We start from the raw sequence: 60,948 nt of genomic DNA on the forward strand, positions 1-60,948 counted from the left end.
TCCACTGGCCAGACCTTGGGCTTGTCACGCTGGTGAGCTGTAGTGATGCAGAGCTTCGCAGGGCGAGTATTCATAGCAGCTGAGTGAGACCAGTCGCAGCTCAGGGAGACTGATTGCGGTGAAGTGGTCACCCATGAGTGGACAGTGGGGAAAAAAGCTCAGGATCCACAACCCTAAAATCATTTTAGAGCAACAAACCACCTGCAGGAAGGTAGCAGGACTTAGGGTTTCCTTGCGCCCTCTTGCTGTCACCGGGAGGAGAGATGGAGTGACAACTCCATCATGGCCGCTGTCGATTAACTGTCCATCGGTTCTGCTGTAAAGGAGTCGAGTTAACCAAAACTTTGGGTTTTGCCACTAGTGGATCCAGTGGTTCTGCAGAGAGATGGGAGCTTGACGAGCTGATCTTACAGGGCTATGGACACTGCTTTCTGAGGTGTTTCCTGGATATTGTGCTCTGTCTGCTAACCGGGCACTGGTAGCTGCCAGGCTGCAGTTTGACCAAAGATAATGTCCAGTTCCAGATTTACGTGATCAAAACACTTAATTTAAGTTACACTTCAATGGAGGTCAATTGTTGACTTAACCCTACAGTGGCAGATAATATCGTCGCTGATAGAGCACCAGTTGCGGACTTTCCATTACTGTAAATCCGCAACCAATTGTGCCATGAAGTAAATTCAAACGGTGTCTTAAAGCAGAGGCATGGGGCTATTTTAAAAAAAATGGAAAAATATGGATGGATATGTAAAATAGAGGTAGTTTGAAAAAGTGCAGTATATTCTGATACTTCCCTTAACATGATTTTTATGATTTTTTATCGTGCTCAGTCCTTAAAGAGTTAATGGATCCCAATAAGGATGTATTTAAAAAGGATTCTGTTTATGTAAACTCACTTTTAATCTCAATAACATCCGTATGATAATACACATTACAATGGTACAGGGTCTAAAGGCAATTATCTTTATTAACAAGCATAAGGATAATTTAAAAAAAAAATTTAACCATTTTTATTGTGATAAACAATATTACTACCTGAAATCCTTAAATGCTTGATCTATACCATACACTTAGATGTACTTCCTGTCCTCGTATCAAATCAGTTTTCATGTGGAATGGTGGTATTACATGCTTTCACTGCCTGTTAAATCTACTCCCTGGTCAACTGGATGCCAGATTGGCCTGGGGGAGGATAAAAAACATGTTGACCTTGTCTACAAATTTAGAACACAGAGGCATCACTGATATGGCAACAATACTAAGGGGCTCCAATCAGATCATTAGGTTGGCCTGACAGGAGCAAGCTAAAATATGAGCCTAGGATTACCCCAAATATGTTTTTGTATTAAAATTTTCCCATGGTCTACTGCTGTAATCTAGTTCGACAACACAAATTTACAACAAATTTACATACCAATAAAGGTTGATTTTATAAAAAAAAATAAAAAAAATAAAAAAAATAAATTAAAAGTAATGTTTTTACTGTTGACAATTTTGTAATTTAATATCAAGCTATCAAAACAATCACAAGTCATGACAATCATTTTGATAATAATTTATCATTATTTGGATCATAAACAGACTGTAACCTATATCATTTGTTACTAAAACCTATTTATTGCAAGCACAACAATTATTAAATCAAAATAAGACTGATTAGATTTGTGAGTCTAGACTTTAAGATTATTTGTTTCTTCATCCAAGCCTCACACTTTATGTGCCCACACAGACCTGTACAACAGCTTAAAGTGACAATGCAAGAGAAAAGTGCTATATTAAACAAACTTCCACTTGAGGTCTACTTTTGTTAAATCGATCCACAGTATATGACCCTATCTCACCCTCTCCTCATAGGGTTTAGCGCTTATTGCTTTCTTTGATTAATCTCCTCTTCTTCCTCTGCTTCTGCTGCGCTGGACTGTCAGTAGACTTCCTGTAGGTTTTCAAAACAACTCTTCATGTCATCCTCCCTTCCTCCTGGACTCCCCCCCATCCCCTTCCCTCCCCCATCCCACGGCCGCTTCACCAATCCTCCCTTGCCTTCTATTCATCACTCCCCCAGCCCATTTTACAGTATCTCTCCGTCTCCCTCCTCCATCCGTTTTGTGCGCTCCATTACCTTGCTTGTTCGCGTCCCCTTCATCTCACCCTTTTTGCCTGTCCAACCACCTGACATGAATTCTCTTTACCCTCTTACTGTATTTCCCTGCTCCTCGCCGCCTTCTCCCTAACGCCATTCATCTCAGGCTCCTCCGTCCATCTTCCCTCCTCCCTCGCGCTGTCAGGCCGCAGCACTAGCGCTCCTCTTGCTCCGTCTGCCAGCCTGCACTCTTGCTGACAGTGCTGTTTGTGTGAACTGAGTGCCGAGGCTCCCGTTGCCCCCCCCCCCCCCCCCCCCCCCCCCTCCCCCCTCCCCGCCTCCCCCGCTGCCTCTTCCTCCTCTTCCTCTACCTACTTCCCCTCTTTCCTTCTGCCTCCCACCTCCATTCCCCTCCAGGCTGGGGAATTAACCTTCCAGCTCAGGGCTTAATGACTGTCTGTGGGGCGAGCCAGCTGCTAACACCTGGGCCACACACACCCAAGCGTACTGTCAGCCCAATCACCACAAATAATGGACTTATTGAGTTCCGCAGCTAACCCAAATTGAATATATACAATGGGCCAGAGTAGCAGACTGTTTGAGCTTGTTTGGATATTAAATAACCAGAAAAGAATGAGGTCCTCAGCCTTTAATGAATGCATTCCTGACTCCTGAGTTTATGCTTACTCAGCTTATGAGACCTAAGTTTGTCTATAGTAAGAAAGCAAACACTGGGCACTGATTGGATTGGACAGTATCTCAGCATTTCTGGTGATGGGGTCCATGTTTTTATTTATTAAAAATATCTTAGAAAACATGTGTTCTCACAGAAGTAACCTGTAACTTGGCCTGGTGGCACCTCTTGTGTGTTTCCATGGAGATAGATAGAAAAGTCCATCTTTAATTAACCATTTCTGAAAAAAGTCAAACAAACCAATGTTGAACATTATGTCATTCAAGAGATTACAGAGCTTCTTATTCATACTGGTAATAGTTGCCTTGTCTAGACAGTGTCTTTGTGTTCAGCAGTATTCTGATATTACCGGTAATGAGTTTAACAACTCCAAATGGTGAACAAAATGAATGGCATGTCTCTGAATCTTTCCTCCGGTTGCTATATAAAAGTTAGATTTCTTTTTTCTTTACAGACTGATATATAATACTGTTGCAGATGAAAAGGTAAATAAAAGAGTTATTTTACAGTCCTTCGTGACAAAGGTTGGTCCAGCATTACTATGCAGTCAACCCACGGCACCATCCACCAGAACAACTACCAGCAGAATACGCTCTCCACCACCATACAGGCTTTGCATAAGGGATCGAAAGAGAAAGAACAAGTGTCTGAACACAGAGGATCAAACAGACAACACAAGAATCAAAGAAACCCAACAAGAAATGACCTTTAAGCTGCCCTCAGAAGGATTCAGTATGCTCCACTGAGAAAACTCCAGCTACTATTTAGTTTGTAGTATATACCGGTAATTGACAAAAGTGGGAATATTGAGTAAATAGGAAAAGTTAAATTTTCTTTCAAACTCCTTGGTCTGCCTCTATCTCAGCAGTAGAGCTATCGACTCAGAGTAGTCTATTAAGGAAATGCTGTTATGTGAATACTCTCCACTTCATTCATTATGGATGAGTATAAATGCTACAGATGCATAGCTGTGAAGACATCCATGTTGTCTTTATATTTCTGGCTTTCCACCTCAGCACAGCAAAATGTTAAATAATGGGAGTTAGGAGAAAATGGAAAGTTTCTCATTATACTTCACAACCTTCTAGCTCCTTTGTATACTATAATCTTGTACACACTCGATGGTGCGATGATGGGAGCCTGTGTCTGGCTGCTGGTGGTGACCCTGTTGTAACTCTTCTTATGCACACAGCGCTCCCTTGGTTGTCTCCCACAGATTCTTTATGGTTTTTGCCTGTGTAAGGATTGCGAGGTGTAAGGGGGGGTCCCATTGGCATTCTTTAACATCCTCGTTGCTCGCTCCTGTTCAGAGACTCATCTGTAGATCAGCCAGACTAAAAAAGACGCTCCCAAGCTTTCCGCGCAACAGGTAAGCCTCTCTCATGCAAATGCACACACCTATTCAAAGATTCTTAAGCCTTTTCAAGAACGAGGTAGTGGTACACCCTCACACAATTTCTTCAGTCTCTCAGTGCACCCTGGCAGGCAAATGTGGATGGTAAAAGAAGGTTAACTTTTTTAGAAAAGAGAGTACGTGAGGAGAAATATCTGGCAAAATTGAGCCAGCCAAAAGGCAAAGCATAGTTTCTTTGGGTCATATACTTGCTATACTAAACTATATGATTCAGCCACGAAGGGTAAAAAAACTGCAAACACAATGTACAAAGGGTTACATCACAAGAGGATTGGTGGTAAAGCTGGTAAGGTTATATTAACATGGCACTCTTTGGGGGCAGATGAGTCATGAGTCAAGACACTGGAAATACAAAATCAGTTAAGCTGTATATGTACGTTCAAAGTGTCTCCTTCTGGTCATGGCTCTAAAGCAGTAATGGTTCACAATGCAACAACCCTTGTTGAGAAAATGCATACACTGGGAGTGTATTTTGGTTTCTAAACTATTAATATTTGATGATTTACGGCAAAGATATATTTATTTTTTCTGAAGAGGTTCTCTAAAAATGACATTGTGATTATAAATAACCATCATTTATTAGCCACATAGATCCCCACATAACACCTATTGCCTCCATTACACAACTTTTTTACTCTGACTATAATCAGTGTCACTGGTTTATCAATGCGGATATTCAGAGGGAATATGGACTTTGGGGTATTTTTTTTTTTTTTTTCAAACTGATGAAAAAGTTACACTGGGAGTGTTTCATGCAAATTGTGTATTTCAGTTTTTGAACTTCGGTAAACTCATCAAATGTTTATATTTTTTCATAAGGAGGTTCTCTTTTCCTTCACATATTGATTTTATAAGTTACCAAAAATGATTAACCCCTTAGATGCCAGTGTTTGTCATATATGGCCTACAGTCATTTTGAATGCAACTCTATAATTTCATAATTGTATTGATTTATTTTATTCTGCGTATGATCATTGTGCCTGGCCTATCAGTGTGAAGATTCAGTTGGAATAGACCTTTCAGCATTTTTGTTTTTGTAAAGTCAATTTGAAAAATATTTTAAATTTAATATTTTTGGGGGTGTTTAGTACATGTTGTGTATTTTTGTTTTTAGACCTTCATAAAATTGTCAAAGATTAATATTTTTAAAATATAATTTTTTAAATTTATTTTCTGTCTCCATTGACATTGATTCTAAAGATACCATAAATAATTAACCCTTTAGATGCCAGTCTATGCCCAGTACCACATACAGCAAATCTGAATTGCATGTCATAATGCAATAATACTATATATATTTTTCACTTTGGCTATTATCAGTGATACTGGCTTATTACTGTGGATAATTAATGTGAAGATTGACCATAGACTCCCATAAAAAAATAAAAACAAAAAAATCCTATTTTGACAATCCTCTTTTATTAAAAGCCTAAAAATGTTTTTACCTTTTATTTGATGTTTTCCTGTTGCAAACTACATACATTTATGTAACATTTAAGAATTTATGATTAGATTTTCACTAAATTGCTACTTTTTCTATGAGCCCTTGAATCCATAGCTCCATCATTGCTGTATTGCCATTTATTGGTATATACTGTAACTGTAAAAATGTGACTTTTCCTGATTTCCTTGTTACTGGCTCGACCATATAAACAATAAGTGGGAAGATTTCTTGCCACATTTTTTGTTCTGGTATACTGTTGAGCATCTCACTATAATGCATGGAGAAAAAAAACATTGTTTTTTTTTTCTCCAGGCATGAACTGTCCAAATGTGACTATGTTTTGTATAGGGTGACAATAGAGGTCATGGAGGGAGGGGCTAAAAGTGGGCATTTTGGGGAAAAAAAAAAAATATATATATATATATATATATGCAAACAAACATTTGGGTTACTTCAGAGAAATGAAAAATGTAAGTCTAAATTATTTCATTTTGATTTTAAGAAAGAAGAATTTTTAAGAAATGAAACTTAGCGATGAACAAACTGAGATGCTGGATGATGCTATGAACGAAAAGATTACAAAGCAGAGTAGCACTGAATTGGTCAGAGGATGGGTAATGTCCTTGCTGTGAAAGCAGGAGGCCTTGTGTATAGGAGCAAATCAAATCTCATTAAAACTTTTCCTATTTGCTTTTGTAAGAACGAGGTTAGAAAAAAATGTCTGGCAATGAGCCATGTTGTAATGATAATTTTCTTCTCAAATAAAAATAAAATCACAGGTTGATGAGTTATTTTACAAAAATGAATGAGTAAAAGATAATTTATTGATTCCTTTTACACTATATTTTTATTATATTTTCCACACAAAAATTACAAAAACTATTTAGGTTACTGCTTTAAGGTCTATGTACTGTATACCTAGCATCCAACTGAAACATTAAGAAACTAATAGGGAACGCAAAGACGTAAGAAAAGCAACAATAATCATTGTGTTTATCTGCATTCAAAGACAAAATAATGATGGGCATTTTAACCTCAGGAAAAAAGGAATTTCCACTGACTGAAGAGGGAAATAATTGTCCTCATACGCTCAAAGAGTAAGCTTATGTGGCTCTGAAACAAATGTTTTGGGAGCGAGAGAAAATAATTGAGTGCGGACTAATTCTTATCAAAGCCTGTTGAAGTGCAACTAATCGACTGAGGGGAGATGCGTCAAAGAGCTGCTCCATCCAATTCATTTTGTCTGTTCAGATGAGAAAATATTTAGTTTTCAATTAACTAAATCACTATTATTTGTTTCACTCCAGTTACAGATCATTTAAAGTGATTATAATCCATAGTGGGCTCTTCAGGTTTATACAGCCATGCACTGGCACTTCCCTTCACCCTTGATCACTTAAACGTAGAAGAAAAATCGTGTCTATACTGTGAAAGGTTATAAAAATAATTCATTATGAGAATTCTAGTCAGACAAATTGTACTGCCATGTTTTGGACAATGTTTTTTGTTTTACACTGTATATATTACAGATTATTACTGCAGTTATTAACTTTTGGCAATATAATAGTAATTGCAATATTTACAACATGTACTTTGGAGCTTAATTTGGCTAAAACCTAAAAGTGTTGCAAAATGATTGCAGAATTAACTAAGGAATCAAATCTCTATTTAACAGGCTTATATACATTATTAATGCAAACTGAAGAGTTACATTGATGAGGTTCTACAGTGCCCTAGTTTTCAATGGAGGGATACATCATATAAATGTGCATTACCACCATCAAATAAATCACATACAGTATTTTTTCTGCAAAACGTCACTGATCACAATGACCCAATCATTTGTTTTGAATTTAGATGGGACTCTGAAGCCTAAATAGTAGTTTTGCCAGTCTATAGTGAGTAGGAAATAAACCTTCCCCCTGCCACTAGGGGTCAGAAGGCTAGTGGGGAAGACCAACACTATGCCTTGACAAGGGTCTGCACTTTGAGTTCTTTTAGACTGATTCTTCAGTTGTTTATCTTCATGTCTCTATAAAGATAATGTTCTGACAATTTTCTAATCAAATACTTAATCTTGACTGGATGTTATAGCATGTTCTGGGACTGTGCCTGCATGAAAATGGACACATCATCACTCAAGATTGTGTCTCTAATCGGACAGCTGTTTCTTTGGATGTGTGGTAAGATTTAACTTTAAACGTATTTCTATAAAATCTGTTGGAACTACATCTGCTCTATAAACAATGATTATGTTATTAGTCCGAGTGTGTGCAACTTCAAGAATTGATGGTACGAGCAGCAAATGTTTTGAACAAAGATAAAATGCATACATTTTACGTATAAATGACAAGCAATGGCTACACTTACAACTATTACATTCTGCTTGAAGTACTAGGCTGTTGGTATATTACTGTGATTGTAAATGAAACATAAAAATGTACCCATCCATGCTGAGTCAGTTCATCATCGTTGAAGTACAAAAAGACTTTACATTTATTAGTATTAGAACAGTCTGTCACTGTGGGATGTTGAGTATTCATTTATGTAAACTGTATGCAAATGCACTCACTGTTTGGTTGTTTGTATGCATTCTCAGTAATGGCCAATCTTGCCCTTCATATTTGACGTGAGGTGACTGGTTCAGCCTTGATCCAGGAGCTCTGCCTCTCATTCATGTTGTCAGATGCAACAGAGCATGCACTTCACAAACAACTTGGTCATTGCTTCAATGAAGGTCAAGAATCAAACAGTCACTTCATCTGTGGGCATTGTTTGAACAAAACACATATTCAGATATTAACAAGTAACTGGCCCGCACACTAGCATTTGTCTCTCCAAGATGAATTTATTCATAAAACCTTATGTATAATAATTATTCCACCAGCTCTGGTGCTGGCGAGAGATTCAGTGATGGTCTGCTTTAAGGTTACCTTTCTGCATCATCGAATGTTACCTCAGAGACTGCCTGAAGGATGAAGCATGCTAGACCTTTCTATGACAAACAAGAAGGATTAACGTGATAATCATTAGCTTTCCCAGGAGGAATTAGCCCGTGGGGCATCAACAGCAAAGAAAAAAATATCTGTGAACCAGGCCTCTGAGCCCCCGTTTCCCTCCTTGCCCAATAGGATCCACACGGCTGAGGGCTGATTTTAATTTGCAGTAATTACTTTATTGACTCATTTTCAAGGCCATATCATGGCAGTTTGCCATCAATAAAACATATCCCAGCATGAATAATGTGGTCAAACACAATAGGCATCACTCGTAATATTGCACATACACATCACATGTCTTCATCCTCTTCTCTAATCCCACCTTCATTCAGTGCTGTCATCTTTAAACATGTCCAGGCGCTGGGGCTCAGCAAGTGTTCCGGTCGGAACCCAGGAACCTGACGGTGCGGTTGGGGGCCACAGCTGTGCTCAGGTGTGAGGTGCTGCGAGCCTCTGGGACTGTGCAATGGGTGAAGGACGGCCTCCTCCTGGGACCGGAGAGAAGCCTGCCTGGCTTTCCACGCTACTCCATGATCGGTAACCTCAGGAGAGGTAAAAGCCTTACTTGGGGAATAAAGACTACACCAATTTGGGCTACAGCAGACCCAGTGGAGTTAAAAATATCACTATGTGCAAAGAACAAATAGCACACAAATTACCAAAAGCTTACAATTTATATTATGGGGATCAATGTAGTTTATAGTGTAAGAGAAGATGCTGGTTAGAATGACATTAGATAAAGTATCACTGTGGCAACCAGTACAAGGACAAATAAAAAGAACACAATTTCGGCTACGTTACACACATAAAATGTTAACAAAACAACTACACTATTATTTATTATGTCACTCATTACCAGAACGAGTTTTTACTCGTTCTCATCATTGGCACATACCCAAGAACTGATGATCAAGGGTTAACTGCTATGACTACAAGACAAGTGATCAGATAAAACCAAATTAACCCTACAGCGTCGAAGGCTATCGTCGCCGATAGAGCGCAGATGCGGACTTTCCAGCAGCGTAACTCCGCAACCAGTCTTGATCTCAAGTAAATTCAAATGGCGTCTGAAAGCGGAGGCACGGGGCTATTTAAATATTTTCCGTCAGTTACGGTGATCTGCCTCTGTTGCTCCGCGAAGGTGACGAATGAGAGCGCGGGTGCTGCGGGGATTTTCCCAGTCATTTATTCGATGCGCAAAAATACTGATGGATGTGTAAAATAGAAGTAGATGTGTGAAAAAATGCAGTAAATTGTGATACTTCCTTTAATATGATTTTTATGGCTAACAAAAATATAAAAGTCTAGGTGACCTATACTGGCCCATAGTGTGCTCAGTCCTTAAAGGGTTAAGCAGCGATCCATACTAAAATGTGCCCTAGGAAAAAAACATTCCATGAAGTAGATCTGAACGTTGATCTGAAATAAAATAACAGCAAAAAGAGCATTCATTAAATCAGGTGACTAAAAGCAATAGAAAAGAGCATCTGGGCCAAAAGGTGCATTGATTGCCAACCGCCTCTCACACGTCCCTTCTCTGTCATTCACTGATAAAGAGAAGAAATTAAAGCAGGCAAGTGTCAACAAATCAGTGAAATGTGGCCGGTTATAATGTGTCACAGAGTGTCTTCAGTATTAAAAGTAATGGCCAATTAGAAGCTAAGGCAGGATAGGCAAAGAGCATCTGTTCACAATCATGTCACGACTCAGCATCACTGCCGCTGTACGAGGGTTCGTCAACAATCATGAGCAGCCTATAGCACACAGAACCTGTAATAATGTCCATAGACCTGCAACAAACACACTGTGAATGTGTATTTACATTACACTGTGGTTTTACACCAGCATCAAAAATAACATGTTTATGAATATGAACAATCTTGACTGTGCTAATGGGGATCCAAATAATAAACAAACTCTAAAAGGGCAATCTGAGTATACATGCAATCAGAAATAAATACATCCACTAATGTCTACAGAGAATCCAAGTGTACAATGGTGGAAGCAATCACTCCACAGAGCACTGGAAAAGCAACATCATTCAACATGACACTTGACTGCACTTGATACTAAACCAGCTTCCACTGATTGTCTGCATCACTCACTGATGTTTACGGATGCTTACAAAAGCATGAAAAGCTGTTTTTACACGTACAAGAGACCAGGGTTGATTTCAACATATACTTACAGTAGCTCCAGATGCATTGCTTATCAACTGTCCCTGACTTCCTGATAGAAAGTACATAAAATCTACAAGAACCTCCTTTTATCTTTGAATATAAAAAGTCATTCTTTCTGATGACTCTGACTCAGATGTAGCGTTAAAAGCTTCTTCCTCGTGGCCAGAGCTCAAGGGAGCAGCAATTACACTGGTGAGATGATTCTGAATGAATCTTAAATGTTGTTTTGCATCTCACTTTAAAGCCAAGTGACAGTTCCCTAAAGACATGGACATGTGATATGTTTCTGCTGTATCCGTAGCTACATGTAGTCTAATGGTTGTGTATTTTTCAATTAACAGTTGAAATGAAAAATTCCCAAGGTCGATGCTGTGAAGCTTAGACTTACTAGTGTTAACTTAGTGACCTGCTCCCATGCACAGCCTACAACACATCTTTAGCAGCTCCACATCACTGAACATAACATTGGGTTATAATTAGAGGGATTTTGCAAGTAACTTCTCACATAACCATAGGGTGTTACCAGATCATCAAGAACAGCATCTACGATACCACAACACTTTATTTTGCAAGTTGCGCTCTTCTAACCTGACCTGTCTGCAGCTTTTTAGCTAACATACTAAATTGGCAGTGAACAAGCTCAGCTATAGGAAATCAGTAAGTGATTCTTTGAGAAGACACAAACAAAATTTTCACATCTTAAATAAACAAGATGTATCTGAAACACTGACAATGCATTCAATTATAGATTATATTTAGAGATGATAAAAAGGAATATAATTATTACATCTCTGGATGCAGCATTAAAACTTTCACTGTGGTTGGTGCTAACAATCTTGCCAGTTTATTTTGACATGTGCAATTTAGGCCAGCACGCTTGTCAAACTGAGAAACTATTTTTTACATGATCATCTGTGAGCCAGGAAATCAGAGCAACAACACCAAACACTGAACAGCGACTAATCCTAACAGGTTATGGCAAGGCATCAAATGAATGAGAGCCTGCTGGCATGCAAATGTAGAAATATAGGGGACAACTCTGCCTGGCATCACTTAATAGATAGTTTATTCAGCCATCACTGGAAATTAGATGAAATGTTATTAGTCATACAGGAAATGTACTGTGATACAAATGTCAGTGATACGAGTTCAAACAACCACTGACGATAACATGAAACCCTGCACTGATGAGGGAAAGGAAAATGATTTATGTGACTCAAATTATAAACAGTTAATGGTCATAATTAATTTGACTTTATTGTCAAGTTTGATTACGAAGTTAAAACGGCTATAATTGAGATATCAGCACAGATTAATTTGTTACATTTAATTAAGTGTTGACAAAATATTCCTCTCAAATCCTTTTCATAAACTTGATTAATTATTTTGTTTGTCTGTGCAGGACAGTATAATCTACAAATTGAAAATGTTCAGCTAGATGATGACGCCACCTACAACTGTCAAGCTGGTCGCTCTGAAAGAAGTGAACCCATCGTATCCAACCTGGCCTGGCTCAATGTACTAAGTAAGAAAAACGCATAAGATTCCACTTTCTTTTTACAAACAAAATCCTATCTAAACTAACCTTATTTAGTTAGTTAGCTACTTTATTCACACATGCTAAACTCATTAGTCTCTGTGGTAATGATGTGTAAACAAATTTGACCTAAATACATAACAGAAACAATATGCAGTCTTTAAAATGCCATGTAATATTCTATGAACATATCTCTATCAACATAACAATGGGAAAATAGCCTGGTAACTTTTTCATCCTCATGATTTTTCCAAGGCCCAAAGCTTTAACCAGGTGTACAATAAAAAAAAAAATCAGGCAAATTCTCAGCCAGCCTTGGGCCTTCTAGCATGTCTCAGCCTTGCACAAGAAGAAATGATAACAGCAGTGATTGAAAAGTTCTTCGTCGCACACATGAGCTGGAAAGGAGGTAATTGTGCGACTACACTGGACCACCTGTTGTCATTTTATAACAACCGCTGTCTCTCTCAGGCTGCCTATTCGCCGGCTTGTGGGAGTGAGTCCATATGTGGAGGGGAAGGAACCCGATACCTTTTCTTCCACAGACCAACACTTCATTTACGTACACCCCCCTCACTTCATTCTCTCCATCGCACCATTTCTCCTTTTCAGCCTCACACTATGGCAAGCGTGGAGAGGGGTTTTGTGAAGAATGGGCAGTGGAGGGGTGAGGTGGGGGGATTGCTATGGTGATTCTAGCCACCCTAGTATTCTCCTGTTGGGAAGAGAGCAGCTTTTCCTGACATGAGAGGAGGGGAGGGGGTCGTGGGAGATTTGGCACTGGGTCCTTTTGAGGTTGCGCCGGCCTTCCTGTAGAATGCTGTGGGGCACACCTGCAACCACAGCAGGCCTAATTCCCACATTACTTACCTTGTAGTCTGGCTTTTACTCACAATGACTTAAACAACACTGCTCCTGTCTCCATTGTCAGAAAGGTCAAAATGTGTGGGAATTGTCTCCATGTTGCATCAGGGATTGCTTGTAGTTGTATTTGTCAAGACAGCAATTGCTTGGTTTTTCAGATAATGGCCACATCAGAAGGCATGTGTCCATCCTCAGCTGGTGTTTTTGTCTGGGCAAACTGGGAACACTCTCCAGCTGTTTACTCCACGAGATGGACAGTTGCAGCTGTGTTCCTTCCTTATAAAAGGGATCACAAGAGTTTATGGATTGACTGAGAAGAAATGCTGCAAGCTTGACTTCTGAAGGGTCATTTGTTCCACGCCACCAGCTCAACTGATTCAAAATACGTGACTAATCCTGGGCTTGATAATGAGCTGATGAATTCAATCTCCTGTTAGTGCTGAATTGGGACTGGAAAAACTCTGCATCTTTTTTGAAGCGCACGGTCTCTGATGAGTTCCCCGCGGACTCCTCCATCACCGATCTACAGCTCCCGAGGCCCCCACACCCCTCGCCAGTCAAGCATGGCCGTATCCCATCAAGCCCTGCATCAAATCAAAACACTATAAACTCTTTATGATGAGATACAGTGGAGGGAGATAGAGGAGAGGGAGGGGGAGGCTAGTGAAAACAAAACAGAGATCGCTGCTTGTTATAATTGGATTCTTGGGTCAGAGGGAGTGGTATCATGACTAGCTAATTTGAGATGGATCACCACAGGCAGTAAATAGCAGGGATGGAGGCAAAACTGTCAATAAGCCTCATCTATGGCTGCACAAAGATGTTTTTCCAAGACATTTTCATTGGTGCAACATAACTCCTGTGTGTTTTTGCCTTCCTGCAGAGCTTAGATAGGGGATTACCGCAATAGGCAGATCAAGTGGCAGTGAGTAATCCATGACAACAACAACCTCTCCCCCCACCACCCCTCTAGTGAAACTTACCCCACACTGTCGCATACCTGCCACATCCAGTTGAGGTTTATACCATTAGCCTTAGCCATTTAATCCTATTAATGAACAACTCGCACACATGCCTTCTACCAATGCTCAGAAAAACCTTCATTTGATGCATTCTGGTTTTAGCTGCTGTTAGTCACCCTTTTGCTTAAAAGTAGTAAGCTTGTTATCAGTCCTGTTGGTTGGAGGTTAAAGGACATTTTAAGGAATCATGGAGCTAGTGGTGTGATTTTTTTTATTTTATTTTTTGCAGTAGCTAATGAGTTTAGCACTTGGAGAGTATATAATGAGCCTCCCTTTTTGCAATTCCCTGTTATGAATAATGGAGAAAGTTATAAATGGGGGGCACATATGCGACATAGAACATGGTGACTTCTTTTCTTTCTGTGTTACTGGATGAATTTTGACAATTGCACAGAGATGAGACAAAGTCAGGGGAGGGTGCGTTAAAAACTTGTGAGCGCCAGTCTCATTACAGATTAATGGTGAAAGGACCAACAAGGCAAAATCTGTGAAAGTGAAACTAGACACACTAATAGGACTCCTCCTTGTTCCAAATTTGAACTCTGCATATCTTAAATCTTATTAAGCTAAATTTAGTAGCTTCATTTTGCTTGTGACATCTTTTGTGTGACTGTAATTGCCATTTGGAGAGGGCTGCTGTCAAATGGGAGCCTAACTGTAATTTAATGGACACAAAAACAAAAGGTATGAGAGGCAGAGAGAGAGGGGGCGGGAATGGGGCGGTTCTAATTTCTGTCCTCGACACCTGCTCCACTTCTAACCCAGACAGAGGGGCTTTCATCGCTATAGATCACACACCTGAGACCTACATGGAGGTGATGAATGCATATGCGCAGATTTCTCTGCACTTTTCTGCCACATGGAAAATCAATGGCTTCAGTGTATTAGGTCTCATGAGGTCTAATCTTTTTTTGCTTCTATTATATTCTTAATTTAGCATAACAACTTTCTCACAGACTCTCATACCCTCCAGGTATAAAGTTTTTCTACAAAATCAGCTTGGTATCACATTTTTTGTCTTTCCACACACTAGTGTCTGTTTTAGGCCTGAATGTGAAACAAATGAGTCACAATGTTTGTGCTTACAAAGTTATGGCATGGAATTATGTAAATTATTTGCCTTACTGCAGCTTTCTGATAAGATTTAAAAACTTAACTATATTTTTAAGCACAATATGCCGTATGATCAAGTAAGACATTTTTCAGCCAGGAATAATTACCGTAGTTTCTTGGTTTAAAACTGGAGTTCCCAACCAGATGTACAGGTACCCCTGGAGGTACACAAGCACTTACCGAGGGGAACTTGGAATGGTTTTCAAATGAAAGGGCTTATGGGGTACTCGCCACAGAAAGGTTTGGGAACCACTGCACGAGTAAAAGTCATCCTATGGCTACTACAAATACATTTATATAAAACCATTTATAACAATCAGTTTTTTAAAATACTACACAAAAGCATCCTTACAGGATCTACAAACTGTATGAAAAAAATACACTACAACATAAGACAAAGGGTTCTAATAAATTGTATAAACAGTTTAACAGTGAAAACCACATTTTCTGGTGGTGGATGTCTCCAACATTTCACTTGAAAAGAATACTGGAGCTCAAAGTTTCTCCTCTGAACTGTGGAGTAGAGCACAAGGAGTGTGCTCGTCTATTTTGGGGTTATATAGATGCATTTTAATCTTAGCTGCTCAAAAGCAGAAAAAGACTGAGTTTGAATCAAAGGCAGTAAAAACAGGTGTGACAGGCAGAAGACACGGCCAGGAGAGAAAGAGTTAATTATCAGAACAGCGTGGATCTGCTGCCTGTTCTATGCTCCACACAGATCAGGTGTAGAGAGAATACAATTTGCTACTTCCCACATGAGCTACTGTACCTGTCGCATTAGTGTGCTCCTCTGCTCAGGCTGATTGGGTCACGTGCTTTGGCTGAGTGGATGTGATGGATGTGGGGCTGCTGCTCCAGTCCTACCCCCCCACTTCTGCAGTTTAACCGCAGTGGTCAAGAGGGATGGCTGGGAGAGGAGTGTGCACTGTCTTCACTGAGCAATGATGAAGTGAGCAAGAGATTAGAGAAATAGGCCGGCATAACTAATGGAAGAAAAAATGAGATACCTGCCTGTCTCATTTAGAAACATATCATTATTCTTATTTTAGCATTTGTTGGCTGCTGCACTCTTTCGGCACAACAAGTGATGCGCTTGTGTGCAGCGTATATGGCAGAGTAGATTGAGAGTGCAGGGGCTGTCAATAGATGCATGGCCCAGTCATCTTCCCAGGGAAGAGGAGGGAAAACAAACAAATGCATCTCATTATTGCAGCGTGCGCTTCTGCAGTGCTCTGGGTAAGCCATCACAGTCCACACAGATTCAATTGCTTCTTTTAAATCAGTTTGAAGCTGCAGCCACATCTCATCTGTCTCAATAGCAGACTAGAGCCACAAAAAGACACTCCACACAGCAACAGCTCCTCCTAGTGGTGAGGGGGGAAATATATGTGGCAGAAGTAGGTTTTCTGGCAGAGTTGAGTCCACATGGTCCAGCAGATTAGACTCAGGCATTTGCAGGGAAATTGTCACAGAATTCAGTAGAAACTGTAGCTGCTGCTCTCCCTCTAACCTGTCCAACATTCACTGTCTCTCCCCTGCACAGACTAACTCCCACATTTCCACAGTCTTCACACTTTAATTCTGATAAAAGCAAACAAACCTTAACAGTGAGCATACTTTCTGATCTCCCCATTTGCTAAAAGCTGGCGCATAACAAACAATCCTTTTTTTGTGATACAAGCTGTATTGACCTTCTCATCTTGATAAAGAGAGGCTTTCACATCCAAAGACAGCTCTTTGATGACTAACCATTGACAGATTTTCTAATTTTCTGCCAAATAGTTTTTAGTCCCTTGTGCTAAAAGCTTTTTCCTCTTGCTGGAATTCCTATTTATGGTCAGATAAAAGGATAGTGGAGAAGAACAGTAGAGAAGCAAAGAGTGCTTTGATCAGCAGAGAAAGCAGATATTTAGCTTGGGGCTGATCTGAGGAGAGCAGAGCTTGTTGTTTGTTATGATAGATTAGCATTGGTTCAGCTTCATCACTATTTCAACGCTTTATGCTCTTCATGTCCACAATTTGTATTCTAACTTGACACAAGAGCAAAGCTAACTGTAGTAAATCACTCAAAAGCTGACAGCGTGACACCCCGTCGTCTGTGATAGCAGCTGCATATTTGAACCCAAATTTAATGTGATGAATAATACGTTAGTTGCCGTGACGAATATAAAACATGAGCTTCTGTCCTTTTGATGCAGTTCCTCCCTCCGAGCCATACTTTGAGATGGACGCACTGCAGTACTGGGTGGTGGGCAGGAAGTACTCTGTCATCTGTGTTGCCCCCGATGCAAAGCCGGAGGCAGAAATCACACTTTACAAAGGTGAGTCTGAGTTTCAAATCCACTTAATGTGAGGGAGACATCCAGCTGGACATTTCTGAGGCAAGGAGGGCTCTATTATATTATACATCCACATTCTCTATAGGTCAAGGCCTGATTTCTCGAACATAAAACAGAAGAAAACAACCAAACAAGTTCAGATCAAAATAAATAAATACATTTCTTAGAAAGACAGAGTTGTTAGGGGCAGTGTGGGAGGAAAAAGCCACAGTCATAGGGGAATTTATAACATCTATTCATATTAGACTACACCCTTCTAAAATCTCAGCACTTTTTTCTTCAAACTTTCTATGCAAAATCGGTAAGTAGAAAAAGAAATCCAGCTTTATACAATTTTTGCATATTCAAACGTAGATTCTCAGCATTACATTGTCACTAGTGTACTGACATCTGCTAAACCAGCTAAATCACATTGCCGTGTTTGTAATTTCCTTGTATTTAGCATGGAATAACAATGGTGTTTTCTGTTCACGCTAGCGCATTTACCAGTCGTCTTGTGCTGCTTCTTGTGGGCCCTATTGCTCATTGTATCTTGCAGATGGAGTGGAGCTGACAGGTGCAGAGTCTTTCACTGTGTCTGGCTCAAAGGATAAGCTCCTGAACACGCGTGCCCAAGTAACGTATGTGCTCGTCCGCCTGCCAGACTCATTCTCCTCACCGACCCGCTCAATCTCATCCAAACCCAGCCTTTGTTTTCCCCGAGCTTTCTTGTCTTAGTCAGTACAATGGATTTCTGTACACAGCAAACTGTTACTTGGCACCGCGCGACTGAATTAACTTCTGTCAAATGCACAAAATTACAATGTCGGCATGCAAGATACATCTGATCCCCACAGCTTCGCCAGGTGGCTATACATTAACCAAGGCCATACATTTCTTGTTATCCTAGCCGTCTCCTCAGCGTCAGAAATAATAACCTCTTGTCATATTTTGAGATAACATTGGTTTGCGAGGAGCTGCGACATTGTTCAAGCTGTATTATAGAAAGGCCGAGGTCTTAAGTAATATTGATGCTCACTCTTCTGTTCACACTGAGCTCACGCAGCAGTGGGCCATGTGTGATTGCTACAGCTGACATTGCACTATAATTTGATGTGAAAGATATATGCAGAAAATAAACCAGGCGGGCTACAGATGCACTGTAATGCTTGTGACTATAAAGAGACTTACTGGAGCAATTCACTCACGCTTTTAGCTCTGTCACCCCCTCAACTAACTTAAAACATGCTTAGTGGACTATTCCTCCAGCTAGGTAGCTGAAGGATGGGTCAAATGCAAAGAAACTAAATTTCAAATGGTAAGCCTATCTAATCTAAGTATACCTTTTTTCACTGGGTTTCAATATTATTTTCCCAAATATAAACAATACAAATTTTTAATTATTGCATTTTAACAGAAAGAGTTGTCAAACTTCTTTCTCCAAAGTCTGAACTATGCGCCATGCCACAAGTTTTAACTGACAGAGAATTGGCTGTGGACCAAAGATCCAAGCATATTACTGACGATTAAAAATGACTGAATCTTGATTAAAATGTGATTAATTGCACAGCCCTAACTTTAACCTTCTCATTCCAGGATCACAGCTTTAATTTCGGACAACGGACGCCAGCTGTTATGTCATGCCAAAAACTCCGCCCACTTCAGTCCCGTGCAGGCTACAATGACTATGAATGTGTACTGTGCGTGTCAACCTGTCTCTTTCACTGCAAACAACAGCCAGCCTATTTCAAGTACACAATAATGTGAAACACTATGCAGGAGCCAGAGGGAGCCCCAAGGGTACCTAGACTTGTGCACTCAGTCTGCGTTTGCGGTCCAAAGAGAAATATTCGACCTGAAGGCAAAGTCGCACTTCACTACTTAGGGCGAAGCATCAGTGTGACTGCCTCTGGTTCTCCAGGGTGTCTCTAGTGGTTTGGGCTCCAAAGGACAAGAACAGCAAAAAGATATAATAACTGTTTAATTAAAGTGAAGCATTTAGCACAGAGTAAATTAAGAAGTTAAGTGATCCCTCAAACATTGGGATTACTCAAACATGCATGATTAAATCTATATGCAACTTTGAGAAAGCCAATGATGATGGAATGGTGGAGAACCATGATAACATAGTTCAAAGCTCGTAAAAATTGATTTTGCAAGACATGTCACCTTTAAGTCTACAGGTGTAGTTCAGTCGTGATATTACCTATTGTTAGGAAAACATATTATTAAGTACACTATTTTGCAGGAGTAGAATAAAAAGTGGTACAAAAAACATATTGATCATTTCAAAATTAAAACTCAACATAAAATAGACTTTGTTGTTATTATCACAAACACAGTAAGTTGATATTAAAAATCCTGCAGCAGCACAATAAGATAGAGCTGATAAGAGTTATAACCACATTCAATTTGTATCCTTCATTTCTCTTGTTGTAAAGCAAACAATAGAGGATACCGTTGTACACATACAAAGCTCTGATTACAGATTTTACATTTTTCTGCTTCTGTGCTGTTCAGTTAAAATAATGGATTGCTAAGGCTTCAGAGTCTACCCACCTGCTCCTACCCAAGTCTAAATCATGTTGTTGATTAAAGTCAAGCGAGACGCTTGGCACCTTGGGCAAAAACCGTTCCTCCTCTGCTCACAGTTATATTATCTACAGGCTGACTAGACACCACGATGTTGTCTCTATACTCCTCCACATTACACATTTAACAATTGCCAATATGTGCACACTGTCGTTCCTTCTTCTCTATCTCCCTCCTCTGTATTAAGGAGGGCTGTGTACTAAGTGCTAATGTTGCAGAACTCGGGACCACCGCTGCAGTCTTACTCAGCATGCCAGCCCATCAAAGCCAGCACTGTGGCCATTTTCAGCCAGCCAGATTGTTAGCAAGGTAGCAATTTGTCACGCTGGTCTGGGGTCTGCAAGCCTGCTCTCCAAAACGGATTGCGGCAATAACAAAGACCCGTCCTCCTCTAATTTATTTTACTGCATATATTTTATTCTAGGAGGTTGTAATCTATTCATATTTCACGTTGCCTTATTACTGTTTGAACATCTGTTATTTTGGTTTATGGACTGGATACAGCTCACTGCTTCCTTAATGCCCAATGCCCGTATCCAATACAGTCGTCTACAACGTATGCAATATTCTTCTTCTATAAAAGCTTTCAACTTAAAGGGAGATAGTCTGTGTACACTTGCCGGTTTAAAAAGGGAACTACAATCACAATTGAACCTGGGAAACAGATGTTTTGTGCAATATAGGCAATACAAGTCATGTCTCATGTAAAAGCTCAGAACTTCTGATCCCCTAAATTTTGGCATTTAAACTGGCAACCCAAATGTGAGACTCATTATGCTTTCTAATTATATAATCATCTTGAAAACCAAAACATCAAATATAACCAACAATGGTCATAATATCCAATGCTTTTACAAACAAGAATAAATCAACCTGTTGTCTGTAAGAACAATATTTGTAGGACATGATTGTGAAATTTGAAATTAAATGTTTATGCCCAATCATTTTTACATGTCACACTATGGGTGAATCCACCAATAGAATTACCCCCTCTTTCTCCTGTCTGTGTTGTTATTATTTTTTCAGTTTCTGACACCCCTATGTGCAATTCTCCTTTGTCAAGTTCGCTTTTACTATGGTTCTTGACAGTTCCACCTCAGCCTCCAGTTATTTTGGGCCTGGAGAGACAAGAAGTCAGAGCTGGGACAACGCTAGTGTTGGAATGTGTGTGTCAGTCTGGAAACCCCCTAGCGAATCTTCAGTGGACTAAGGTAAACTGCATAGTGGCATATTTCAGTGTCACATTTTTGATTATGAAGGCAAGGTATAATATAGAACACAAGGTTATTAACAATCACAGAGGAGGCTTTCTTATGTATCTTACCTGGCAGGATGGGGAGGTTGTGCTGAAGACTTGGGAGGAAGATGCCGTGGCTCATATGTCCAAAAGTGTGCTGTATCTGAAAATCCATCCAGCAGACAACCAAGCGGTACTGGGCTGTGAGAGTGCCAATCTTGTCTCCGTAGCTCCTCTGTCCACCAGCCTCATCCTCACTGTGATCTGTGAGTGAAAAAATGTATTAAAACAACTGTCAGCACTTGTACATGCACAGCACAATAGTGACAAATTGCTAACACAATTATGCACCCATAAAGCCATTCAAAGGCTCTGCACAATTAGCATCTATAGTATACTGTAAGGTAATCTATGGTTCACTGCTGTCAATACCAATTCATCCATGCTGATCTCGTGATTCTCAAATTAGCTTTTTACAGACTAATGTGTTATAACTCTGACTGGCAAGTGCTAATTATTGATTATTAGCATACAAATATGTTGGTGAATTCACTGCAATCAAGTCATCTCAGGCTTAAAGAGCTCTCTGCATTTTGGACAAATTGATATATTCTTGTTGAGGTGCAAATTTCCAAAGCTGAGTAAGCCTGCACTAAATATAACATAACTATTGATAAAGAAGGATGATTGCTAAACTACGCATAACTTTTCCTTTGTAGTTTGTCATTTGTACATTACATTACCCACTTGGATTCAACATGGCGTCGGTGTTGTTTACGCACGTGTTTAGCAAAGAGCGATTGCTTCTTGGCTTAACCAGAAAGCATGTCAGCATCAACAATCTTTAAGTTATTTTAAAGGTAAATCTTAGCATTAGGAGTGAGGTATTTATTTGTTACAACCAACAACTTGTCACATCGAGGCAAAAAAACAACAACAACAATTTGTGTTTATCACGAGCAGGTAAGCTAGCACCGAGCAACGACAAAAGCATAAAGGTTTAAGACTGTGCATACATATACTTACACGCATTAAATTACTATTATCAATTTGTATTATTAACAGAAATGCAAAAGTCAAATGGAGCCAGGGTTCTCAGATAGCCTAACCTACTTCCACACATGAGCTTTCTGTTACCAGCTGCGGAGGCTCGACTTGCATAAATCCATGCCAGGGCTCGAAGCGATGGATTATTAAGCATATGGGCATGAGGGAGAGGAATATAATAAGAGTCTTACCTCCAAAACTAATTCTTTTGCCGTTCAGCATAAATTCTAGTGCTAATATCATTAATGAAAACTAATGGTTATTATGGCTGAGGAGTCTGTTCCAGATTAATATCACTGTGTGCTCTTTCACTGAGTCTGCTCCAGTGCGCTCTCCTCTGGCTGTGCAGTCTACACGTTACAATAGTAATGCTGATTGTTAAGATATTTTTAAAGTTAATATAAAATGTTTCTCTCAGCAACAAATTGAATCGTCTCTAATTATAACCTAATTTCCACTACAAGGCCAGGCAACTGAAAATATGAGTTTGCTAAATGCTGATTAATGCAAGTGGTGTATGCAAATTATTGATTTGAGCTGTATAATTCTCCTAACAAATATATGGCTTTTGTTATAAAAAGGTGAGTGAAGTCTCTCCAGTTTAGTCTGGATGCTGACCTCCCAAAGGCCCCAGTGCCCTGCAGAGATGTAGAGAAAGAACTGCTCCTGCCTCACTGTGCTTTAGGCGTCATTGGAAAAAGCTGCAGGGTACAATATTAGTCCCACTGGTGTGCAATAGAAGTAAACTATTTCTATACCTGTTGTATTGCATGAGTGTAGGACGAATAAGCTTTTTTTTTTCACTTGATTAGCCAGGCCACTACATGCAAAATATTTACATACATGATTCCCTCTTTTTCTCTACGTTTGCCAGCTCAGTTTCTTGTCTTTGTCCTCTGAAGGGTTCATGCATATGCCTGTAGCTATTGTACCCTGTCTTCTCCTGTCCTTAAAGCCATGCTGAAAATCTGATACTGTTGCCACTCAAAGTGATTTTCCACCCCAACCTTGATATTTTTGTGTTTATGAATTTCACATCCAAAAATAGAAGCAGCTTCACTGAACACAATGCTTAGTTGTTGAAAGTGATCATGGGGTGATGCTGTCAGTGATGCTGTTTTTGTTTGTTGGTTCTTTGCATGTCAAACAGTTGATCCTGCAGAGGTAAAACTGCTGGGGTCTCTTGAGGCCATAGAGGACAAGGAGTTGAATCTGAACTGTTTTGCCACATCAAGTAATCCCCCGGTCCAAATCCGCTGGTGGCTGGGCAACAGAGAGCTCAACTCAACAGCTGTCATCATGGAAGAGGTGCGTCCACCTTTGTTATATTAAGTTAACATAATAGATGACACCGAGTTTATTTTGAGCTTGAAATAGTGATCATGTCAGACTTTTTAAACAGATTTAGTCTGCTAATTCACTGGAAGGCATTTTAATTATTGCCAAAGTATAAAAGCAATGTGAGATTTGACCTCATATCCACATCCGTTGACAAGGTGAAATGGCTGACCATGAAAGTCTGAATAGGGTGGCTGCATCTCTACAGTGACTGGGCAATGATAACACAAAGACCATTCTGCTCTTCTCCTCTTTTGTGTGTACTAATATGATCAAAGTGAATAAAAGCTGACACAGAAGATGAGGTTTATTAAACAAGCTCTTTATTCATCTGGCAGCAGCATTTCCATTTGATCTTACACTAGGCACTCACTGTGTGTGTGTGTGAGCTTTTAATGCATCTGAAACAGTGTGAGGTTAATGAAGACTGACGCTCCTGTCCAGCATCATTGTTAGTCTTTCAGACTGGGGCTTTTACAGTAATCACCACAATAATAGTTTTAATAAGGAGATGTGCTGCACAGGCATGGCCACAGCCAGGCAGGTGCAAAACGACTGGAGTCAGATGAATATGTTTATTTATTATAGGCCTTTCGCAGGATTGGTTATTACAGCTGCTAATTTGCCATCTGTATTTTCAAAGGCCCTTCCGCATGGCTTGTTTTTCTTCTTTGTGTTTTTCCTCCTAGATTATAAATACCACCAACCCATTTGCAACTGTTGCTTTTGTGTCTTTTCAGGGAGAAAATGGTGGGATGACTACCCTGTCCAATTTGACCTATCGGGTCTCCAGGCAAGACAATGGCATGAAGCTCTCTTGTGTGGCTTTTAACAGGGCTACAAAAGTTTCCAAAACTGAAAATGCTGAAATTACTGTCTACTGTGAGTAGTAGTAAAATAGCAAGAGTAAAAGTCAGTATTCATGCTGCCACATGCTGCCACCCCTAACACTCTCAAATAAAAATACAGAAAAATTGTTGTTCGAAAACAGACCCCCCTCAAAGAGTATGGATCGATGGTCCTTCTCAAGACATTCCTCTTTTTGCTGGAACCAAAGTGCGACTAGTTTGTTTCTCAACAGGAGGAAATCCACCTGGGAACCTCTACTGGTACAAGGTTAGGCTATTACACAGTATATGGGCTTGCCTCGGTGTACTGTATATGATGATTGTACACTCTGCTAACAGCCTTCTTTCTTGTAGCAGAATGGAAAGCCTGTACAAAATTCATTTAGATCGACTTTATTTGATAAAGGTGTGACTCAAGAGCTCCCTCTTGTATTGTCTGCAAGTGATAACATGGCATTGTATCAATGTCATGCAACAAATGAAGCAAAGAAGACCATTTCTGCCAAAATCAGGCTTCAGGTTCTTTGTGAGTTGCCATACACATACTATATCATGACAGTTGACAGATGGATTAAAGATGATGTTGCTGCTTTGCCTGGATTGTTCCACATTAAAATTATCTCCATGAAGAAAAGCAGGTAACAAGTTACTATTCAGATCTGTGGAGAAGAAAACCCTGCTCACTGTAAAAGAAGGAATGTTTTTCAAGCAATAAAAACACCTGTAATTGAACAAGTGCAAGATATATGAGTTAAAGATATACTGTGAAACATTACAGCCAAAGAAATAACAATTCCATGGAGAAAAGCAGGTGTTGTACTCTTAAATAGAATAATTACATAATGCACCTTTTATAATTATTTTTGTTTTCGTTTTTTTCCCCCTTCAGTTCCAGCCATATCAATGAAAATCACTTCTAACACCGACCAGTTTTACCGGGGCCAGACTGTAACTTTAGAGTGCAATTCTGGAAGCAGCAATCCCAAATCCAATATCTCCTGGAGCCTGGGCACACAAAGGTTTGGCTAATCAGAGTGATCCTTTATTGGAACTGTCTGATAGTTATCCTGCTAAATATGCAAATGTGCAAGATTGCTTATTGAACCCTACCTTGCCTCTTAATGAGATTGCTGCTGGATGGCGTTTGTGTCCTAGGTTCCAAGGGGTGGATCAGCCTCATAGGAAAGCCGAGTATGGTGGCTTTTCAGTGAGCAGTTTGCTGTCACTGAATGTGAGTTCACAGCTTCACAATCAGAGGGTAATTTGCCAGTCCCACAGTGCTGAACTACCTGAGGGAGCCAAAACCTTCTTCAAGCTCAATGTGCTTTGTAAGTAGATTTGAATTATGGGTTATCTTTTTTTCATTTCCTTGTTTTCATCTCTTTTTCTGGCAAAAGACCAAGAGATGAACGATGCATAATGATGATCTATAATGGTGCAGATGTTTGCTGCTTTGTTGGTTTTATCCTGTGCACACGTCACTGTATTGTATTGTGTGTGTGTTTTTTGTTTACTGAGAACCTTTGTTGTGAATTGTGAGTCCGTGGAGCTCTGCGGCAGTGTGTCCTAATTGTGCATTTGCTTTGCTGCTTGGCCATGTTTGTCTTTGATGCCATTTCACAGGCAGCAGCCAGCCACTGCTTCAAAGCCTGTGACTGTGTGTGAGCATGAAGGAATGTCAGTGTGTGTTTGCGCCGAGCTGACGTTGGACAACACTACTGTCACTTGTCGTTTTAATGCATGTTCCTGTGCCATCTAGGCAGCAACACACCCCCATCATCCACCAGTCTAAAGTTGGTCACATCTGAAATTATTGGTGAATGTCAACTTTCTATTGGGTTGACTCTCATTAGTGTCTCCCTTTGCTCTGTGCCAAACATTTTTTGTGTTCCTTTCTTTGTGCTGCTCACTTGCTGTGTTACTGTGGGCATAAGTTTGTGACTGTCTCATGCATTTCTGGATCAACTCCAACTGAACCGTTTCTGTGTGTTTTCCCTCTGTCAGACCCGCCTGAGTTTAGCCCGGACCAGCCAACGCAGGTACAGGTGGTGGAGGATGACATGGCAACCATCCCACTGCTGGTTTCAGCAAACCCAGAGGAGGTCTCCTGTGTTTGGCAGCACAGCAGGCAGAAGCTGGTCAAAGGTGATCTAGGGCTGTGTGATGGCTCTATAAACCAGCTCCTAGTTGAGCTGAGCCAGCAAGTAAGCACTCAGCTCTGCCATTCAGGGTCTGAATAAAACATGGCAGGTTAGCCAGCATGGGACCCTGCCAAATGTGATTCTCATTATGGCTCTAATGTATGCAGTCTAAATGAGGATTGCTGTCTCTCTGAATACAACACAGCCATTCAAAAGCTGGCTTCTCCTCCAGGCCGGTGTCACTGTAGCCCAAGCTGCTTTTTTAAATATGTTTACTCTCATCATACATAAATTTGTCTAAATGTACTATATCCTGAATGTATTAAAGTTGGAGCAGTGTTACGTAGAAGGTGTCTCTCACTCAGCCTATTGTTGCCTTGATGTGGGAATCCAGCCAGGCCAATCAATAATGCAGGATTAGATGTCACTTAGAGACCAGTGGCCAGAGGACATGCAGTTGATGAGCGTGTAATGAATGCTTAATTTACCATTGGTCTGTGTGTGTGTGTGATGTTTTTGCACAGAAAGGGATGTGCGCTTCCACTGGCCAAATGAGTTCACCCTGGAGATCGAAAATGTGACGAGGAGAGAAGCTGGATCTTATAAAATTGAATGTACAAATGAGGAAGGTGTGAGCCACACCGCGGTTCAGCTGGACGTGCTGTGTAAGATTCTACAGGTTCACCACACATAATAACATTTCCTCGCTCCAGTTGTGAACTTATTTATATTTTTTCATTAAGTTATTTCACTTTTAATGTGACCTAATAGTTAATTGTTAAGTGTTGTTTTTAGCTTGTGATCATAAATATATTATTAAATATGGGCAGCTCTCTATCTCTAACCCAGCTAGAGAGAATCTACTGTCAACACAGCTCCACAACAGCGCTGACTCTGAGCCGATCCAGCCCACATGGTTCATTCATTAGGCCTCCATGCAAGGCCATAGACCCCCATAGCTGCCCGAGGCCCAGCCTGGAGCACCTGGTCCACTGCTCCTTTACTGATGATTTAATAATGGAAGTGTTGAAAATGTAGGTCTGTCTGTTTCACTAAAGCCCATGGTACATACCTAATGGATTCTACTGTCGTGATCTGACTGGGTCTGACAGTTGTAGATATTTATTATGTATGGAGAATTGTAGTAGCTTTTATGGGTGGCAGCATAGCCCACTTAACAATGTCGGTCTTGGTTAAGAGGCCAATATAGTAGGAACCCACCAACCCAAAGATATGTCCCTCTTGTGCTTTCCACTGCTGTTTTTCTAGCACGAACATAGGTTTAGACAAGTGGGCACTAATGGCCTTATTGTTCCAAAGAGATGGTTCTCTGGGGATGTATTAAAAGTTTGTAGAGGTGACTAAGGATGTAAGAAGACTGGAAAAGGCTGGAAAAGCAGAGGAGCTGTGCAGAACATTGTCAAGTGGAAATGTCATAAGGATGTAGAGTGAGCCTGCTAGTTCAGTATATTTAGATTCACATTACACTTTCATTTGAGGGCCATGAATATTCTTCCATTATACATGCAGGTTAATGTTTCTGAAATGCTGAGGCCAATTAGAGCCCCGTTATGAAGCAGTTCAAAGGTAAACGAGTGTAAGAGTAATTATTCCAATGCAGCGTGTCAGTTTAATGGCTTGGCAAATGATTTGTCTCACGTTGGCATGTTAACCTTTGCTTGTTCCTAAGCCCTGTCCTATTTTCTTACTCTCAGATGCTCCCAGCGTTAAGGCAGAGAGAGACCCTGTGTATGTGAACCTCGGGGACACAGCAGATCTGATTTGTGTGGCAGATGCTAACCCCATTATATCTGACATGTTCTCCTGGAAATGGCTGGTGAGGGCTAAATATACCTGTGCATGTATACACAAGCAGACTGAAGCATCCTTCTGCTAAATTATCTTTCTGTTACCTGGCTTCTTTTCTATTATTTTAGCCATTCACCCCGTTTATCACTGGCCTCTCTTAAATGCATAGGTGCTCCATATTTCACCAGGTCTAACTATCCCTCTACCCCACCTCTCCCTGCTCAGCGCTCAGACCAAATTCAGAAAAATAGCTTTCATTACTGCTGCGTGACTAAAGGGCACATTCGTCAATGCGCTCTGGTCCCTGTATCTACTGATGCCTTCTTTGGTCTCACCCAGCCCCTGGCAGTATTGTGTGTCTTGCTTTTAACCTGCAAACCCCCCTCTTTCTTCTCTGTCTGTGATTCTCCCTGTGGACCTATGGCATTATCATTCTCCATCCTCAAACCTAGTTCCTTCCTGCCCTTTTCATTGCCGCCTTTAGCCATGACTGTTTGGCCGCTCACTTCTGGCCCTGATGTGCGCTTGTCTTGCTTCTGGTGTGCCCCTTGACTTCAGGAAAAGGTGCAAAGGCAGTGAGGGATAGCTGCTGTCCCAGGCTCATTCCCAGTCGCTTTGTCTTCCACAGGGAGAAGAGGAGGTAGAGATGGGAGAGGAAACTCAGGAAGATGAATCAGGCCTGCTGACCATTCATGGCGTGACTCGAGCGCACGCTGGCTTATACCGGTGCGTTGCCAATAATGGAATAGCGCTCCCTGGCAGTACAGATGTGCAGCTGGTAGTTCAATGTAAGTTGGCTTGTGAACTTACTGACTGATATTACCAACACAACAGTAACTACAGTTTTCTTTTTTTAATGCAGTTAAACCAATCATTCAAAAGGGGCCGCAGTGGAGGAAAGTGGCCAGTAGAGGAGATGGTACTAGCACTGCTGAGCTGGTGTGTCGAGCAGAGGGTATCCCAACTGTTGATTTCATCTGGGAGAAAAATCATATGCTCATGGACTTTGAAAACTCCAGGTTAGAGACCACAAGATCTCAATAGCCTCACATCTTTTTTACATTTGCAGATTTCATAAGCCAGATATTGCATTTAGTTTTGTAATAAAATGACTCAGTTAGATGTGACTGTGTATATCTTTTTAACATTTTTTCCGAAATTCTTATCCAAGGTGTTTAATTCTTTGCTTTTCACTATGCAAATACCTGTTTAATGCTTCTTTGATGTGTGAAATTAGGTGACTTAGTACAATCTGCAGGACATCACAATCCCTGCTGTCTGCCGCACTGGCTTTATCTCTCTCTCCTTCTTTGTGTCTGGTCTTGTGTGTGTGTGTGTGTGTGTGTGTGTGTGTGAGAGAGAGACTGCTGCAGGTATGAGGAGAGGACAGTAAGGGAGGGCTCCTTTCACACCAGCACCATTCAAGTGGTGAATGTGAGCGCTCTGCTGGACTATGCCATCTTCAGCTGCACCGCCCGCAACTCCCTTGGTGATGACATGCTCGACATCCAGCTCGTCAGCACAAGTATAAATTTGAATATATTCAATTTGAGTCTGTTTTAATTGTAGATTACTAAATTGTCCTAACTATTCATAAGCTAGTACTGTATCTCAAATAATCACATATCTTCTTTTATGCCTTGTAATCATTATTAATTCGTTTTTTGGGCCGCACTGTAATCACGCGCTTTTAACTCTAACAAAAGCAGTAAGTAAGCAGTAACATGAAGAAAGAAAATGAACCCAAAATATACTAACTCATGAGTGCCAGATTTATTGTGAGTTTTTGGCAATTCCATTAACCCAGTAATTGGCCAAAATATTCAGAGGATCTTTTGTAGAACTATGTGCCACCTAGTGGGGAACAAACCCACACAGCCACTTAAAGCAGCAGCCAAATGATGAGAGAGAGTTCTGTCGCAAATATAAGACTTATTCATATCACGTACTTGGCAGAGGAGTACATTTCCTTTGGTTCTAATTTGGCAGCATCTCAGAATAATTGTGTTGGTGCTGTCTTGTCCAAGCTTTATCAGCCTTTTCCAGCAACATCACAATAGTGTGGGAGGCCCATTGAACATGGAACATTCAGTAAAGTGAGTGGAGCTGCTGCTCCTGAGTGTCAACCCTTTAAGGAACTTCTTCCTGTGCAGTATCTGCACCTTATCGCGGAGCCTGTAGCATTTCTCTCTCACAGATAATGCTGCAGCGATATGTTCAGCTCTCCGGTGTGCTCCAAATTTTGTGCCTTCAAGCGACCACTGCATCCTTGCTCCTCTACTGTTATCAGCTCAGTCCATCTCACTAAAGGCCTCTAGCTTACTTTGAACATGTTAAGTGTTTGCTATGAACACCATAAGATACAATCCTGTATTATGCCTATTTTTTCCATTTTAACACTGTGAATATCCATAATTAATCTGACAGAGTTATTAAATTATGTATGCTCCCTTATCATTCAAGTGCCAAGAGGAAAATATTTTTTTGTAGCAAGGCTCTTTTTTATTTGAAGGAAGCTCAATCCAAATAAGACTGACCCTTTTGCCCTGAAATCTTATGAGTAGAGCTGATAGAGGGATATTTACTGTGTAAACAGTGCAACTGCCTAGAGCTAAACACCAATGCAGCATCCTTCTCCTTAGTTGCTATGTGTCTATTTTCTCTCCACCCCTAAACATATTTCTGTTTACTGTCCAAATTTACAATAATCCATTCTCCCTTTTATCATAAAAGTAGTGCCTCTCATTCATAAAACTGAACAGGTCATTTTGATTTTTGTTCAAAATATTGCTATTATGGAGAGGCTTCATTAACTACTTCCGAGTGTTGCAGTAGTAGTAGTTAGTTTATTCAGACACACACAGAAAAATAAATAAAACATTGTCACAGTTACATACATAGAATTTGTTCATTGTGACTGAAAGGCATTGGCTGAAGCTAAGCTTATTTATGCCTGCCTAATTCCACATATAAAGAATAATATACAATATACAATACAGAAGAAATACATTTGTTTTTATATTCTTACGGTTACCTCTGGATTTATATTTATATATATAATAATCATTAGTAGTCCTTTTTTTATCATGATCATAGGTGTTATTTTTAATCATCAACATATTATTATTATTATTACTATTTTGTTTTCTTATTACAAAATTCATATTATGTAGTAGACAAAGTTTATACTATATTCTTTAATGTTCAGTTCAGTTGTCATAGTAACAGTTATACTATTGCTCTATATTTTTAGAATTTTTAATTTATACGTTTTCTTAAATACTTTGATTGATGTGCAGCTTTTTAATTCATTGTCCAAACAATTCCATAAATTAACCCCTGTAACTGAGATGCACATAGATTTTTTTGTAGTTCTTGCCATAGTTTTTTGGAAGATGCCAGTTCCCCTCAGATTATAGCGACTCTCTCTAGGTCTGAACAGCTCCTGGATACAGTGTGGAAGCATGTGGTTATGGCCCTTATACATAACAACTGCTGTATTAAATTCAACCAGATTGTTTAGTTTTAATGTTTTTAGTTTAATAAAGAGTGGGTTAGCGTTGGTCATAGAATGTAGAAGTCGGCACTGTGCACATAGCGTTGTAGAGGTAAATACTCCTTTAGTCATTCAACAACAAAGCACAGTTTTAAAAGCCTAAAACAAACCCCTTGAATATTTCCCACATAAAAATAAATTAGAGGAACCGAGTAGAATATTGCTGCATGTTTTGACATCCTGTTGTTGGTTTTGAAACTAGAATGCTTCTCTTTAATCTTTGCATTGTGATTCCTTGTGAGCTCACAAGGAATCACAGGCCAGAGGGCCCAGTGTTATTTCACAGACTGTTCAAATAACCGCTCCATTATCTCACAGCACACATCTTAACCTTGGAACTCCTGAAGGCTTTTCAAATAGGCACTTATCAAGTCATGGCTTTCTGCTCTCCAGCTGTATTCAAAAAACCCACAAGTACCTTTACTCTTTCTACTTTGTGTATTTTGTGCTCTTAGATCACCCAGACCCTCCTTCATCTTTTCGCCTCGTCAGTGTCTCCTATGACTCAGTCACTCTGGAATGGATTCCTGGGTTTGATGGTGGATTGTCTCAAAGGTTTCGTGTGAGGTAACTTTATATGGTATTATTAATTAATTTTTCCCTGTAATGATATGTATGTTTTAGAATTTGGAATAAAAAAAAAGATTTGATTTAAAATGTGTAATTGCAGTAACATAAGTTGTGTTAATTGGCCATTGTCAGATACCACTGGGACAAGTCAGCCAGTTTCCTGTACATGGACGTGTTTCCTCCCGGAGAGGCTACTTTCACTGTGACTGGTCTGCTGCCTAATACCACCTACAACTTCTCCATCAATGCCATCAACGCTATTGGGGAGAGCGCTTACGCAGACAATAATGCAGTACTGACCATCACCACCATGGGTCAGCTTGGTGTAACATTAGATCCTTACTTACCCATACTGTACTTAGCATAATCTTATAATGCAAAACATGGCTCCATTCCCATTTGTTCTCATTTGTGTCTCTCTTTAGATTTGCCAAAAATGGTTGCTCCCACTGAAGAAGAGCACAGTAAGAATCCTATCACACTTGCCAAAAAAGAGCTCTTAAGGGGAAATTACTGTTTGCAGTGTAGCTTGGTTTGGCACATCCATGTTAATATATGCATCACTTTTCAAAATGTTTGCTTATTGAAGGCAGTGGTTGTCATGGTGCCCATGCTTACCTCATCCCTTGTTCCTAATCAATAAAGACAATAGAGAGAGTGCTTGGGTCTACCATCCCTTATTTCAATATTACTTTACCTTGCTGTTTTACATTAGACTAATATGTAATCGTTTTTTGTGTGGGCAGCTTCAGGTGCAGTGCCAACATTGACAGTGGTTTTCACAGTCGTTTTCGGAGTTTTGCTGCTAGTCAATTTGCTGGGCTGTTTTTTTGGACTAAAGTGGAGAAAGAGGCAAGGTCACACAGGTAAGGATAATGAGCTTTTAATCTATGTGCAGTGTAAGTGTTCCCTCCATCAATGCCTGCTTCAATAATGTCCTGATTCTTCAACAAAACTCTAAAGAGATTACCAGCCAACCATGATGCAATTGTCTCTCACTTTCTCCCAATCTGGCCGCGTGGCTCCATCCGTCTGCCCTGTCTCCTCTTTTTCGTCTCACTCCCTGAACTCCCTCCCAGCTGCCACATTCATCCCTCACAACTGTCACTTCACTGTTTTATACATATCTTTTATCTCATTTGCCAGGCTCACGTCCTTCCTCCATCTTTGCCTTTGTCGCTATTCATTTGTGCTTCACTCTAACTGCCATTCCTCCTTTTATCCAGGGTCTGTTTTTATCATCTTTTTTTTTTTTTTTTTTTTTACATACGGCTAGGTTCAAAAGTCCAAAAATAGGATCTTGCAAAGGCTATAGCTAAAAACTGGACAAATTCGAAGCTGCTCATAGACAAAGACAAACATTATTGATCCACAAATGAATTTACTTGGACACAGGAGCTCAAATAATACAATTTAAAAACAATTCTTGATAACAAAGAGAGCTATAGAATAGCAGAACAAATCTAAAGGCTGAGTAAGTAATAAGGAGCAGGGTCCCAATATTTAGAATATAGTTCTTTTCGAGAAATACAATAAATGATACAATTTTCATTGACAAAACTATTATGTTCATCATCCATCCATCTCCAGACTTCCCTCACCCGGACACATGAGTCCTCTACCTCCTCCATACGGATCCTAAGAGACATGGTGTGTCTAGTGTGTCCTGGGTCTTCTCCAGGGCCTGTGAACACCTTCCCAGGGAGGCGTTCAGGAAGCATCCAGAGCTGATGCCCGAGCCACCTCTCTACTTAATGTGGAGGAGCAGCAGCTCTACTCTGAACTCCTCCCATGTGACTGAGCTCCTCCCCCTATCTCTAAGGGAGCACCCAACCACCTAACCACCTATCTGCGATCTTATTCTTTTGGTCATTACCCTAAGCTCATGACCATAGGTGAGGGTAGGAACATAGACTGACGGGTAAATCGAGAGCTTTGCCTTTTGACTCAGCTCCTTCTTCACCACAACAGTCCGATACAGCATCTGCATCACTGGAGAGGCTGCACCGATGTCAATCTCACGGTTCATCTTTCCCTCACTCCTGAAAAAGACCCAGAGATACTTGAACTCCTCCACTCCATGGATTCTCCATGCATCTGGAGTCTGCAAGTCAACTTTTTCTGATTGAAAACCATGGCCTCAAATTTGGAGGAGCTGATTTTCTTCCCAGCCACTTCACAATTGGGTCCAAACTTCCCCAGCACATGTTGCATGTCCTGGCTTGATGAAGCCATCAAGACAACATCATCTGCAAATAGCAGAGATGAGATCCTGTGGTCCCTAAACTGGACACTTTCTGGCCCACTTTCTGAGTGTGCCTAGAAATTCTATCCAGAAAAACAATTAACAGAACCGGTGACAAAAGGCTACCCTGGCTAAGTCCAACAAGCACTGAGAACAGGTCTGACTTACTATACTGCAAACACAGGTCCTTCTCTGGTCAAACCTCAGATTCAGGAGGAGCAGTGTGGTTATGTTCATCATGAGTAAAATTTCCACTAAACTTATTTTTTATAATACCAAATTCCTTAAAACCCTGAATTTATCATCTGGGTAAACAAAAATTGTCTTCTCCTTGGCCTATAATTACTACTCCAAACATTCATAACATAATAAAAGTAAAGTACACGTTTATTAGTAGAGCACAAAGTACAAATTTAGATAAATGTCACAAGTTAGTAGTAGTTTTCATCTGTGGCTATAAATCTTCAGACGGTGATATATTCAGCTCTATCTGGCCTGGCTGCCACTCCCTCGACTTTTCATTACACTGATCATTTGCAGTGTTCTGGAGATGGAGCCTCTCTTTTCTGGCCCTAATTTCCTAAGTCTGAGCCAGCTTCCCTGTGTTTCTGCTCACTCTGCAGGGGGTGTGGAAGGCACCGTGCCCAATGGAGCAAAGAAAGAAGAGGAGGGGTAAGTTAAGGCACTGCGGTAGTAAAAGTAATAAAGAGACATATATCCAATCCACTCTGAGAAGCCTGAGACATGATCCATTGGCTGTTCCCTGGCTGCTAAAAGAGCCAAGCAGGCAAAACAACAAGCTGCTGTCAATATCAATTTATATTAGTGCCATTAAACTTGCACCACAATGCAGCAATAAACAAATATACTAGATGATGTGATAGGGGAGGTGAAGAATTATTGCATTATGATTGTTATCAAAACATAAGCGCGAATGACGTACTGATTTCCCCCCACAGGTCTATTCAGTCAACTGTAAGCAATAAGTATGAAAGCAGAGAGAAGATCAACAAGGCTGCCCAGCGCACTCTAATCATTGACTCCGGATCCGAGACAGACAGCAACCTGTATGAAAGCTATGCAATGGTGAGAGAGAGGGGGAGAGGACGAGGACGAGGAGAGAACACAGAAAATATGCAGGGAGGGGAAAGAGATAAAAAGAAGAAAGAGGTTACGGATGGGTTAAAGAGATCTGGCATAAAGGGATAGGGGAACTCTGCCACATCAAGCTAAATGGATAGTTAATCTAATGAAAGCCCTAGCTGTTCATGGCAGTGGAAAAACGATCAATATCGCACAATTAGCATTCAAAATATACATTGATCCGGGAGAAATTATCATTTTGTACTTTAAAAAGGCCAACAAGGATTTGAACCTTGAAGAAAACTGTTGAGTGGGGCAAATAGAGGCACATAGGAGGCATTGGATAATGAAATCTTAAATCTCCTCTGAGATGGGGTTTATTGTGCCTGATATAAAGCTATACATATCAAGTAGAACCCACAAGAAGGTCAGATTTCTGATTCTCTTTCACTGCATTTTCCTTTTTGCACACACTTTGGTATAGAAACTACTTAGTATTTTAACTGTTAATTGTACTGAAATGACAACAAATATACCATGTCTAGAGGAGTGCTTATATAGTGCTCTTCTAGATGCTTCAGATTTGCTTGACAATTCCATGTGTTATTCATTTATTTCATACTAGGAGTTGGTAATTAACTATTGCAACCACAGCTGCCCTGCACTAGACTGACTGAATGGAGGCTGCCAATCTTCATCATTGGCTCCTATGACCACAGCCAACACTCACACACACATACCAAATTCATACTAGAAGCATCTTGCCTAAGGACAATGATTGATGAGATGATGGGATGGTATGGCATGTATAGGAAGTAGTTAATTACCAAGATTCTACACTGTTGGAGCTCTTAAACATAAATTCTACTTAAATACTTGGAATAATAGCACATGTCCACTAACCAAGTAAACTATTTATATCTGTTGCCTTTGTGTTCAAATTTAAGTGCTGCATTCTTGTGTGTTTTGCTCATTCAGGAAGGCCCTCATTATTACTACCCCACTGTTGATTACAGACCTCCTGTCAGCCCACACCCGGAGGAAATCCACAGGCTGGGTAAGGCTCACACTACAGCCTGCCGTATACAAGCTATTTGAGTCCATTGTGTTAAGTATATGCATATTCTCTAGACCATGGTCATTTATATGAAGAGGTTAAGGACTTGGCTCTGTATCAGGATGTACCTACATCTCCTCTTCCTCCCCTTCCACTGTTTCTTGACCAGAGATTGCCTCATCAAAGAAATGAATGGAAACTGCCTGGCTTCCCTCCGGTGTGTAAAAAACACTTACATGTGATTTGAAGTATAATTGAAACCAGTTAATGCTGTGAATTTAGTCATAATATGAATAACTTACACATTGTAGGCTTTCATCAGCGGTATAACATGGTCTTAATCTGTGTTTTAGCTTGTTTCAGAGCAAAAGCCAGTCAATGTTCGCCAGGCGCCAAAATATTCCGAACTTCCCTTTGAACTCCGAGGAGAGCTGGTGTAGTACAAGGACAATGCTTGGCTCTTCAAACTTGACATTGATAACAACATTGAACAGCAGATGCTAATTAAGTGTACTCAATTATTCTTCCATTTGACGAGCAGTTAACCTTGATCGGTATTGTACTCATAGTGCCTTTGAGTGTTTTGATATTTGACTATTAAGGTCAACCAGCAAAATGATTCATAGTCATAGTCAAAGACATCCCATTTGATAACAGACAAAATATTCTCTTAATACATCATTTTAGCATTTTATAATCTGTTTCTTATTATACGGCCTTGTGTCAGACTTAAGCCATTTTCGGTCCATAAAAGTCTGACACACAACACTATTTGATTATTAAGTCTAATCATGATTTATTTTAGGTTTTGTTAGTCGACTTTTATCTTCAAAATAGTTCACATTTAGATCTAGATTTAGAAGGAAAATTGTATAAAATATTTATACCTAGACTATCACAATACAAAATCAAGCTCACAAATTACTTACATTTCAGGTGAATTAACTTTTATAATAAGTATGACTCTCAATATTGAAATCTTATCGAATAAAGACTTGAGTTCATTTGTTGCCACCCAAATGAACATAATTAGTTTTCAATAACTAACAGATAGATGGGTAGATGGATATAAACAAGTAACTGGATAACAAATCTCCACATGTCTCCACACATTTAATTATTACAGCTCTACAGAATATTGTTAAATTTCCTTTATTTTGCATCATTTCTAGAGCTTATTGATCAGGCACATTGTTGCTTGAGGCTGAGGTTGTGTTGCCGTGTCAAAACAAGTCACATTAAAAATAACTGTTTGAGAAGGCAGAACTAAATATGTTTGTTTGCTCTGAGCACCGCTGTAACATCTTCTACTGAGAGGGATCACAAACTTCCTCAAAGTTTCCCCGTCTCTTTCAGGTTCCTGTTGTTGTGCCGTAAACACACAGTGACGAGGCTCTAATAATATCCAGTCTGTTGCATTGGTGCACTGTTGTTCTGTCATTTTCTTTTCAAAGTATTCAACATGTGAACACTTTTTTTTGATGCTGGCGGACCAATCTCCATTCTTATTAAGGCCTCTATTGTATGTGCTATGGTTTATGATGGTTTAGCCCTCTTTCAACAATGTCATGCAGTTTGATTGTGCTGTGAAATTCTTTGTCAAGGCCAGCGATAATGATGAAATTCTACACAATTGTAATTCTCTAAATTCCTCTTCCTCCCCAGTATCTGAACTCTCACAGATAAATTTCTGTTTGAGTGAGCAGTGTTTCCTCAATTAGGCCTGCTATTCTCCATCACGGGCTGTCAAGGTGTGTTTGTCTCATTACTGAACGATTGTTTAAGTCCCTGTCAGGCTGACTGCTGTGTTCATAGCAAATGTCTTCTCTTGATGCATCGCTCCAGTGCAGGCGGCAGCAGGCCTAATCTGCTAAACTCAAGCTTTGACAGCTCAATGCCGTACATTAGCAGCAGTTTTTCCTCACTCCCACTCTTCCTCAGTCTTCTTGTGATTCATATATTTGAAACATCATTTTAAATATATGGATTAATTTGTATGCTGTCAAAAGATAAATGAGAAATGTAATTATCATCACTAATTATGTACTGGTTTAAATGAAACTAATATAGAGCCGGTAACTGTTTTCATTCTATTGTGAGAAAAAAAAAAAACATCTTAAGTAGTCGATCTATACAAGTACACACATTTGCAACAAAAGGTACAAACAGTTCTTTTGTGAATACAGATGTTTGCTAAGACATTGTTTTCACCTCAGCTCAGTAAAGAAATATAGTGCCAATACCTGGGTTTAAACTTGAATGCTACTTCACTTGTATCTCACAACCATAAAGATTTTTAGTAGGCTAAAACTCTAAAACTGTACACCTTTGTTCCTATTTCAAATATTTATTCAGAGTGACCTATTCCTTTCTGAAAAATACAGAAACTGTTACTGTACTTGGTTAAACGTATTTTTCAAACCAACCTAAAGGTTTAGCACATTTCAGTATGCAGTAAAACAAAACACTGCTACAGGAGGGTCGCTTAGTTGGAATATACACACAGGTCTACATAGCTTTTGTTTGGCATTGTGTGGAAATGAAAGAAATTGAAAACAATCCCTGGTTTTATAGTTGATTATATTAGCAGTCACCATAGGGCACTACTGTCCTGTTGTCAGTAATGAGAAGTTAATTTGGCCTCTACTTTGGATCAGCAAGGAGCATAACAAAAATAATAGTCAAGCATGAAATAATACTGGTTAAAGTTAATCAGGATGGATATGGCAGTGTAATGAAATCAAAGAGCCTGTTATCTTCCTGTATTGGGTAAGTGTAGGCTTAGTGACCTGTGCACAGTAAACAGTGGTCATGGTGTTGAGTGAGCTTGACAAAAATCTATTAAAATTCATAAAGTGCAGTCATTTTAAAATATGAAAACACAGACCCATGCTTGGAATCTAATCTTCTGTGTGTCACCAAAAGAAACATTTCCAAGGTGAGATTCACAAAACTGTAAATTCGATTAAAATATTCTGCTTGGCATTCACAAAGGAGAATATTTCATGATGTCTTTTTGTATCTGACTCATTAGGTCTAGAGACTGAAAGTTCCACTTGGGCAAAGACGTGTGAAAAGAAGGACAGACTGTCAGAAAAGTACTATACTGTAGTAAGTCAGATTTTTAATAAACTTGTTTAAAATGACTGAACTTGTTTAAAATGACTGAATATTTTACAATACTGTACAATACATGCTGCACATAGTGGTCAAATGGTGTTAAAATTAAATAATGTTACAGAATCTGAGGGCAGGCTGAACTAAAAGAATTCCTTCAGAACGGACAATAGATTGCTCTGCTGCTGTGCGTAAAATGCAGGCTTTGTCTGTCATAACAATCCGGGTTACGGCTGCTGAGTCACTTGTGCACCTCTAGCCAATCACAAACGATTAAGAGAAATACATTTACTTTTACATTTATAAAGTTGACATTCATAGAACAGTACTGCGTGTGTTAATACTATAGATTGTTTCAGTATTAATCTGTGAAGCTGTAATTGTCAAGGCTTATGTGAATTAAACATTGAAGGTGCACGATGTAACATTTCTGTTGGAGGTGCAATTCCATCAAGTGTTGCATTCAAAATTGCACAATATGGCATTAAACTTGCCTATCTCCATTTAGACAAGCAGGTAATGCCACTTGGCCAAGTTACAGATCTGATCTGTAAAGAGGCGAACCTTCTCATTGTAAAAATGCAACACCTTGAATTGAACAAATGCAAGATATTTGATGCCATACTGGGTGATATTACAGGCAAAGCAATAACATCTACATAGAGACAGGCAGGTGGATTTTAGGAAACTGTGAATAACAAGACAAATATGTGCCTAATATCATTATAAAAAAATAAATGTAATTCAGTAGGCCTGTAGATAGTTATGAAGCCTTTTTATTTATATTATTTTAAAATAATTCTGAAACATTTTTCTTTATCTCAGAATGTAGAACTGTGAAGATGCACGCCGCACCATGACAGCACAGAGGGCGCCCACTACAAGGGCCCTGTCATGAGGCCGAGTGGGTGAGACTCGCATAGCAACTGTGGATGAGGAAGTAGCACTGTTGAAGCACATGGGAGGGACCAGACATCCAGTCACAGCATGCACCCATGAGCCGACATCCTGATGTTCCTCGGACGACCCCCAAACATGGATCCCAAGGTAATCCCACTCACTGCCGGGATAGATAGATGACTAAATACCAGAGGGCTAAAAGGTTGTTTACAAGAGCTGTGGATACTGATGTGGGATGACACGCAGATGGATGAGAGGACAGACAGGGAACGGAGAGGATGTGACACAGAGGCATCAGGTCAGGTTTGGGGGATGCAGACAGAGACGCCTATACCGCCCAAGGGCAACCAGCCTGGTCTTGACATATGCTCTGGAGTGTAATGGAAATTGGCAAGACCTGCTAATGTTACCTGTCAGTGCTTATCATGTGGTTAAACATTCACCTGTCACAGTTCTGGGTCCACCGTCACTGGTATAGGTCAGAAGATGCACATTCATTTTGTATCAAACCAAAATGTCTGCAAGTATCTGTTTAACATAAATCTATTTGCTTTAGAGGTATTTGTTATGAGGAGGTGGAATGCTGAATGCTTGTAGTCGTTCTGACACATCCTTCAATGTCATCTGTAATTAAAAATAAAGTGTAAATAATAATGTCAATAGTGACAGCGAGTACAGTGAGCGTAGGTGGATTTTAAACACTTTTTCAGTATTTTTTGTTTTTGAGAAGTAGATATGATTGACATGTGGTTCTGCATTTCAGTCAAAGGAAGCAGTAGCATGTGTGGTAACCCTCATAACTTCCTGACTGTTGTAGTTGTGCTGACAAAATGTATTGCATCAGTCTAAATGGCGAAATTACAGTATTGTGTTATTATTTTTGTTTGCCTAGATTGTTCCACAGTATGGCATTACTCCATTTCCATGGAGACAAACAAGTGACTCAATTAGGTTAAGTTACAGGTCAGATCTATGGATAGGAGGCATATTTTTCAAGTCATTTTTGAACAATTCTGTCACCTGCAATTGAAAAAAAAAATAGATAGTTTAATGCCATACTGTGGAACATTCCTGACAAACCAATAGCCATAGAACATCTCCATGGAAACAAGCAGGTGCCCTGCACTAGAAAAATCACATTGTGCATCTTAAAATACCACAAAACCTGCTATTTCTGTCCAGATGACTGCATCTCATTTCTTCCTGTTTCTTATGTTTTTCAGATTTATTTGGCCTCTTTAACTTTTTTCTTGCTTGTTGCCTCCAAAGGTGAGTGCACAGAAGGATTTTCACAGAGATAAATATTTAATTACCAGTCTGAGAAAACACACGTTGAATGCAGTCTAAAGTGTGGCTTGGGAATAGGGAGCAGCTTGAGAGCCAGTAAACTTGTATTTGCATAAAGGTGTGTGATAAATATGGAAGGGAGTGCATTTAAATATTTATGAGGGTGACAATGCAGACAACAATCCGTTTTGTCCTCAAATTATCTGACATCTTTGAAATGATTTAAATTGTAATGAGGGACTGCAGGAACTAGCTCCATACTGTTTGCGTGAGTACAATTATTTTTTCTCAAAATAAAAATAAAAACATATTTTGGCATAGTGGATGCTGATGGTAATGGAAAAGAAGTACCACTTGTTAACAAATTGATTGAGAATTTAAGAAAACATTTCCTTCACTTCACTAATAACTGCACTAATGAATTAGCTGTAATAAAGAATGAAAAAACACTTAATTCATAATGAAGAACTTTTATTAAGAATGTTTCAAGCTTAATAACTATTTAATTAATACCCTAACATTAAGTTCTAAAGCCAACCCCTTAACTGAGTAGTTACTAAACCTGAATCATGCTTAATAAACTATTTGTTTATTATGAATTAAGTGCTTGTTCATGCTTTAGTAAGGCTAAAGCATGAACAAATACATTTAATTCATAATTGTTCCAAATCTATGAATCTGTTGCCTGTCAAATAAATGTTTTTAATCAATAACAGTAACATTTTACTTGTTGTAACAGAATAATTTATGCTTAATGTTTACTTTAGGATTTTCTGTATACATACTCAATACTTTAACTATAGTAGGCCTATTAGGATTCCAGTACTAGAAGCAGCAGGTGGTAGGGGTTGCCAGAGTAATAATAACATAATGAGTAATGACAGTATTAATGGACTGTTGTAATAGTAATTATAAAAGCAATGCTCAATAGCAACTTTTCTACCTACTACTTTTACTACTACTTGAGTATTCCACTAGAATTCTGATCTCTCCTCCTCCACTTTCAGTCATCTGATAGTTCATTTATAAACTGCTTGGAATTCCAGTATTAGCTCTGAAAGTGGTGGTTTTGTGGTGCGACTGCTCTAATTGGAAGGTGCTGAGAGGGTAAAACAAACAGTCTTTTTGTGCTGCAGTTTTCCACCACAATCCCGCTTCTGTTATTGGCCCAGCCTGTCACTCATAAGACGTCTCTGTGACTCCCCTGCATGGACACACACACACACTCCATTCTTATTGTCTGACTAAAAAGCTTAACATTGTGCTTTGTTTTGTCTGTAAAGTCTATTCTGTACAGAGGACACTGCATAAGACTTTCTTGAACTTATGTTTTTGGTGATTAAATGTCTTTTTCTCTGCAGTGTCACAAGCTCAGACACCTGTGACTTCACATCACGAACAGTATGGGACCAGCCGCATAAGTGACCCGACCGCAGAGTCCTCTGTTTCCCCTGGTATGGCACTTGTGACTGGTCAATGTTGAGATGCCACTTATTAGCTCTGTACATCTCTGTGACTGCGGGTGCACTCACACAAACACTGCATCAAAAATGACACTGAACCAAGACTAACCCTGGAACAAAAAGACCGACTACACCAGGACTACACCAGGACTACACCAGGACTAAACCAGGACTAAACCAGGACTAAACCAGGACTACACCAGGACTACACCAGGACTACACCAGGACTACACCAGGACTACACCAGGACTAAACCAGGACTAAACCAGGACTAAACCAGGACTAAACCAGGGCTAGAACAGGGCAAAACTGAGCTCAAGCCAGGATCAAACAAGCCTGAACACCGAATATGTGAAAAACAGGGCTTGACAGTAGTACAAGCCAAATGCTGAATTATTATTGAGGCACAGTAAGCCCCACTTTGACCAGTTGATTTTGATACATAGTCCCCTTGACCATGACTTATTTCACTATAATTACTGTAATGTTAGCCATATTTGTAGTTAGATTTAATTCCTGTCCAGACAGAATACATTTTAAAGGTGCATTATGCACTTTTCTGATAGGGAATTTGCCATCTGCTTTTCTCCATGCATATGTTTTTGCTTTGCTTGTAAATCTCCACACTAAGGCTTTAATGTAAATACTTAGCATTTATTTAATAATGGGTGTTTTCATTGCTCAAAAATACCTTGAAAAAACATGCAGTATGCAGTCAGTACTGTGAGCGTGGTTGCCTCTCCACAGATCTGACTTGTAACTTGACCTGGTGGTGTCTCCATGGAAATGGTAAAATACTATTTACTATAGTAAAGCCATACTCTGGAATATTGTGAGCAAAGCTATAACATCCTCAGGGAGACAAGCAGGTACCCTCCACCAGAAAAGTTACACAGTGCACCTTTAAAGCCAGAAGTGTGTACTTTACATTTACGTTACTGTACAAAAGATTTGATGATTTGGTGGATAATTTGTAGAGTGTGTAATACATTTTTGACTAATCCTTGTACTTTTAGGTTGACTCCGTTTGAAGGAGGAGGTGTTTTCCCTCACTCTTATTTGCATGTGTTTTTGCAACAGAAAGAAAAATGGAAACTAGTGTCACTGGAGCATCTGACTCCTCCCATGTCACTTCCCCTGTTGGCCAAACCACAAGTTTAAACAAGAACAGTACAATGAACACTACTGCAGCAGGAAATAAGACATCAACAGGTCATTTTAGAGTTTGCGTTTTGTCTTATTAACACATTGTGTCTATAGTCACCTCATTTGACCTTTTGTCTTCATACAGCTGTACCGAGTAAGTCCTCAGCAAGGCCATCAACCACTACAGGTGCCATTTCACTACTATTATTTGTTTATACAAACGGCCAGTGGATGGAGCCACTGTGTCTGACATTTAATCTTGTAGTTTTGACCCCAATATTAGTAAAGTATCTTTAGTGAAGTTGAATTCTGACTTTCAAATTTGTGTTGTAAAAGTACATTTTTCTGCATGGGAAAAGGTAAAACTAAAATATTGTAATAAATACGTAACTGCTTAATGTTTTTGAACTAATTATAATTATGAACACATGAACAGCAATACTTGTACAGCTAGATGTTAGTTTTAGTATATTTACAAAACTGATTAAATATAACAGATATCTCTCTTCACCTCTCCCATGCCTTTCTTTTGCCCCCGTCCTATCTCTCTCTTTCTCTCCCTCTGCTTCTCTCAGGCACACGTCCCCCACCCGTGAAACCCTCCGCTGTTGCCTGGGGTAACTTGAATATCTGTGTTTTCCGTAGTTCCCTTAAATGCCATAGGCGTAGTGGGTTATTGTTATCTGCTGGCAGACTGACGGTATCAGTGTTCCCTGTCCTACAAACAAAAGCCATGGCATAAAGATAAAACAAGATTCTCGTCTGTCTGTGACACCTGATTGTACCTTATGCAACAATGCATTGATATGTAGGCCACCCTGCTGTGTGTCTCAACATAGATGGAGTTTTGATGGAACTTTGATGCTGTGGTTCACATTTTTTGAAATACTTAATTCAAAACTTTTACAGTTAGTGCTTTGTTTTTTTCTTTCAGATCCAAAATGGGACAAAGATTTCACCTATGGTAAGATGCATACCACATCAATAAACTTTCACAAAATAAAATAAAATAAATATATATATGTTCATGGACTTCAACTTTCAGCTATCAAAAGAATAATTTGTTCTGAATTGTTAATTCCCATGGCAATGGTGCTAATTTGCCATTGGCCTGAAATAATTAATGCATAGTTAGATCTACTAGAAGAATGAAAGTTGAAATAACAGTCTGTGTGTACTTGACTTTAACAAATTGCCTTGACTTGAAATTGCTTATAGGTGAATGTATATATAATATAATATATCCAGTGAATGTTTCCTAATAGACTTTTCATTGCAGATTACACCACTCTGCGTCATGCTGGCCTGTCTATAGCAGCAATGCTTTTCATCATTGGCATAATGGTCATTGGCTGTAAGTGTCACATTTGAAGTTATTTAGAATTCTTAAAACAAAACTGTCAGCCATGTCTAACATTTACTTATTCTTTGTTCATAGGTGGAAAATTTTGTAAAATGCCAAAGTGTCATAAAAGGGCATCCAAGTAAGTGCCAATTTATTGCCAATCTTGTTTATGAGAAATGTTCGAATGCAACACACTGTCCAATTCAAAGTCCATTGTTTTAGCCACAGTCTTTACCACAGTGCAGTTGGCTGGAGGATGATATATGACCAACAATTATTTTGGCTGTGTAATAACTCAACTCTGTGCTGACTGGGATTTTGTGATGATTAATAGATCACAATGATTATGATAAAGCTATTTGTTGGGCAAACCATGACAGCCAAACTGAAAACCAATCTGTAGTCCCGTATCTGCGTCTGATAAATATGATGGATTGCTTTAATGTGGATACTTTCTGTTTTGTGTTTACTCTTTAGGTCGTACCAAGTGGCCCAAGCATGAGGAGGAAGTATAGAATTACTAAAATATTTTAGAAGGATAGACTACAGTGTGCACTGAATACTTAAAGGTACAGTAAGTAACTTTTCTGGTGGATGATCCATCACATGCTTGTCTCCATGAAGATGTTATTGGTATTAAAGTCCCCATGTAAACGAGCAGGTGACAGTCTGAATGCATATTTATCAAGGTATTTTTGAGCAGCGAAAACACCTACAGTTCAAAAAATACAAATACAGAAATTTGTCTTAATGCTATAGCGTGGAACATCCAGACAAAGCAACTTATCTCCATGGCATGTGGCAAAGCATTCCACCAGAAAAGTTACAGGCGCACCTTTAAGTTCAGCACCTGGGATAATTAAACTAATTGTGTAATGTAATCATACATGTTTGGGTAAATAAAGAATGATTTAAACACAAATGTTTTGTACAGTTATGGTGTTATGTTAATTTAATGTTGATATCAAGCGTAGAATTAGTATTTCACTTCACAAATATACTAACTGGCTAGGAACTGGCAAACCAAGTCTTATTTTAATAATGCATGTCAGAATCTATAAACAAATGTTACAAAATCCAACCCCTATTTGTTTTTATACACAGGTTATAAATACAATATTTGATAGAGCCGTAACCACCTCTCCCACAGAGCAGTGGAAAAGAAAAGTCAGTATGCATTTAAACTATCCACATGGAGAAATAAATTTATTGTGATATTGCGGTGAAGTGATGAATAAAACTGCAGTATGTGTCCTAACATGTAAAGAATGAATGTGATTGTGTGGATACATGCAAAAACTGAAATGTTTCATCTAATATTTGACCAATTTGCCTTACATTTATTGATGACTTGGCGATGCTACAAGTATAAAATAACATATAAACATTCCTTAACACAAATGAAAGATACATGAGTTGGTGATTAAGATTGTGTGGTACATAGCATTTAAGTGTATTTAAGACACTGCACACCCTGATACAAACATGACTGCAGCTTCAGGAGGTGTGGTTTGGCCTAGACACAGCCGCCCCCAGCAGAGACTGACAAGAGCATGGGGCTATGCTTAGACAGATCCAAACATGGTCAATATCAGTGTTTGACTTCATTTGTGACTTTACTGTGAATACAAATATACATTTGGCCTACACAGGACTCGGAGAGACGGCTACATTACCCTTACGGCATTTCCCTTATGTACAAAGGAAAGAGAGAAAGACAACCAGTGCCTTGAAATAAAAGCCTTTGATTAAAGGGCATGGTTAATTTCCATTTAAATAATAAAAAACTGAAATTATGTGCCATAGTGCCCTATACAAGTGTGACTGCCATTTGCCCAAGAATGCCATTCCATCCTTTTAATGTCTCCAGAATTGAAAGGGGTATTTACAATCTGTGAAACAGAATGTTAAAGTGAAAGCCATTCAAAATAAAAGGCAACATTTTATGCTTTGCAAAGTTCACACACTATTCTGTGTTCATGATGTGGGAGCAGGTTTTTGTCTATGTGTCGCTGCAGATTGTCAGTCAGTGTTAATGAGCAGGGCACATAATGTCAAACAAGGGAATGGGAAATGGAGCAGAGATTTGGTTTAGCATGGATCAGCCTGGTCTGTCTCACCATAAACAGGGTGGCTCCACAGGCAGCAGATATGGTTTTACAGCAATGGAAGTAATACATCATTCAGGTAGTGTAAAGGGGGCCCTGACTGTGCCAAATTATCCCTTTTCACAAAATAAGCTCTAAGCCATATTCACCGGCTTTGATTTGGATTCCTCAAATAGAAACCAATTAAAGGGTTTTAACATGTTCCAAATGTCCTAGGAAAATAACATGTACATCAAATGACATCAGCAAAGGTGAAACAATAGCATGTGTTTGAGACAGAAAACTGAGCAGGGAGCAGCAGGTTTGTGTGCAAAAAAGTCCATCCTGAGTTGAAAGTAGGCGATGACAAAGCACGTTGCTCCTTATTCTAAGTGTGTACTTCCTCATCCAGGAACTAAACTGCATCTTTCTTGTCCTGGTCGATGGGAACAGAGTAAATCCTGAAACGAAAGTGGGTATTAAGTACAGTATATCATTAAGATAAGTTTGGAATGATTTTTTTTTTCCATGTACAAAGCCAAAGCGCAGAGCGGTTGTGCAACTTTGAGGCTGTGACAGGTGCACCGTGACTGTAGAGCACACCTCATCCCCAGGTGGGACTTATAAACTGGCACTACTCTGTTGATCTAACAAGCCAGGGGTTGCCGTGTGATTAAGCCTCTTTTCAGTGGAGCGATCAGTCAGCACCAGCACACTCAGAGCTGACTGCAGCCCCGCGAGGCACCTGGTAATCCGCCTGCACAAGAATTTAACCCTTGCTTATTGACTTACTTACACTTACAATGCTTGTGCCATTTGTCAATCTGCAAAGAATCATTTGAACTCACTGACTGGGACAATATAAAGTCATTGGCCATTTTATTATTATGTTGCTGTGCATTACAGGTTGCCAAATGCAGCAGGAGACCTTCTGTAGTTGTAATGAACAGTTACTGTGACTTTATTACGTTGATTTGAATCTATTAAGGCAAGATAGTTTAATGCCAATAATGCAGTTTGTGAATAGTATATATGACCTTACTTTACTACTGCGATGCTCCTCTAAACATGCACAGATTTGTCCTGCCATGTCTGTCACTTACTTCATCATGACAGTTTGACATTTTATTGCTGAACTTGCGTAGATAATAAAATGGCCTTTGAGAGTTTACTTGCAAGTAAAGAAAAGAAACTGATTACTCTGCAAAAAGCCATGTCCGAGCTAGCCGCTATTAAAAAAAAAAACAAGCGCATTAAGTGCATACAGAAAGTGGGTGTTTATAACTGGTTTAGGCTGTTCCACTATCTGATTACTGTTGACAGAATGTTGACATGATGCCAGGAGAATGCATTCACTGTCCCTTCAGTTGTCTTTAGGAGTTTTCTGTCTTTTCTGTTATTTCAGAGCACAGTTCAGGAGCCAAATGGTTAGAACAGGTTAGGTCCTGTCCTACTGGGTCTGTAAACCCAAAGGCAATGTCTGGAGGCTATTGTTAGGTGTCTAAGATTGAAAAGGGGTTAGTGGTTGTTGAGTATTTACAGACTGTGTGGGGGACCTCAAGCTTAGATACTAATTGTTGATCATGTCCAGACGGGCCCAGATGGGTGGATGCTGGTTGCATGCTTTTTATCACCTGACTTTTTTCTGTACTTTTCTTGCTGACAAGTGAAGTAAGGCAAATTGGCAAGACAGCTTAAAAGCTGTTACCCACCAGACTGGTTATGTTACCTGCAGGCTGACTGACTTAGCACAAGTACAACGTGCATACCTTTTTTACCCGTTTTGTTTTGAAGGGTTTCTTGTATAAACTGATTAAATAATGAAAAGAAAAAAAACAAAAAACAAAATATGCTCACCCTTGCTGTTGTTTGATCCTGTGTCTTCTCACTAAGATAATGGCTGAAAAAAGATTTTTTTTTTTTTCAAATTATAAAAAAAACCAAACATCTGAACCGGCCACTTTTTTTCCATTTTTGTAATACTTACCAATTACAATTGCAACTGAAAGAGCCACAGCTACCACTGCAACAATGATGATAGTCATTGCTGTCTTGTCTATAAAAGAGAAATAAGAGAAAGAAAAGAATGAGGAACGTTATCTTGTTTATTTTACTGTGTTTGTAAGGACTTTACCTGATCCACTGTCTTCGCCTTTTGTTTCTTGGCTGTCATGTTTAGTTCTAGTACTGGTAGACTCTGGATCTACAAAACAACATCTTATATTACTTTATAGTATTTTACTCTATCAATGGTTTATCTGGGCTGTATATGAGGAAATAAAATTGGGTCCTCATGATCTTTTGCAATGTGGCAATATTTAGGGCTATTAAATAACTGTAATGTCTAAAAACATAGCTAATTTAAAATAACAAGTAATTAAAACTAAAGCTTAATGAATTGTGGTGGTTCTGTGGAGAAGAGACATGGGAGGCATCTGACCACAGGCCTGCAGTAAACAGCTTTGTAATTCTCACAGACGTCCATCAGTGCAGTGATGAGGAGTGACAGACAGAGGTGTGGGCAGAGAATGAGAATGCCAATGTCGATTAGCTGATCAGCGGGACAGCAGCAATGTCAACATGTTCATTGGGATTTCAGCGGAAGCCATGGGCCTCTCCAGGGAGCTAATTGATTCCATTCAGACTGTAATGGTGGAGAGGAGGGCGAGGCAACAGAGAGTACACTGTCCACACATCTGCTCGGACTACAAGAGCTATACAGAGCTAATCTACACACATTAATTGCTCAGGCCATAACCCCTCAGCTCTGGGCATAATGGGAGTGCTCCTAGTCCCCTGTCGGTGATGTGCAGAGTCAAAATAATAATAAACTTACACAAGTCCTCGTCATCTGAAAGAGAAAAAGTAAAGTTTAGTTAATACTAGTCGCCACTCGTAAATATTATGGAGACAATATTCTTGCTTTGTTTAATTACTTTTTAATATAGTCAAATGGATTTTAAATCATGATCAAGATAGTCAGTACCATATATAAGTAAAACTAAACCTAAAAAATTAATTATTGTGGGAGCTCGGAAAATAGGCAAGTACTGAAGTAAGATTCAAACACTGATGGACCACATACAGTGGCCTGGTATTTACTAAGTAAGTTTGTCCAGTTTGTTTTTGATTTAGTGGCACTCACCAGTTCACCTTAATGAGCTACTGTTCTTGTTATTGTATTTTATTCTTTGAGCTGCATTAAATTGACAATTTCAGCTGTATTTTAAATACCAAATACAAGAGCTAGACCACTATATAAACTCACCATCACCAGATCCATCTGTATCTGCATCCGAATAAGCTGTAGAAAAAGCAAAAAGCAGGACATGCAGTCAGCCGTTTTAAATCAGTGACTCAGAATAAAAATCTAGAGAAACCATGGTGCCCTTCGTGTCAGCATAAAACAGATAAATGAAGATCTGGTAAACTATACACATGTCGTACCACTTGGAAAATGCCTAATCTCATCTGATATCAGAGTAGTTAGTACTTGGTTGGGAGACTAGAGAGAATACCAGGTGCCGTAATAGGGCAGCTGAAGGTTTAGTGCATACTGCCGTTGTGTCCTTAGGCAAGGCATTTCCACCACTTGCCCTAGTATGAATCTGATGTGCACATGACGGGTTGGAGGGGCCAGTGGAGAGAATGACTGATGCATGACTTTAGGTGTCTTGAAAGGCGATATATAACTTTAGTGTATTTTCAGAATATATACCTAATCTGATTTGCTTAATTTAATTCATGTTATTGAAAGTGTGATTTTGAGCTGCATATATAAATTGTGTTGTACAGAGGACAGTGAGTGTACCGATAGCACTAGTGTTGGGAGGTGAGGAAAACATGCCAACGAAAGGATGCGGAGGGTGTGATTAGATGTTTATCAGCTGAAAGCGTCACGGGGAGATGAGAACATACCGGTAGCAGTTGGCAGCAGCAGACACAGGAGCAGCAATCGCATCATCTTCAAATGCTGCAGGGAGAAAAGGCACAGCGTTAAAAATATCTGTTTTTTAATATTCACTCATTGATGTGGGTGAAATCTTGGGTGTTTTGGTTTAAAGAATGTGCTGAAAAAAGTAGCAATGGTTGGTGTCTATTATTGGAGTTTGGAGTTGAAAAACACAAGTCAACAGTAGTGTCACAATGCCACATATAAGGACATTTTTTCTGATTATTGCAAGTAATGTTTATTTGCTTTTATTTACTGACTAAGAAATCACAGTACTAGTATTGTTAAATCAAACTTAAACATTTTCAGATGCCCTATGTAAGGTGTTATTGCTTTGCCTGGAATGTTCCACAGTATGGCATTCAACCTGTCTATTCATGGAGATAGAAAAAAAACATCTGTAATAAAATGGATGCAAGACAGATGAGTTAAATGCTGCACAGTGGAACATTTCAGGCAAAGCAATAACATCTCTATGGAGACAAGCAGGTGAAATACTGTTGACCAGAAAAGTTAGTGTTAATGATGCTTTACACTATAGTGGCAAGACACATGCCGGGGTCTCAACGAATGTCTCCTCACTCTTCAGCTCCATTTCACACAGCTTGCAACATACTACCAAAACATCTACATTCATTTTAACATTTATTCACTATGACATCCCCAATTGGTGCCCCTAGAGGAAAAATACGTAAGTCAACAGTTTCAGCCTGTTTCAAAAAGCAAAAATGCAAATGTAGATTGTAATCTGAGATAGCTGGTGACAGAGGGGTCACTGAATAGACACCGTATTTCCCACAGTCCTCAGCAAAAAATGGATACTGGTTCTGTCAGCAAATTATTCCACATTTTTCCATTATCCTTGCAACATTTTCCACCAGAGGATTAGCCATACAAGCAAATCCTAAATGCAAAGCTATTATGGTAAAAATACAGCTTCCTTTCTCTTGTGCCAGTGCGTTTCTTGCTATTGTTCTTATGGTGAAATCCTCTAATTTCCTTAAGGCACCAGGCTCCAATCTTCAGCGCGCAAAAACCTGAATCACAGATGTTTTTCCAGGCTGTTAAACAAAGCCCCAGCTGTAGCCAACACAATGCTACTGTGATATTTTTAAAGTGCAGTGCATGAGAACAACCTCTGCTCAGGATTTAGCAGATTTAGTAAGTCTGGCACAATATCAACTACCAACACTCACCCCCCACGATGCTACAAATTTTACATTGAGTTTTGAGCCAAATGTTTTGTCTCTTGCCTGTGTCTATTGTTTTCAGGTTTCCTCCATAGTAGCTATTAATGACATAATGGAAAGGAGGAGGTGACGTGCCTTGGTGAATTGTTAAGGTACGTGCTATCAAACGATCTAAGGAAGAACAACGGGTCCTGCTCCTCTAAACTCCTACGCACCAGTTACCAGTGTACTATTTCCTACTCCTAATATCACTCATCATTATACAGTTATGGAAGTGCTGCATGCCCACACACTGAGCAGATACAAGCAGATACAAAGATATATGCAATAGGCCAAACAGTGCAAGCACCTTTTGATTTATACCATTTTATAAGAGTATTTTGAGGGATTTATTTCACTATATCCCTATATCTATATCACTTATAGGGTTGTCAAAAGTCAAAAGTATCAATATCCAGATACTAATCAATGCTAAAACTAATGTTGAAACTAGAAACTCATTTGAGCAAGTATTGGTATGAGTAAAATGTCGTAAATAGGACAACATATGAGCTTTTCTGAATAGGCGTAGTCTAGAATGAGCTTGATCTTTATCAGAACTAAGACCACATTATCTTTACGGTATCAAACAACCACAAAATTTATGACAATCAAACTGAAATCAATATTTGAATAGCACTGTGGGAAATAAGGGGTCTATTTATGTTTCACTTCACCGGTCGGTCACACACAGACACAGACATTCTTCCTTCTTTTGTGAATGCAGTTTTATAATGCAAGTATGCGCACTTTGACCACAGGCCTATTTATCGTGAGATACTGTGATACTTGTGGGTTCCTTATTTCCATCCTGGCCAGTAAAGGTTGTAGCTATGGGCAAAAACAAACAAACATGAAAAAAGTTCATTTTACTTTTGGCCACTAATGGAAAGAAAATGGAGTTGTGATAAAATATTGAAGCTTTTAATGCCAGGTTCAGGCACTTTTTATTTACCATTACAAATGAGGGCTGTGGTTTGACAGTGATGTATAAGTTCTGATTGCTTTTACTTTTTCACTTTCACTAAGAAACACCTTTCCTTGTTTCCAGTCGTTAAAGCACAGAACTGCATAATCCTAATTTTCCTGCCTCAGTTTCTCAATTTTGAGACAAATGCTGACCCTGTAGCGTGAAGTAGAAACAGGATTATCTTGGTGCTAAACTAGAATAACAGAATAAAAACTGTTTTAGCTGACAATATTGGAGAGAGATGTTAATCATAAAACCGAAGCCGATTGGAAGCAGCGAGTGCAGACTGTTCGGGCCTTTAGAATAGCTGTAGTAAATCTCCCGGTGCAAACAGCCTAAGACACCGCAAATAAAAATCCCCTTCTGTATCCAATTTGCTTTTCAGACTCGCTTTGGGTGAAATAATAAGCTGATCCAATTTGAGAAATATTTATCAACCCAGTCCACTGCGCCTGTATCAAAACGCCTCCTGACGCCTGTATTATTTTTCAAATTGGGTAATATATTCTTGTACATTTGAATGCCGATTGAATTTGTTCTTTAATACCAGACTCAATTTGCAATGTATAATAATCGGTTCTTGCACGTTCATGATGTAGATGTGCCAGCTGCTGTCCCCAGGCGAGAGGTTGGAGGTAAATGGTATAATAAGGGATAAAGGAAGTAATCTGAAAAACTTGAGAGCAATTCTTCAACAAAGCGGTTTGACAAAGAAGTGGCGCTGCAGGGCTGTTTCATTCTGAAGATTACATTTCTCTAAACTTCTCACCTGTCAGCATGAGGATAGGTCGACCCGTCCCGAACTATAATCCTACATGCAAAAAATGTGAAGTTTTGAAGTTTACACAAGTTTTTGCATATTCTAGAAAAAAGTACTCAACCTATTCAAAGTAATCTCATGTATGGGCACTATATCTTGCCTTTGCATTAGGCCTGAGTGACAATTTGAATATTTTCCCTCATTTTATTTTATTTAAAAACAAACATACACGGCCTTCATTCTTTCAATAATATAAACAAAACAGACTTTTATCAGTGTCATTGAACCCGCAGAACATTCCAGCATATTTCTCTCAAGTGTAAACTCTGCTTCAAACAACAGGCTTTTACTGAGACAATATTGGCTGTAGATATAAGCACCAAGCTGATCATTGATGATTTGAAATGACTGAATCGATTAATTTAAAATACCATTAACTGCACAGTCCTATTTTGCCGTGGTCATACAGTCTATAAAAAAACACTATATTAGCTATTTGCAAGCAGCTGACGTGTCCAGCAGGAAGACAGCAAAGACAATTTCAATTTTATCCTGTCCTATTTGCTTACTGACCCACATAAAGCCACCACTGTACACTACATTAACACAAGTGATAAAAAGGCTATAACACTAGCAGATAGCAGAAGTACCAGTGTATATACTGCAGTGACTGTGAATGGAAAATGGCTCAAAGCTGACAAAGAAGTAAAGAAAGAATACGTTTTAAAGAAAATGTTCTTAGGTCATTTGCTATTCATTGCAAATCCATTTTTAAAATCAGCTCTTTACTTAAGTTCAGCAAAGAGAGGGAAATCCCATTGAGATGTTAGGTCAGTTCTGCCATCTCCACAGAGTTGTTTATCCAAGTAACTTTTTCTATTTTTCTTAACTAACAGTCATATCTCCAATAACATACTTTTCTTTGGCAGTGAACCACGTTAATGACAATAAAAAGATAATAAACACACAGTACCTCAGTTGTCAGGGAGCATAACAGTGCAATCTCCAGCTGATAAACAATGAAGCAGCTACTCCCGAAACAAAAAGTTATGTGTGTGAGACCAGGCAAGCCTGAGGCCAAGCAGCACGACAACTAAGAGGATATGAGACTGCCTGACAATCACAATAGGTCCTTAGAGACAACTTTTATATGCCAAACCCCAAATGACAAATCATTCAAAATAAGCAACCCTCACCTATGAAACTGTACAAATCCCAAGAGGCAGGATAGAAAAGAGGAAGGCACATCCAAACTTCACAGCTTTATCAGATACAGACCAAGGCTAAGCTGGTGTTTTGAGAACCAAATATTCACAAGATATGCCACTTTAATCAGCTCATATTACAGTTTTGTATTAGTCTCAAAACAAATTAGGTTAAAAGTTATGCCTTTAGTAACTATTAGCCAAAAAATTAAGCTGAATAATTAACTGCATTACAAACTACTGTCATTCTCTTCATGTGCACTGTGGCTTCACTTAAGGTTTCCTGCTGCCAACCAAGCAGTGTCGGTAGTAGGTCTAGTTGCAAATAAATCGATTTTGCAGCCTTTGTTCTTGCTTATGTAAAAAAAAAATCTCCTAATAACCGAAATGCATATCGATGGACTATAAGGTTTTAAGAGAAACTCACCATGGCTCAGTGTCTGTCAAAGCCCCGCCTACAAGTGAAACCACACTTTTTAAGGGGATTCACGGTCACCTCATTCTGTGCTATAGTCAGTAACTTCTCTTCACCAGACAAAGGTTGATTTGGCTGTCGCTGCAGTTTCTTGAATGCGCGCACACCGTGACCCCCGTAGAGCGCAGGTAATACTAGGACTACATCAGACTAGTCCATGTCCCAACACGTGTCATCAGTTCAATTCTTCTTTCACGTAAACGCTGATAAATTACAAGTTATGCTTTTCAATCATAGCAGGTAATGAAATGTTGTTTGTTTGTTTTTTGTTGTTTGTTTTTTTTACCAGCCCTGAAAGTCCCAGAGCCGCCCCAGACGCGCTTATAGACAGGCAGGTGATGACATCATGGACCGCGAGACCCTGACTGCTGCAGGTGCGCTCATTTCCAGGACAGTGCGATGACGCGTGTGAACTTTCCCTCATTCAAAACAAAGCTGTGCGGGCTTTTGCTGCAGATACAGTGCACTTGTTCGCGCGCCCCAGCTGTGCCTCTCCGGGTTTGGTGAGTGTCATGATTTATAAGCAGGTTATTTACTATGCATTAAAACGCAATGGGGGCACAGATAGGTCACTGGCAAGAGGTTTGAGTATGCAGTGCATTAGTCCAAATGTTGTCCATTCAGGCTCAGGGCTTTATTTGCTCTGGCTGGCAGCACATTTATTATGCCGCTGTGCTTGGCCCTCTTAAGTCTCCACACTGCGCAATGTTCGAAGTTGTGTTTGTCTAGTTTTGAGTAATCGTCAGGGAGGGGCTATAAAGCTTTAGTTAGACAAAAGACCATAATCTATACGGTTGTAGATGATTGCAGTTAATAACAGTCGTTTCCAAAACAAATCATAGCCCATAACATGTAGCCAATGACATTTATGCACTGAATACTATTTAGGCTTTTACTGCTTTTAGGTCTACAGTTATCCTTGCAATAAGTGCCTTGATGCATAAACCTACAAAATAAATTAACACGTGATTAATAAAGTTAAAAAAAAAGAAAGTAAAAAACGAGCACTTACTGTAGCTGTGCGTAAAGTGGTTTGGAGTTGCTGTCAGTGCTGGTATGTCGCTCCACGCCAGATCCTTGTTGTCATGAATCTGTCAGTGTGTGCAGGTTAACACAGGTGTACTCAGGAGGAACCAGGAAGTGAGATGGTAGTGGCTGCTCATTGGCTGCAGTTTGTAACTTGATACTGCCTTATCTGAGTTTTACAAGCTCCCATACAGTGCGCTCAAGAAACTCCATAACTGCTCATAATAGACAGGTAAATTGGCTACTAAGCATTTGCAACAGAGTAAACCAAGCACACTCATCTGCTCGTGTGTCCCATTTGTTGGCTACTATTACCTTTAACAGAGCTGGAAAGTAACTGAGCTAGTGCATAGTCTTTTAATACACTTTAGAAGTAGTAAACTGTGGATGGTGAACAGTGTTCCAATCCAATAGTTTCTTGTACGCAAGTGAACTTTATACTTTTAAAAACTTTCTCTCAAGTAATCAATCATATTGTTGAGTACTTTTACATCCCAGCCTTGAGCTTTCTGTGCACATAAGGGCATCTCTGTGAATGGCAATCCTTTCTGCTGCTGTTTGGGCATCTGTCAGAGTAGAAGTTTTAAACACCGCCTTTCTCTCCTCCAATCAGTCAAAAACACTTGTATCTCCCCTAGCTTGTCAGTGGAGATGGCACACTCATCTCGATCCGCCCAACTTGTGGCTCTGGCTCTGTTATATTTATTGGGTTATTGCAGGTTGTGACCACATCAGTTCTTTACATACAGTACCATTAAGTGCCTGGTTACTCTTGATTTCCCTCTGTCATTATGTATTGGATGGTACCCACTGTTGTGGAAATAGCGAGAGTAGTAAAGAAGAGGCAGGAGATTGCAGATGTCTAATGCAGGGAAAGTTTGCTTACCATCAGTACGAGACAGAACACTCAACATATTATGGTAGTACTGTTCATTTAAGTCTGGCCACACTTCCAGTGAATATTGAAGCATATGGTGATGCTGCGGTGCAATGGAAATTACCCCATCACCCCTTTTTTATTATATTTTTATTACTTTAAGTGTATTTTGATACTAAGCCAGAGCGATTAAAACTTCCCTTGTGTATAAATAACAAATAACTATAATTCTGTAAGAGGGTGTCATAACTCCATTATTATCCCTTTACCTAACTTACAGACATGTGAAGTTAGTATACCAATTGAAATGTCTCAATTTTGCAAATTTATCACTTACTATCATCATTATTATATACTATCACATTAATGTTAAGATTTGCTAACATTACTGCAATTCACTGTATAGCTTTCCTTTGGCGATGCTGACTAAACTTAAACATTTTTACCAGTATTATAGAAATTGGACAATACCTGGAGGTGTCATGAAGGTCTTCCCATTTGTGACTAAAATTCAGAGTTCCTGCATCAGTTCTTCTGCAGCTTTTCTTTTGACATGACAGTGCACAGCTATTTTCAGCGCTCACACTGCTGCTTTAGACGATATCTGCCAGATAATGTTTATGTTTGATGCAAGAGATATCAAAGTGCGGCAGCAACATGGACTAAGCTAAACTCAGTTACACGCTTCTTCATTTTCTCTGTGCAGTTTGACTCACTAAAGTTGGCAACTTTGACAAAAACAATATCCACACATTAACCAAACGGGTATGCATATCATTTTTGTTAAAATGATCATGTTATAGTGTTGCCATTTGTAATGTTTGCTTATCTGTACAGACTGAAAACAGAGCTCACCATGCCATGCCAGTAAATAGCTGATGAGTGGTGATTGCAAAACTACCATTGCTGTATCTAATATCTCTGACCACTGACTCAAACTGCCCTGATAAGACCACATGGCTCATGGGTGTTCACACAACAGCAACTCTGCATAACTATGCATAACTATGCATGCAGAAAAATATTAAGAAACTGCATAGAAACAGTTATGAAAAAAGCAGAATAACTCACCAACTCACTTCATGCCTCCTTCTTTCTGCAGTGGTATAAATCCTTATTTTATAAATAATAATAATAACAATAACAATAATAATAATAATGATAATAATAATAATAATAATAATAATAATAATAATAATAATAATAATAATAATAATAATAATAATAATAATAATAATAATAATAATAATAATTTGTCTACTAGTACAAATCTTGGTTTACTAAGACAGCACTGACTGACTAGATGACTAGATGACCAAGTGATCGGGGGCTGCAGTACAGAGAATTCCCATGACTTAGTACTTAGAAGTAGTACTACTGCTCCTGCTGTAGGACATATCAGGACAAAGCTTTGACAAATGTGGTAACTACACTGGGCACATATATGCTTCACATTGTCCCTCTGAGGTGGCCTGGATAGGTTCAATGTTGAAGTGCCAAATAAAAAAAAATGAAGTAAACAGCTCAAGTTCCTTGTGTTCCTTGTGAAAATGATGCATGGACTCATTGTCCTGTAATTAAACAGAGTTATGGTATTTTTTAACTCCAGTTCTAAAATTCCATACATATATATTCAAACCAATTTATAATGTCAATATGACAGTGGTTGTTTTAGGTAAATAGTCTCCTGCTGCCTGTTCGCTCTGCTTTGAGGAAGACAAAGAAAAATGTACATGAGTAGAATGTCTTGGTGAACTGAGACAGACTTTGGGCACAAGGTGACATATAGTAAAGTAGCATGAACGTCTGACTCTGTGGGAATGTTAAGGATAATCCTGATGACCTCACAGTGCAGTTTGGATCAGATATCCCTCAGGCAGGAGCACAGACACTGCCTGATCAGCCCACAACATGTTGATGT

The 60,948-nt window shown here is 39.4% G+C and overlaps 3 protein-coding genes across 6 annotated transcripts; 2 read left to right on the forward strand and 1 right to left on the reverse strand.

The window, feature by feature from the left end:
- Window positions 1–7,727: 7,727 nt before the first annotated feature.
- nphs1 (NPHS1 adhesion molecule, nephrin) lies at window positions 7,728–37,720 on the forward strand. Its single transcript, XM_055228090.1, has 30 exons — window positions 7,728–7,815; window positions 8,989–9,183; window positions 12,214–12,336; window positions 13,650–13,781; window positions 17,546–17,668; window positions 18,225–18,306; window positions 19,262–19,365; window positions 21,347–21,468; window positions 21,589–21,760; window positions 23,692–23,849; window positions 24,620–24,761; window positions 24,871–24,995; window positions 25,085–25,253; window positions 25,617–25,746; window positions 25,883–26,055; window positions 26,732–26,872; window positions 27,393–27,533; window positions 28,584–28,705; window positions 29,306–29,465; window positions 29,540–29,696; window positions 30,051–30,202; window positions 32,689–32,800; window positions 32,936–33,117; window positions 33,229–33,267; window positions 33,550–33,669; window positions 35,672–35,720; window positions 36,008–36,134; window positions 37,110–37,188; window positions 37,263–37,405; window positions 37,542–37,720. The coding sequence occupies exons 1-30, from the start codon at window positions 7,728–7,730 to the stop codon at window positions 37,626–37,628; spliced, it is 3,849 nt and encodes a 1,282-aa protein (XP_055084065.1). The 3' UTR covers window positions 37,629–37,720.
- A 3,475-nt stretch (window positions 37,721–41,195) lies between these two features.
- On the forward strand, window positions 41,196–47,323 carry fxyd5 (FXYD domain containing ion transport regulator 5). 3 transcript variants are annotated; one of them, XM_033981300.2, is made up of 10 exons: window positions 41,196–41,352; window positions 42,429–42,474; window positions 43,854–43,946; window positions 45,036–45,167; window positions 45,247–45,288; window positions 45,677–45,718; window positions 46,036–46,065; window positions 46,381–46,455; window positions 46,540–46,585; window positions 46,924–47,323. In XM_033981300.2, the coding sequence occupies exons 1-10, from the start codon at window positions 41,317–41,319 to the stop codon at window positions 46,946–46,948; spliced, it is 567 nt and encodes a 188-aa protein (XP_033837191.1). In that variant the 5' UTR covers window positions 41,196–41,316; the 3' UTR covers window positions 46,949–47,323. The 3 variants fall into 3 exon arrangements, with proteins under 3 accessions (XP_033837191.1, XP_055083766.1, XP_033837192.1); XM_055227791.1 differs by lacking the exon at window positions 45,677–45,718 and having other exon boundaries at window positions 46,924–47,317; XM_033981301.2 differs by lacking the exon at window positions 42,429–42,474 and having other exon boundaries at window positions 41,208–41,352; window positions 46,924–47,317.
- Window positions 47,324–47,374: 51 nt separating this feature from the next.
- On the reverse strand, window positions 47,375–58,263 carry si:dkey-262k9.2 (uncharacterized). Of its 2 annotated transcripts, none has more exons than XM_033981302.2 (8): window positions 58,137–58,263; window positions 52,452–52,506; window positions 51,802–51,837; window positions 51,370–51,384; window positions 50,668–50,736; window positions 50,521–50,589; window positions 50,391–50,433; window positions 47,375–48,994 (listed from the first exon to the last, which is right to left on the reverse strand). In XM_033981302.2, exons 2-8 carry the CDS (start codon window positions 52,495–52,497, stop codon window positions 48,949–48,951), a joined length of 324 nt encoding a protein of 107 aa, XP_033837193.1. In that variant the 5' UTR covers window positions 52,498–52,506; window positions 58,137–58,263; the 3' UTR covers window positions 47,375–48,948. The 2 variants fall into 2 exon arrangements, with proteins under 2 accessions (XP_033837193.1, XP_033837194.1); XM_033981303.2 differs by lacking the exon at window positions 58,137–58,263 and adding an exon at window positions 56,418–56,570 and having other exon boundaries at window positions 47,381–48,994.
- Window positions 58,264–60,948: the final 2,685 nt, after the last annotated feature.

The sequence above is a fragment of the Periophthalmus magnuspinnatus genome, chromosome 16, assembly GCF_009829125.3.
Source record: "Periophthalmus magnuspinnatus isolate fPerMag1 chromosome 16, fPerMag1.2.pri, whole genome shotgun sequence".
Taxonomy (NCBI): Eukaryota; Metazoa; Chordata; class Actinopteri; order Gobiiformes; family Gobiidae; genus Periophthalmus; species Periophthalmus magnuspinnatus.

Coding starts and splice junctions, on each gene's coding strand:
- nphs1 (XM_055228090.1), top strand. CDS start 7,728: ATGTTCTGGGACTGTGCCTGCATGAAAATGGACACATCATCACTCAAG. Junction 26,056..26,731: donor CTTCAAGCTCAATGTGCTTT/GTAAGTAGATTT, acceptor TCCCTCTGTCAG/ACCCGCCTGAGTTTAGCCCG. Junction 27,534..28,583: donor GGTTCAGCTGGACGTGCTGT/GTAAGATTCTAC, acceptor TCTTACTCTCAG/ATGCTCCCAGCGTTAAGGCA.
- fxyd5 (XM_033981300.2), top strand. CDS start 41,317: ATGTTCCTCGGACGACCCCCAAACATGGATCCCAAG. Junction 41,353..42,428: donor CCCCAAACATGGATCCCAAG/GTAATCCCACTC, acceptor TATGTTTTTCAG/ATTTATTTGGCCTCTTTAAC. Junction 42,475..43,853: donor CTTGCTTGTTGCCTCCAAAG/GTGAGTGCACAG, acceptor TTTTCTCTGCAG/TGTCACAAGCTCAGACACCT.
- si:dkey-262k9.2 (XM_033981302.2), bottom strand. CDS start 52,497: ATGATGCGATTGCTGCTCCTGTGTCTGCTGCTGCCAACTGCTACCG. Junction 51,838..52,451: donor GCTGCTGCCAACTGCTACCG/GTATGTTCTCAT, acceptor CTTTTTCTACAG/CTTATTCGGATGCAGATACA. Junction 50,434..50,520: donor TTCAGTTGCAATTGTAATTG/GTAAGTATTACA, acceptor ATCTTTTTTCAG/CCATTATCTTAGTGAGAAGA.